The sequence below is a fragment of the Carassius carassius genome, chromosome 27 (assembly GCF_963082965.1).
Source record: "Carassius carassius chromosome 27, fCarCar2.1, whole genome shotgun sequence".
In the NCBI taxonomy this organism is placed as follows: Eukaryota; Metazoa; Chordata; class Actinopteri; order Cypriniformes; family Cyprinidae; genus Carassius; species Carassius carassius.
The window spans coordinates 11,816,691-11,880,001 of NC_081781.1; the positions used below are offsets into that span (position 1 = coordinate 11,816,691).

General features: G+C 38.1%; 3 protein-coding genes across 8 annotated transcripts in view; 2 read left to right on the top strand and 1 right to left on the bottom strand.

Moving 5' to 3' along the window:
- The window catches only part of rnf144ab (ring finger protein 144ab), an 18,286-nt gene extending 6,430 nt beyond the window's left edge, over positions 1-11,856 (top strand). Inside the window, exons 2-9 of one of the 2 annotated variants that reach the window (XM_059512688.1) lie at positions 5,244-5,397; positions 5,944-6,048; positions 6,178-6,238; positions 7,121-7,331; positions 9,829-9,976; positions 10,186-10,275; positions 10,952-11,103; positions 11,240-11,856. In XM_059512688.1, the coding sequence (XP_059368671.1) occupies positions 5,263-5,397; positions 5,944-6,048; positions 6,178-6,238; positions 7,121-7,331; positions 9,829-9,976; positions 10,186-10,275; positions 10,952-11,083 (882 nt within the window). In that variant the 5' untranslated portion in view covers positions 5,244-5,262 and the 3' untranslated portion in view covers positions 11,084-11,103; positions 11,240-11,856. Of the gene's footprint in view, positions 1-5,243; positions 5,398-5,943; positions 6,049-6,177; positions 6,239-7,120; positions 7,332-9,828; positions 9,977-10,185; positions 10,276-10,951 lie in introns of both variants that reach the window. The other variant, XM_059512687.1, reaches the window with a different exon arrangement.
- A 24,322-nt stretch (positions 11,857-36,178) lies between these two features.
- Positions 36,179-38,109, top strand: id2b (inhibitor of DNA binding 2b). The gene is made up of 3 exons (XM_059512689.1): positions 36,179-36,606; positions 36,915-36,975; positions 37,562-38,109. Exons 1-2 carry the CDS (start codon positions 36,271-36,273, stop codon positions 36,969-36,971), a joined length of 393 nt encoding a protein of 130 aa, XP_059368672.1. The 5' UTR covers positions 36,179-36,270; the 3' UTR covers positions 36,972-36,975; positions 37,562-38,109.
- Positions 38,110-39,838: 1,729 nt separating this feature from the next.
- Positions 39,839-60,690, bottom strand: kidins220b (kinase D-interacting substrate 220b). Of its 5 annotated transcripts, none has more exons than XM_059512691.1 (29): positions 60,533-60,690; positions 60,332-60,430; positions 59,735-59,833; positions 59,525-59,623; positions 59,313-59,414; positions 58,900-58,998; positions 58,080-58,277; positions 57,872-57,970; positions 57,505-57,603; positions 57,320-57,418; positions 57,057-57,234; positions 56,332-56,496; positions 55,954-56,133; positions 55,621-55,786; positions 53,920-54,071; positions 53,529-53,818; positions 53,304-53,444; positions 51,462-51,699; positions 50,602-50,693; positions 50,128-50,272; positions 48,889-49,051; positions 47,666-47,844; positions 46,116-46,336; positions 45,113-45,235; positions 43,908-43,937; positions 42,744-42,881; positions 42,526-42,624; positions 41,669-41,899; positions 39,839-41,581 (listed from the first exon to the last, which is right to left on the bottom strand). In XM_059512691.1, the coding sequence occupies exons 1-29, from the start codon at positions 60,662-60,664 to the stop codon at positions 40,451-40,453; spliced, it is 5,187 nt and encodes a 1,728-aa protein (XP_059368674.1). In that variant the 5' UTR covers positions 60,665-60,690; the 3' UTR covers positions 39,839-40,450. The 5 variants fall into 5 exon arrangements, with proteins under 5 accessions (XP_059368674.1, XP_059368673.1, XP_059368677.1 ...); XM_059512690.1 differs by having other exon boundaries at positions 43,908-43,940; XM_059512694.1 differs by lacking the exon at positions 45,113-45,235.
- Positions 60,691-63,311: the final 2,621 nt, after the last annotated feature.

Consider the following 63,311-nt stretch of genomic DNA (forward strand, 5'->3'; position numbering starts at 1 on the left):
TTAGTTGAATGATCACAATCATAATTTGGCACATTTTGGACATAGAAAGGCTTTTTTGGCATACAAACCAAAACTTATTCTGCATGTACAGTACTTGTACTGTTACACCAGTTATTAGTCTTGCAGAGCATAAGTCTGGGCTCTCCTAGTCATAATTATGCTGGCATGCGTATGGCAAAAACAGGAAGTGTTGCTGTTTCCTTGGGTAGAGCTCACATCCTGTGCTTGGCAGGAACACTGTCCGCTCCCCCTGACCTGTACACTGCCTTGCAGAGATTCTTTCAGACCACACTGTTCTAAATGAGGATACATGTGCTTATTTTGTGAATCTTTTTTCCTCAGTGTGGCCATGTGTGAATAGACAACAGGAAAATTCTGCTTTAATCCAAACCTTTTATGATTTTATAATTAACTATTATTTTATTTATTATTATTTATATATTGTTTAACAATTTGAATGGATAAATTGTTCAATGAAAGTGAAAATTGTCAGCATGTACTTACTGTCATGATTCATGTTGGTCATAACATAAAAAATCAATAAGGACTGGTGTTGCCAATCTTTAAAATGGGAATAAAAACAACATATAAATGGCTTATTTAACTAGTGAGCTTTTTGCTATATATCTTTGGAAGTCACACCATGATGTCATATAGCACAACTGAGATGTTTATTCACTAAAAATGAATGGTTGTTTTGATTCAGATTTCTTTAGTGGATCAATTGATCCTGTTCACAAAAGCAGTCTGAATGATTTATTCATGAATCTCATTGATAAAGTTCTCAAATTCAATTCAGTTGTTCAATTTGTGTGTAAGTATGAACAGCCCTCAAGATTAGAAAATCACTTTAAAGGGGTCATATGATGCAATTTCAAGTTTTCCTTTCTCTTTGGAGTGTTACAAGCTTTTCGTGAATAGATAAGATCCCTAAAGTTGCATAAAGTCTCAAACCCAAAGAGATATTCTTTATAAAAGTTAAGACTCGTCCACGGCCCCTAAAACTCCTCGTTCAAACACAACCCTACATGTCTACATCACGATGTGGGAAGATTTGCATAACGCCGACCAAATGTTGGCTGGATGCTACAAATGCCTCTTTTATAATGGGTTTTAATGTTTTTTTTTCTTGTAGCGCCGGTGTTCTGATCGGGACACGGCATGACAGTATGTTAAGGGGTATAACATTTCTGTGGTTGAGGCATTCGGCCAAAAAAAATCGACGCGTTTCAGAAAGGCGGGGCATAAAGGAGGAACAAAAATGTACAGTATGTGGAAAATTCGTTTTTTGAACCTTAAACTGCATAAATACATTTAATTACACCAAATACACAAAATAATGTTCTTTTTAGCAACAGTATATGATCCCTTTAAAATTAAACAACATGATAGTGAGTCAAAGTGCTCACTTTGGAGGGAACTGTAGAAAACTGCTCCAAATACAGTGACAGTTTATCCTTACATTGTTTTCATTAATGGAGGATAATGTTGTTGTTTTTTAATGTTTCTATCAAAGGTCTAGACCAGGGATCAGCAACCTTTTCGGCATGACGTGCCATTTTTTATTTTTATGGTTAACCACTGTGCCAACACAGCACCACCCCCCCCCCCACACACACCCCGATATAATTCTGTATTTAAACGGTACATACACAATTTTTTATTATACGATAAAAAAAAAACGTTTTTTTAACGTTTAATCAACGTTAATGCACTGCTTTAATTGATGAACGTGCACACACAGACACAAACACACAACACACACCACTCGCACACAGAGATCTGAGATCGTGCTGTGCAAAAAGTAGCATTCAGAGTGTTGTCACGCTACTTTTATTAATCGATACTGAATCGCTACATTATATTTCTCAACAACAAAGGGGCAAAATCGCTTCATTGTCTGCAGAGAGAGACAATTTACCCCCCCCCCCCCCCTCACTTTCTTTCTCTCAAAATGGCCATATTTCAGAAAATTTTTCATCACTGGATATAGCTTTAGGTCATTTAACATTTCTATGGTAAAACGTATTATTAAAAGTTGACTAATGTTAATTGATTTGCAGCTTCATCTTACCTCACTCTCTTTAACGTTAAACTGACGCTTCGCGCTCTGCTTCTGTGAACAGTAAACCCCGCCTACTTAGATCTGATTGGCCATCTCAGTCATTTTGACATTGACGAGTGCTGTTAGACCGAGGCTTTGATCTGAAGCACCTAGTATGTGCAGTGTTTGCACGTGCATCCATGCAAGTTAATTCTCACACTTTAATAGTATTTGTAGCTCCTAACAGGCTGTGTGACTATGAGAAGTTATTACATCAAACTGTACGTCATTATACAGTTTTCCTTATTGCTTGCATGCCAGCGATTACCCCTTTGCGTGCCACTGTTGGCACGCGTGCCGTAGGTTGCCAACCCCTGGTCTAGACTGTAGCCAAACTGTTTTTACCCTGCTCACAAGAGACAGTTGGAGCGACAGTTGAGAACAGCTTAATTTGGCTTTAACCTAGATAGATTAAAAATAGATCTTATGTAAGACCTTTATCATTTGTTATATAATTTTACTCATTCTTTTTTCTAAAAGCTTAGATGAAAGCTATATGGGCATCTCCGGAGCCCCAATGTTTAAAAAAAAACTGAGCGAAACCAGTTTCTTTATTACGTGATCTGTGAGTGCACTCACTACAAGAAAACGTGCTTAACAGCTGTTAGCTAGTTCAGGCTATTAACCTCCGTCTGCGTATAGAAAAGTTCAATTACTGTGCCAAACTGTTGGCCACTCTTTGTCCTCATCTTGGACCCTATGAGGGGTTCATTGTGCCAAACCGCTGTGTGTGTCCCAGTTATATAGGGTTTTCCTGACCTTCCCTTCCTGACCTATAAAGGAAGAGCTCCAGATGTGGTTAGTCGCTGTCTAGATGAATGCACAATGGATGTTTACAGGCCTTCTTTCATGCCTTCGATTTTCCCCTTTGATTTTGGGTGTGGTGGACATCTTTGTTTCTGGTTATTTGTTCCTTTTAATTTAATTTGTTCTAGTCGTTTGTATTTGAATCTGCTGTTTGAGTGGTTAGATCTTTGGAAGAGTGCTTTTTCAGAGTCCTATTGTTATTTAGTTGACAGATATTTGCTGCATATCATTTCAGAGGCTGCTTTAGATGAATAACTTTTCTACTTTATTGTGGCTGTATATATCCACGGTTCATTAAATCAGAAAAAAAAATATATAGGGTGGGACTTGAACTCTACCATTGGGAATTTATTGGATTGTAGAAAGTGGCCATTGATTGATTATTGTTTCATGTGAGTGACAAGTTGCTGGAGAGGAGAGATTAAAACTTGTCTGGCCATTGGATAACCTTATTGCCCAGCCCTCGCACTAATATAATATAGTTGTTCCTGATGAGATTTGATGTAAGGCTATACTGCACGAATGTGGCTACCATTTTGATGTTCGAGACAAATTTTGGTCATTTTGAAAGATTTATTTCATAGTAGGGCAAACTCTGATGGCTTTTATCATTTATTGTTGCATTCACAGTGAGAGGCATCTAATTGCTGCTGTGATGTATATGGGCATCCAGTGAAGTTGGTTTGCAGTCCTGCAGTGTAACTGCTCTTATGACAACTGCAAAATGAAGAATCAATTAGGTGCACAGCAAGTGCTGACGTTTGATGCAGTGTGTTTTTCAGAGAAAGAAGTCTTAAACTGCGTTCCCTTCACATTATCGACACTGCCTCGTCAATGATAGACCCATATATTCTACAAAATTTCATTTTCTTCATTTGTGTGGTACCATTTTAAGGTGAGGATGTCAGAAAGTGCTGTGATTACCACATCAACACTGTCCTAAGATGTACATCATACAATCAGTCCAACATAAAACACTGATGTACCACAGTCTGCCTTGGCTTTAACTAAATGTCTCACCAGGATTGTATCTGACAGCCGACAATCATAAAGAACAGAATACTTTCATCCCGTACACGTGGCTTTACATACGACATGTGATTTACTTTGTCTGGGTAAGGCTGTGTGGGTGTGTGACGGAGGTGATGGCTCAAACAGAGAGACGCACAGCCTGCTGAGAGCCCTTTGCTGTTTGGGCTGTCGACTATTCCCACCACAACATAATGAGATACTGCAGGCACAAGCACATGAGTCTCCATCTGTCTCCACCTACACAGAGATCTTCTGTGGGGAACTAGACCATCTGAATGTTCCTCAACAATTAATTCTTTCAGCATGTGATGAGGTGGTGTGGTGAATCACATTACTTTTTAGTGCAAAAGTTTTGTTGTAGCATATTGTGAAGGTGCTTCAAAGTTCACGCATGCAGTGTGTTTTGCAGAAGTCTGTTTGTTTTTTAGCAGGCTGTGCTGTGTAGCTCGTACTCTCTGAGGGAGTCTGTTCTGTAGGGCTCTCCAGTAGAGACGGTCATTAGTTTTCTTTGGGTTGCCTGGCAGCAGTACTGAGGGATATTGACATACTTGCCATTGACTGATTGAACAAGCCCTTGGCAAACAGCAGAACATCTCTGAAAGGAAAACTCTTGTGGCAGACCAAACATTTTAATAGATAAGCAGTGAGATTCCCCTAATGTTTGTATCCGGTCATAGTTAAAGAGGAAGTGTCTGCCAACCCCCACTATTTTTACCTTTAAATTACAAAGATTACTTTATTGTCAATGCTCACTTAAAGTTAATCTTTAAAAACGCTGTTTTTAAATGCTGTTTTCAGAGATTTTTTTAGCAAATGTCAGAATTATTTATATTACTTGATGTTCATTTTATTGCTCTGATCAGTGTTATTTTAAATTTAAACAAAACATTTTTTTCAGTAATTGGAGAAAAAAAAACTGAAGTACTGTAAAATAAAATAGACCTATAGATATTAGATTAAAAAGTTAAACATAGCAACTTACTGAAATAAGTTTAAAGAAATAAAATAACTAAAACTGAAAAAAAAAAAATGAAAGCTAGGGAAAATATTAACAAATAAATGTTAGATCCAAAAAAATTATAATAAATGCACAAAATAAAAGCTGAAAATATAATTTTAAAAAATATATTATTCAATACTGTAGTATATATTGTACTAAAAGTACACTGGTAGTGTTGTCTAAATTCAACTTTTGCATTTAGAATTATTGATTATATTTTGCAGTATTTTGTTTTTATTTATTAAGATAAAATTATATTTATTGACTGCTTCAGCTGTTTTTATCATTTCTGTCTTTTAATGTCCCAGATCCGCATACCATGAGCAGCTCTCGCTATGAACCCAGCTGGGACGTGGACCTGGCGCCCCTTCTGTCCTGTAAACTGTGCCTGGGAGAGTTTCCCCTGGAACAGATGACCACCATCTCCCAGTGCCAGTGCATATTTTGCAGTCTGGTAAGGACTGTTTCTTCAGAGGCCACATTAGTGTGTGTATTCCAGACTAACACAACAAATTGTAAGACAGCCTTTTCACAAGTGGGAATACAGCAGTAATGTAACAGCACTGAATATACATGAGCCAGCCCATAAATACTGTTTGTGACCTGCCTTAATCCTATTTTTCGATAGATAGATAGATAGATAGATAGATAGATAGATAGATAGATAGATAGATAGATAGATAGATAGATAGATAGATAGATAGAGGTTTTTTTTTTTTTTTTTTATTCTAGATGTAGAATATATAATTGTATATATAATTCTATACTAGTGCTTTGACAGTTGTTTTTGCTATGTGTTAGCTTCTTAAATCTTGATATTGGCCAAACTGGCCTGTTCTCTACAAGCAGCTCTTGAATGTTGTCTCAGCAGAATGCTGTGACAGTCTTATGTTGGCTTGACTACAATTAACAGAGCATTTGTGGGTGGAAACAACCACAGGAAGCAGTTGTCTCATTATTTTTTCAAAGATTAAAAAAAATAAGAATCTGTCTCTTACAGTGTTTGAAGCAATATGTTGAACTCCTCATTAAAGAGGGCCTTGAAACTGCTATTAGCTGTCCAGACTCTGCCTGCCCAAAACAGGGACATTTGCTGGAAAATGAGGTAAGCTTACTTAAAATTTGTCATTTTTGCCAGGGACTAGTAATAAATGTACTTTAGTCAAAGTGTTACAACAAGCTCTTGCACATTCGCTTGTATCAGTCTTGCTCATATACTCTTTCTCTAATGTAGATCGAGTTTATGGTGGCTAGTGAAGTCTTGCAACGTTATAAGAGACTCCAGTTTGAACGAGGTGAGTTTTCCTGAGAGATTCATGAAGTACATTAATCTGGTTTAGCTTTTTAAGCCCATTTTCAATCATGTGTATGACCCCCTTGTAGGGCTGGGCGATATAGCTAACGATATGATCATGCGCATCTAGTCAGTAAATCTGATTACCGCTAAATCGCCATCACCTGCTTTCAAATGGAGAGGCACTAAATAGACAGAACCGTAGATCACTGACAAGCTACGCAATATCGCGTTCATTATTGCAGATGAATCGCCTCGATAATGAACACGATATTGCGTAGCTTGTCAGTGATCTACGGCTCTGTCTATTAAGTGCCGTTTCATTTGAAAGCAGGTGATGGTGATTTAGCACTAATCACAGAACCAGATTTACTGACTAGATGCGCATGATCATATCGTTAGATATATCGCCCAGTTCTGCCCCCTTGACATAAAAGTCTGTTTTTGAGTGTTTTTATTTATTCTTTTTTTTATATATACTGTGACTTTAAGAAATGCATTGTATTTAGAACGAATAATGCTTTGTTCCACTAAGATGGGTCTGTGAGTTTTGTCATGTCTATCTTATAAGAGCAACCTCTTTGAAAAGCCTGCATCAAAATTTGACACATTCATAAAACATTTACACAGAAATGTGCAACATAAAGTGATCAGGACATTGTTAAATGTTTCATTCAGAATTAGCTTTTTTGCAGCTTAGTCTTTTTCCGTAGGGAGGAAGTTCTTACATCATACAGACTAAGAGTATGCGTTCATACATCAACCTCTTTTATCTCAAAACAAAAGCTGATTCCAAATGTCAAGCTGGGAATGTAGATGTCTGAAGTCGTAGATCAAATCAAATGGGTCATAATTTCAAATACGCAGTTTTTTTTCTTTGCAGAGGTGCTTCTGGATCCTTGTCGGACCTGGTGCCCATCGTCCTCATGTCAAGCTGTGTGCCAGCTGAATGAATCAGAGGTGCAGCTACCACAGCCGGTGCAGTGCCCTCAGTGCAGTCTGCGTTTCTGCTCCACCTGCAGGGCAGACTGCCACAGCGGCCAGGCATGTCAGGAGAGCCTGCCAATTACCACCTTCCTGCTTGGGGAAAACGGGTACTTGCACTAGTGTACTTTAAATCCTCAGTGTCAAATCATGTAGCATTTACAGCAGAAATCTTCTTTCTATTTCAATGCATGCTGTACTTAAACTTTCTACTGATCAAAGAATTCCGCAAGTGTTTTTTTTTTAAGCACTGATGATCAGAAATGTTTCTTAAGCATCAAATCAGCGTATTTAGAATTTCTGAAGGATCATGTGACACTGAAGACTACAGGTGCATCTCAATAAATTAGAATGTTGTGAAAAAGTGCATTTATTTCAGTAATTCAACTCAAATTGTGAAACTGGTGTATTAAATAAATTCAATGCACACAGACTGAAGTAGTTTAAGTCTTTGGTTCATTTTAATTGTGATGATTTTGGCTCACATTTAACAAAAACCCACTGTAATGATAAAACCTTTGTAATCGTCGGCAAGAAGGAGACGGGAACCGGCGGACAATCAACATGACATTTTAATAATAAAAATAAACACAAAACAGCGCACCAGGCCCTCACGGACGACTGATGCGTACAAAATAAAAACCAAAACACAACTAAAAGCCCAGGCCTGGTCCTCTCTCGTCCTTCACTGTCGTTGCTCCAGTTTTATATCCTTCCATCTCCTACGTGGGACTCGAGACCGGCGGTGGGCCGCAAGTGCCACTGATTTGCCCAATCATTGCCGGCCTCACTCCTTGTTCCCACGTCCCTCGGCCCCGCCCCACTCGCCACATACCCCCATCGCCCCTCGCAGGCCGGGGGGTACCCTCGAGACTGCGCTCTACCCCCCCCCCCCCCCCCCCTCCCTCCGGGGGGGACCACTCACGGGAACCTGCGGGAACCTGGGGGTAGGACAGACGAGGCGAGAGAAAGGAGATGGAAGGAGGAGCGACAGAGACGAGAGAGGGGCGAGAAAAGAACAAAAAAAAAAAACACACACAGACAAGGGGCAGCTGTGGCTTAATGGGTAGAGAGTTGGACTTGTAACACAAAGGTTGCAGGTTCGAGTCTCTGTGCTGGCAGGAGTTGTAGGTGGGAGGAAGTAAATGAACAGAGCTCTCTTCCACCCTCAATACCCATGGCTGAAGTGCCCTTGAGCAAGGCACTGAAACCCCAATTGCTCCCCGGGCTGCTCACTGCTCCGGGTGTGTGTTCATGGTGTGTTCACTTCTCACTGCTGTGTGTTTGCACTTGGATGGGTTAAATGCAGAGCACCAACTCCAAGTATGGGTTACCATACTTGGCAAATGTCATGGCTTTCACACACGACAGGTGTCTTACCTGGGCTATGGAAAAGAAGAACTGGACTGTGGTCCAAAGTGAGAGCAAGTTTTGTATTTCATTTGGAAACCAAGGTACTAGAGTCTGGAGGAAGGGTGGAGAAACTCATAGCCCACGTTTCTTGAAGTCCAGTGTTAAGTTTCCACAGTCTTTGATGATTTGGGGTGCAATGTCACCTGCTGGTGTTGGTCCATTGTGTTTTTTGAAAACCAAAGTCACTGCACCCATTTGCCAAGAAATTTTGGAGCACTTCATGCTTCCTTCTGCTTCTGCTTTTTGAAGATGCTGATTTCCTTTTCCAGCAGGATTTGGCACCTGCCCACATTGCCAAAAGCACCAAAAGTTGATTAAATGACCATGGTGTTGATGTGCTTGACTGGCAAGCAAACTCACCAGCCCTGAACCCCAGAGAGAATCTATGGAGTATTGTCTAGAGGAAAATGAGAAACAAGAGACCAAAAAATGCAGATGAGCTAAAGGCTACTGTCAAAGAAACCTGGGTTTCCATACTACCTCAGCAGTGCCACAAACTGATCACCTCCATGCCATGCCGAATTGAGGCAGCAATTAAAGCAAAAGGAGCCCCTACCAAGTATTGAGTACGTGTACAGTAAAAGAACATACTTTCCATAAGGATAACAGTTCACTAAAAATGTTTTTTTTTATTTGTCTTATGAAGTATTCTAATTTGTTGAGAGAGTAAATTGGTGGGTTTTTGTTAAATGTGAGCCAAAATCATCACAATTAAAAGAACCAAAGACATAAACTACTTCAGTCTGTGTGCACTGAATTTATTTAATACACGAGTTTCACAATTTCAGTTGAATTACTGAAATGAACTTTTCCACCTCATTCTAATTTATTGAGATGCACCTGTAATGCATCTCTGCATCTCTGAAGAGTAATGGCTTCTGAAAAATCAGCTTTGCCATCACAGGAATAAATTACATTTAAAAAATATATTAAATTGTATTTTTAAATTGAAATAATATTTCCTAAGTTTGATGGTTATACTGAATTCTTTTTTTGCTGACCACAAACTTCTGAACTGTATTGTTTATATACACATTTAACACATGTTAGCAAGTTGAAATTCTAGTTTCACAAAATTATGTAAAATAATTTCTTCCGAACCTAACACTACAATGTCAGAGGTATTCAAATAGCCTTGATGAAGACATGACACTCATGACCTGTTCTGTTGCATGTTCATCTCCCAAATTTCAGCTCCAACCTCAAGAGTGAGGAGGACGAGGCTCCAATCAAACGCTGTCCTAAATGTAAAGTTTACATTGAGAGAGATGAAGGCTGTGCCCAGATGATGTGTAAGAACTGCAAGCATGCCTTCTGTTGGTACTGCCTGGAGTCATTAGACGTAAGATGTTCTTACAGTATGACCTGTTTAACTATTTTTATTATTATTAATTAAAAAATATCTGTACTAATTATTTTCTGTAAAAGCATAACTTTTATTGGGATGTCTTATTACATGTCTTATTCCCTCAGTTCAGTTATGCTTGGTAAAGCAATAAGTTGAAAGTGCTGCTTCTCCATATAAACTCATATTCACCCTCGTCTCCTCAGGATGACTTTTTACTGATCCACTATGATAAAGGACCCTGCCGGAATAAACTGGGTCATTCCAGAGCCTCCGTCATCTGGCATCGGACACAGGTATGTACCACATGAGCATAACCCTCTAGACTGCAGATCTGAAGTGCTAAAGACAAGCTGGCCTACACAAATCACCTGAAATAACTCTCCATTTTCTAATAGCCATCAGGACACGATTGATTTTTCTATAGTAGGGAGATATTATGTTTATTATTACAAAAATGGCTTACGTCACATTTACTAATGGCTTACTTTACAGTGCAGAGAGACGGGAGCTTTTTTGTTACTTTATTATATTGGGAATAAGAAGAGAGAGGTGGCTGATTCTCAGAAGCACTGTTAGAGGAATGTTAATAAAACCACATTGATATTTTTTGGCTATTCAGTACTATATCAAACTCAAAGGCTATAAATAATATATACATTTTAATAAAATAATACATTTTAGTTTATTTATTTATTTATTATAGAAATTATATATAGCATGTTTGCTTGTTGACAGGTCTTTCAGTTTTTTTAGAACTAGTTTTATAATCTTTTTACTCTTTATCTCTTTTATAAATCCATACAAATAGCATTAGGAAAGACACCAAGATACAATCACAAACCCATTGCTGCCCCCGTGTGGCTGAATGTCATCTGCATGACAGAATACCTGCTGTATAGTACCATATAGTACTTTTTTTTCTTAACAATTTTACTCTTTTCTCCCTGGATCTGTCACCTCTGTGCTCAGGTTGTTGGGATTTTTGCTGGCTTCGGTCTGCTGTTACTAGTGGCCTCCCCTTTCCTTTTGCTGGCCACTCCTTTCGTGCTTTGCTGCAAGTGCAAGTGTAAACGTGGCGACGACGACCCTCTTCCCACCTAGCACCGTTTCAGCTTCAGGAGGTGATTTTCCACACATTTGACAGAGGATCGGCTGCGATCCTGTCTCGTTCTCCTGAGCACACTTTGCAGGTGCATTGGTAAAACACTCATCCGTTCATGAGGCTGCTCTTCTGAATATGTTGACTTGCATTGAAAGGTGTTACGGAGGAGCAGAGAAGCTGATTGGATGAACCATTGGAGTTCAACAGATGTGTAGTGTTTGGAAGCAAATACTTTTGTTCTGTCCTTTTGTTACACATCGTCTTGTATCTTTTCTCAGCATCACTGTTTCTTCACTTTGTGGTATTAAGGTTAACTAAACTATTTTTGATTTGTTTATCCTGACATATAACAAACACTTGACAGGAAAACATTTCTTAGCAGTGCTTTCATAATTTTCTTGTAGCATGTTCACATAACCTCAATATCTCAGCCAGTTTGTTTCAGTTTAATTGCATATGCATGCTGGTGGCCGAGGATGTTTCACTTTTGTACCTCGCACACAGGGGCTCTAATGAGCCTTAGACTACCACTTGCTTTTATATGCTTCCTATACGATCTTTAGTAGGACGATAAAACCTTTTTCTTCCATTTGAATCGTCTCAGATACTGTACACGCACCATAGACGTAGCAGACATGTCACCTGATGCCTTCTCGAAGCTGGTAGGCTTGGGTGTTGCTGAGAGATTTTATTATTATCCTGGTATCAGACAGTTGTACACATATCGATCACTGATTATAACCGAGATTTCACAAACGTATCATTAAAGTAAGTGATGTCATCTACAGATACATTTTGTTAACATAACACACATGTTGGCTTTAGTTTGTGTTTCCAACCCAGAAGGGTCTTATCCTCAACCTGTTGAAGATGCAAATGCAACCTGCTTTACCATGTGCCTGCCAATTTAGGTCAGAGTAATCAGGCCAGTGAGGCTTAACTTCTTACTTTTCAGGTCACTCTAGGAGTTGTGTATTTATTTAATTATATTTTTGGAGTAATACTTTTGGGAACAATTTGCCAAATGTTATGTGTAAGCCCACATGTTCACTGTCTAGCACATTAATAACTGGTTGATGACTAGGGTACACCTAGTTTTTGTTCTTGTTCCTTGTTAAATGAAGTATGCCTTGAATTTTATTTTATTTTATTTTTTGTAATTTTGTTGAAACACTTTTTGTAGCTAACTGTATATAATGTGTATTTACATGTACTGGTTTTCATGTTTAAATATATTATTAGGCTGCAATGCAGTTGTTTGGCTTTTTCTTGTGCTTTAGAACAACTCTTTACTAACTACTAAGAAGAAGACCTTTGGGCTCATACATTTAATAAGTTTTCTCAATAACACACCCCAATTCGGAAGCTTGAAGGGTTAGTTCGCCCAATTTGCAAAATTATGTCATTAATAACTTACCCTCATGTTGTGCCAAACCCGCAAGACCTCCGTTTATCTTTGGAACACAGTTTAAGATATTTTAGATTTAGTCCGAGAGCTCTTAGTCCCTCCATTGAAGCTGTGTGTACGGTATACTGTCTTTGTCCAGAAAGGTAAGAAAAACATCATCAAAGTAGTCCATGTGAATTCAGAGGATCAGTTAGAATTTTTTGAAGCATCGAAAATACATTTTGGTCCAAAAATAAAACTACGACTTTATTCAGCATTGTCTTCTCTTCCATGTCTGTTGTGAGAGAGTTCAAAACAAAGCAGTTTGTCATATCCGGTTCGTGAACGAATCATTCGATGTAACCGGATCTTTTTGAACCAGGTCACCAAATCGAACTGAATCGTTTTAAACGGTTCACGTCTCCAATACGCATTAATCCACAAATGACTTAAGCTGTTAACTTTTTTTAATGTGGCTGACGCTCCCTCTGAGTTCAAAGAAAAAAAACAATATCCCGGAGTAATTCATGTACTCAAACAGTACACTGACTGAACTGCTGTGAAGAGAGAACTGAAGATGAACACCGATCTGAGCCAGATAATGATCTAAATCTAAAATATCTTAAACTGTGTTCCGAAGATAAATGGAGGTCTTACTGGTTTGGAACGACATGAGGGTGAGTTATTAACGACATAATTTAGATTTTTTGGGTGAACTATCCCTTTAAATTCTGGGCTTCCCACACAAAATTATGACTTTTGGTAAAAAATAAATAAATCAAAGTTGAACCAATTTTCTTTCTTGGGCGTATAGTGGTAAAGTCTGCAAAAATATATATTAAAAATAAATTATTTAGTTTTTTTTTTTTAATCCAGTAAACTTTCAGAATGCTAATGTTGACTAAGCTAATTAATACAAATCCATCCAGCCTATATCGAGATCATTCTGCACGTGCACGAGCCTTAGCAGGTTTCACGCGACAAGTCAACGGCCACCATTTTGTTAAGGCATCAGGTAAGTGCCACTAAATATATTTTTAGACCAAATTTATCGACGACATCGTACAATATATTCAATGTTTTTGAGTGGATATTTAGAAGTGTTGTATAAGTAATATATCTGAAGAAAGTGGACATTTAAAAGAATAAAAGAAATCTGAGCAACCAACATGGTGGCTCTAGTAAAGTTTTATCTACAAAATATAAGATTTTTAAAAGAATTTCATAATTCAAGGAATAGTTCCCCAAAATTTTGAATTACCCCGTGATTTACTCACCCATCTCTCTGGCCCATCTCTACTTTGTCTCTCTGGTTAGCAGGTTCCATGAGGACCAATGTTACAACCGTTGAGTGATTCAAGCACATTAACCATTTGCTTTTAAAGCACACATTTATGAAATTCATGTTTTAAAGTTTAAAAGACTTTTATGAAACACATTTATGAAATTCATGTTTTAAAGTTTAAAAGTATTTTGCATTAATTCTAAGTTCTAACATCCTTGTTCTAAATTGAATTTTTGTATCATAAAGGTAAATGTCTTCATTTGACAATTTTCCCCTCGAATGCTGAAACTACTGTTTATAATTGATAGCATGCATGCAGTGTTTCCGTCACATGTAAATATGAGCCGATTGGGTGTCTGTTGCTAAACATCTAAACGTATTGTTTCACACTGCACAAGTATGATGGAACAGGGTTTTATAATAACCCCAGATAAATAAATTAAAAAAAAAGTAGTGCTGCTAACCCCGCCTCTGAATGAAATGTTTCTTTACCCGCCTTCAATAGAGGGGTTTAGAAAGCAGTCTGTTTAAAGGGTTAGTTCACCAAAAAAAAAAAAAAATTAGCCCATGTTTTACTCCCTCAAAGCACCCTAGATGTATGTCTTTCTTTTTTCATACGAATCCAATTGGGGTTATATAAAAAATTGTCCTGTCAATTCCAAGCTGTTAAATGGCTTTGGGCAGGTGTTTTTTTTTTTTTTGTTTGTTTTTTTTTTAACAGTCCAAAAGAAAAAAGTCAAATAAAGTGCATCCATTCATAATAAAATGTTTTCTTTGAAAGAAGAAAGTCATATACACCTAGGATGGCTTGAGCGTGAGTAAAACATGGGCTAATTTAAACTTTTTGGTTGAACTAACCCTTAAAACCTCTCAAATGTCTTCCAATAAATCCATGTGAAGTCTCATAAGAAGTTCCATAGTTTTCTATCCAACCTAAATACTCTATCAAACTTGTCAATGTCCATCTTTTGAAGAGCGTGAGAGGTATCGCTGGGGTTCTGCAGCATCTGGTGGGAAGCCGAAGGGCTGTGGCTGACCGAGCAGAGGGGCTCTCGCGGGGCCAGTGGGCATCTGCCTCGACCCGCTACACTTCACCCTCCAGCATCATAAATTCATGCGCTGCTCCCCCCGCACCATCTGTGTCCACGCTCACCAGCGGTTCGCACACAAGCTCTGGTGACATGCAGGACGGGCAGAGCAGGGGTAGGGCATGGCCGCGCTAGAGCAGACTGTGGAGCACTATGCTGTGCCAACACAAAGAAAAGCAAGAGACAGGAGCACAGCTGTCTTCCTGTCACTACACTCGCTTGGTTGTTAAATTAGAGTTGTGAGCATGTGTCCGGAATGCTCGTTTTTGAGTTTCAAGAAAAAGGCTTGCCATGCATGCTTTTATTTAGTTGCACTGCATGTATTCAGCCACAAGATGGTATGACTGACTGACTTTTTAACTTTATGTGAAGTCAGTATAAAGAGCCACTCACTCCGATTATTGGAGTTTTGCTTTATGTAATAGAGCTGAAACACCCTGTTAGTCCTGGTTTTCTGCATGTGACCCACTGCTTCCATCATCTCTGACCAGACCTCGCTTTCCTCCATCGTGTGCCCCATCCGAACAACTGAGACCCAGCGGCTCGCTGGCAGGTGTTGGTCCTCCTGTCGGCCGCAGCTAAGGGAACTTCACTGGGCCTTTGTGCCCGCTTCAGCCTGGCTCTGCCGTCCCGCTGGCAGATGGCATCAAGCTGCGGGCGCCTCTCCCAACTATAATTACCAGCTTCAGCTACAGATGGAGACAAGCAGGCGCGATGGTCCCTGTATCCTCTGTGGCCTTCACCAACCTCCGCAGTCTGCCCTGAAAAGCCTAAACAGGCCTGCTGCTAGGACAAACCACCACACACTTCACCAACTGCTAAAGTGACTGTGAGCTTCCTGCAGATTAAATACTGTGTAGATGTTCCATCGTTAGTGTAATATCAGATATGCACTATTAGCTTAGTATTATCGTTGTTAAACCAAATTCATGTAAGCTAAGATGTAAGTACCATTTTATCAACTTCTCAATGAGTTTAAGCTGTAGGCATTCGTTCTTTATTGTCCTGTATTGCATCTTACATTGCATTGTAATTAATTTTGACTCTTATTGTTGATGTTGTGGAAAACAATTTCAGATACATAGATAGATATAAATAGATAGAATCCTTTTTTAGTGTAACTCATACTATGTTTCATGGATACAAAAATCCAGTTGAACCATGTTTGTTTAGAAATATTAAAACAGAAATCTGTAATGTTACTGCTTTCTTTTAGGTAGGCTGAACTGATCTATCTGAAACAGTGACATTATAATAAAATTTTATTTTGATTTTGTACTATTGATTTTGAAATTACTTCCATTAAAAATTATTAAAAAGTAGTTTCTGACTGAAATAAAATGTCAATTAGATGAAAAAATGTTTTAGTTAGTTGCCAAGGCATTTGTTTTAAGTTTTTGTTAACTTTTATGTTAAGTTTACTAAAGTTAAATAGAAATGTTAAAAAAGAAAAAAAATTCAAAAGAATGACTGCATAAACAAAAAATAATAATAATTCTAAATATTAATGAAAACTATAATAGTATATTAAAAAGCACAAATAAAAAAGAAAACTGAAAATAAAGTAATTCAAAATATTAATACTATAACAATATATAAATAATATCACTGTCATCAGTGCTGGTGTTTATATTCTTCTTCTCTTCTTTTTCTTGTCTCCGTCAGAAAAAAGGTTTCCATTATCAGGCATCCATTAATGTTAGAGCTACTTTTCCTCCAAACTAAGTACTCCCCCACTCCGTCTACTTCCAGTCACTGTTGAAGGTCACACAGACTTCGACTCCTGGTGCAATGAAAGCACGAGATCTGTCCTTGATGTCCAACTGGCCTTCACTGATCACACTGCAACAACTGCCCAGTCCTGCTACTTCATGCTGTAACACAGCACATGGCATTTCCAGTTTTTCTGCAACCTTATCCCATCTGACTCACTGTTGAGACTTTTATGTCATGACTAGCAGGTTGTTATTCACTTTTCACTGTCTGCATGTGCATTCAATCCCTTAGATGGATACAAAGTGCAAGGCTGCATCCCAATTGTAATACACACAAAAAAAGAAATCCTGTACTTTTGAGTGTATTAAAAGTACAAAGTTGAAAATATGAAGTAAGTATTTTATCATGTCACAAAATGATGTCTTGATACCCAATATTGTCTTTCATATTATCAATCCAAAGGCCAGTTCACAAGTAGAACAATAACTATAATGACAACTACATTATCATTGACACCAACGGAAACTAATGTTTTGTTTATTATCAAAGTGGTTATGCCATCTGCCACTTTAAATGCTCAAACTCTTTAAGTCTGGGGAATTCAGATTTATTCTCAGTGTTTTTATCATTCATCAGCTGAAAAAAAAATGGTCTGAAAGTAATTCCAACAATATTGTTCCTCTATGTTATTGTTATTGATGTTGTGTGGATGTTTCTCTAATCATAAGAGTAAGAACTATTATTAAAGGGATACTTCACCCCAAAATGAAAATTGTGATCATTTATTTGTTTTATGACATTCCAAACCAGGTTTCTTTCATATGTTGAACACAAAAGAAGATATTTCGAAGAACCAAACAGTTGTTGGTCCCCGTTGACTTCCATAGTAAGGGAAAGAAATACTATGGAACTCAATGGACCATTAACGGTTTCATTCTTCAGAATATCTTCTGTATGTTCAACATAAGACAGAAACACATACGGGTTTTTAACAACATGAGAGTGAGTAAATGATGACAACATGTACATTTTTGGTTGAGCTATCCCTTTAAAACCTTATAGTTGTCATTATAGTTATTGATAATGGTGTGAATGGGCATTGCTGAACTGAATGTAGCTGGTCAAACTGTTTTCTGTGACACACTAATTTTAATCTCAGATACAAATCTGGATGAATATATGAATTAAGCACTTTTTTTCTCTCTTGGACCTCACCATGCATTCTGTTTTGGCTAGAATCAGATTCAAGATCTTTTCTTTTTTGTTTTTTTTTTGGCCTACAATGGAGCCAAAGAAATGGAACCAACAGTTATTTACAAGCAATATAGCAGCCATAGACCCCAGCTGGACCACACCAATCATCTAATTCTGGTAAGAGCAGCATTTTTATTTGAAGCACATGAAAAACTATAGAAATAGAAAAACTATTGTGGAACTGTGTACTTTTTGGTTATTTCCGACTGTGGCTACGTACTTTATTTTGAATCTTTTTTATGTTCTTTTACCTGGTAGTCGTGTCGCAAGCTCTCTGAGATGCATCTGCGTGTATGTGAAAGTGTTTTAAAGTGTGCCTAGACTAGCGGGAGTTGGGTTAGTTCTCATACCCAGCTGGCTCTTCTCTGAATCAGACATGGCTCTGCAGTGACAGATGGGTACTCTGGGGAGACTTAGAGAGAAACACGCCTCACATATCAGACACTCTCTGCTCTAGATCCACACTACTCTCAAGATTGCCCTTCAGTCCTTGAGGGAAACCGCTATTCAACATTACTCCATTAACTCATTTAATATATTAAATATGACATTACTAACTGGATAGTTGTATAAGCACTTTGGGGAAATTGCAGGTGGAATGACTTTTATTGGGCTGCTGTATGCGACTGTGCATCTATAAACACCATCCCTCAGCAGTGTTAGTCACGCCAACAATGAAAGAACACTAGTAAACTGAAGTATTTAGTTTTGGTAAGTTACTTTATTAACTTACCAAAAATGCATCCTGTGATGATATGATTGATGGTATTGTTCACCCAGAAATGAAAAATTCTCCCTCATTTCCTGCCAGACCCGTAAGACCTGACTGGTTGACACGGAAGAACAGAATTGTTGAATAAAGTTAAATAAAAATTGTTGAATTATTTAATTCTTTGCGCACAAAAAGTATTTCCGTAGCTTTATAAAATTACGGTTAAACCACTGATGTCACATGGACTATTTTAACAATGTTCTTATTACCTTTATGGGCCTTGAACGTGTCAGTTGCATTACTGTCTATGCAAGGTCAGAAAGCACTTGGATTTCATAAAAATATCTTAATTTGGTTGGTGCCGATAACCTTGTGGGCAGCGTACAGCGTCGTTGCGCTACGGGCTTCTTAAGTACGAATCCTGACTTGAGGAGCTTTCCCAATCCCGTCCCCTATCACTTTCCCACTACGCTTCCTGTCAGTTCTGATGTGTCCTGTCATAATAAAGGCAAAAATAAATATAAAAAAAAAATACAAATATCATCCAAAGATGAGCAAAGGTCTTACGGGTTTGTAACGAAATTGAGGGTAGTCAATGACTATTGGGTGAACTCTCCAATTAATAAGACATAAATAATCATTTAATAAATAATCAGTCTAGTCACAAAATGATGAGAATGCACACTGATGCCTGGACTGATAAAAGTTATTAAGTTGGCTCATCCTATAATGTCACATTTTGAGATCACATTTGTCTGCCACATACGTCATCAAGGCTGTCTCACATGACCTCCGGAGGACACAGCCTTCAAAATGAGACAATCTATACACATTTGTAATATATCAATGATTTTATATATACATATATATATATACATATATATATATACATAGATAGATAGATAGACAGATAGACAGATAGACATCACTCACAATTTGCTTTATGTAACAAATATTTAATTGTGATAGCAAGTATAAAATATAAGTTCTAAGTTATAGAAAATTAAAAATTATAAAAATATAAGTTAAAGAAAATTGAACACAATTGAAAATTGAATTGAAACGTAATCATTTGGGTTTGCGGTTCACAATACAATGTTTCTGCGTTGAATATGTGACATGCCGACATGAGTTTTCCAGGTGAACATGTTATGTGCTAGTCAAGATGTGTGTATCGTGTGAATATACTCTTTTTGTAACAAAACACACAAAAACACAGTCAAGTAAAAAATAAAGAATCCACAAAATTGTATTACAGTAATATATTAAATGTTATTTCAAGAGTTTGCATAGTTATAAATAAAATTTCTAATGTTTGATTTAACTTTGAACTTTCTCTTTAAAAAAAAAAGTCAAAATGTTAATCAAAGTAAAATTTATGAAATGTAATAAATATAAAGAAAAAAACCCTGACTCAGTTTAAAGAATGTTCACATCAAAAGGCAAAAGCTATTACCAAAACAAAAACAGTGAAAAGACTTTGCAACACTGCTCCTGAGGGAGTTTTTCCATCCATCCTATCTGTCACACCAGCCGCTTGGTGAAGCAATAGTGCTGGAACGGCCATGGCTAATAGGGGCTGCAGCAGGTCAGGTCAGTTTGGAGAAGGAAACGGGGGAAGAGAGGTAGAGGTGACCTTCTTACTGTACCATTTTAGCCTGTCCAGGCCGGTGCGGTAGAAGGGATGTGTCCGTGGGGAAAGTCAGACAGATGCTGTTTCTCTCACTCTCTCTCTTTTTTCGCCCTGTGGGTGAGACAGAGTGCAGTCTGGCCTGTGCAGCTGCCACCCGCACCATCAGGAGCCTCTTCTGCCTGCTTCTCCTCAATGACCTACACACTAAACTTCACTTTTGCCGGGACCACACCAGTTCAGGCAAGAACAGCTTTAGGAATGTAACTGGAGCTTTACAAAAAAAGCTTCTTTATTGACAGATCATGCATTGACATCTGTGTGCTTGTGTGGGTGTCAATGATGACTGAACGAATGTATGGGCGAAGGGGGTTGGGAGAAAAAGGCCAAAAGGGAGGGGAGGCTTCATACCAGCTGCTAAACATGACATTTCCTGGCTGGGCCTTCGGTCCCCAGCAGGGGCGACATCTGTGTGCCTGCCTTTCATCCCCCTCTGCTCCTCAGGCAAGATGGCTGAACTACCTGCAACAGGGCACAGGCCCCAGAGGCAGCCAGCACTCTCTACTCCAGCCAGCCAAAGTCTCTCCCAGCTGGGCTCCTGTTGCCTGGGGCCTGAAGCCCAGGCACCCAGCTGCAGTGTCTACCCTTCCCCTGGCCCTGTTTGATCCTCCGCCCGCAGTCTCTCTGTACACACACCAGTCACCTCCAGCCCTCGGAGGAAAGATTATGCTGGTTTCACACCTCTGAGCTGGAATTAGAGGTTTTTGGTATTGAGGTAGCTACATAGCATGCATTCTTCATTGCTAACTAACAGTAATTCTGCTATTTTTCAGTAGCATGGTGGTGGCTCAAATGATTGGTTCCTAATAACAAACTAATTGTTCCAATAATCAGCATTGTAGAGAGACAAAACACTATATCCCTTTGTCGCTGAACAGTTAGTAATCAAATGTTGTTTGAACTCAGAGGGAGCGTCAGCCACATTAAAAAAGTTAACAGCTTAAGTCATTTATCGATTAATGCGTATTGGAGACGCGAACAGTTTAAAATGATTCAGTTCGATTTGGTGAACTGGTTCAAGAAGATCCGGTTACATCGAATGATTCGTTTGTGAACTGGATATCACAAACTGCTTTGTTTTGAACTCTCTCACAACAGACACGTAAGAAAAGACAATGGTGAATAAAGTCGTAGTTTTTGCTATTTTTGGACCAAAATGTATTTTTGATGCTTCAAAAAATTCTAACTGACCCTCTGATGTCACATGGACTACTTTGAAGATGTTTTTCTTACCTTTCTGGACATGGACAGTATACCATTCACACAGCTTCAATGGAGGGACTGAGAGCTCTCGGACTAAATCTAAAATATCTTAAACTGTGTTCCGAAGATAAACAGAGGTCTTACGGGTTTGGAACTACATGAGGGTAAGTTATTAATGGCATAATTTTGCTATTTGGGTGAACTATCCCTTTAATTACAACAGAATGTTCATTTTTGGGTGAACTATCCCTTTAAGTCAGTGCATAAATTGCTGCTTACAGGAAAGTACTGCATATCTTGCCATTTCCAAAGTTCCTGTAACTGTGTACTTTCAAACCCAGTCAGTCTTGGTTTCATGATTTAATGACTTTGGAGAGAATGGTGCAGCCCAGTTATAAATGGTAAAAGATTTTTCATTTTTCACCTCAGTTCATTGATGCTAAGTTGCTCACGGAAAATATTGTCCATGCAGATTTTCCTCACAGATCCCAAAACTCCATTTTAGATTGCAAAACTCCAGGAGCCACAGACTTATCAAAGCCACATGTTGAGTAGAGGACTCTGGTTTGCCACAGTGAACGCCTGGACAGTGTGGTTTTGGACAGTTCTAGTTTCTCATGTTTGCTGCAAGGTTTCTACACAGAGAAAAAAGAAAGGAAATGTGTTCCGGGAAGGATGACAGCCATGATTATGTTACTGTGATGTACGTCATTTTCTAAGCAGGATATACAGAGAATGTAAACATAGAAGCTGAAAGAACATTATTGCCTTTGTTGTGTAAAGCATAGCAAATTAAGAAGTCACCATAATGGTTATGATACTCTTTAGTATATTTAACATAGTGAGCATTTGGAAACTTGAAAAACAACAACACTCTCTTATAACTTTTAAGTGATTCCCAAAATGATTTCAAACTATCAAAGTATGAACTCTGAATCCAGGAAAACAGATTTATTTCTAGTCATTTGCATTTCTACTCATTAGCCAATCCTGTTCTGTCACCATTTTCTGAGAAATATTCAAGCGCATCTGCTTCGAGTTCCTCAGCAACAGCCAAAATCTTTCTCTCTTCCACTTTGTTGACTGAGTAAGTTATCAGCAAATTTCCTAATGGAGGTGATGGGATGTCTTTCCCTTGGGTTAATGATTTCCTTTTCCGTACTAGGCCGTTTATTCATTTTCTTAAGAGAATTTGGTCCCACCCTTCACTAAGAGACAATCAGTCCTCTGTGAAAGCGATGGGGCAGTTTGGCAAGGAATGGATTTCCTCATGTCATCTCTCAAGGAAAAAGTGTGCTTGGCTCAGAATAACAAAATATAACACTGTCACAACGTAAGGCAAACCCACAGCCTGTGAAGAGCAGGCACCTAGCCAAGCACTTTTATGAGAGTGGAGGACATATTTATGCAGTACTTACACTAATGGAAGCACATTTAAGAGGTGGAGGCAGGGAGGGACATTTATGCATTTTGTTTTCTCCTTAAAGTTTCTTCTAAGAAAAGTTTCAAAGAGAACAGAAATTAAGTTTAAATGGGCCAAAATCTTACTTAAAAATGAGAATTCCTCTTGAGATTTAGTAAAAGGCATATAACACCATGTTGTAAAACAAATGTTCCACAACTAATTGCCAATAATCTCTACTTGTAAGTAAATACAACTTGGCCTACAACAATTAAATTCCAAAAAAAAAAAAAAAAATTGCAATTGAATTTACATTAGATACAGGTGCTGGTCATATAATTAGAATATTATCAAAAGTTGATTTATTTCACTAATTCCATTTAAAAAGTGAAACTTGTATATTGTATTCATTCATTACACACAGACTGATATATTTCAAATGTATATTTATTTTAATTTTGATGATTATAACTGCCAACTAAGGAAAATCCCAAATTCAGTGTCTCAGAAAATTTGAATATTGTGACAAGGTTCAATATTGAAAAACAAAACCCATTCAAAAATGTGGGGGGGATACACAAAGAGTGGACTGCAGCTAGAGTCAGTGCTTCAAGAACCGCTACGCACAGACATATGCAAGACATGGGTTTCAGGTGTCGCATATCCCTTTTCTTAATTGACCAGCAAACTTGCCTGACCTTAACCTCATAGAAAATCTATGGGGTATTGTGAAGAGGAAGATGCCATATGCCAGACCTAACAATGCAGAAGAGCTGAAGGCCACTATCAGAGCCACCTGGGCTCTCATAACACCTGAGCAGTGCCACAGACTGATCGACTCCATGCCGTGGTGCATTGCTGCAGTAATTCAGGCAAAAGGAGCCCCAACTAACTATTGAGTGCTGTAGATGCTCATACCTTTCATGCTCATACTTTTCAGTTGGCCAAGATTTCTAAAAATCCTTTCTTTGTATTGGTCTTAAGTAATAATCTAATTTTCTGAGATACTGAATTTGGGATTTTCCTTAGTTGTCAGTTATAGTCATCAAAATTAAAAGAAATATACATTTGAAATATACCAGTCTCTGTGTAATGAATGAATATAATATACAAGTTTCACTTTTTGAATGGAATTAGTGACATAAATAAACTTTTTGATGATATTGCAATTATATGACCAGCACCTGTATATGTACTTTCCAAATTATATTTTAGAAAGTCAGCCTAGTGTGACTGGAACCAAACACAGCAAGACTCTTCTGTGGAATGCAATTGAAAATGAATCTGTTTTTAATATATATAATTCGCTTTTCACCAAAACCCTTCAAAACACTGCACACTATCATCTCGTCTGAGATACTGAAAAAAAATCACTGATACAAATGGATTGTACACTATAACTAATAAGCATTATATACATGATGATTACATTTCCAAAATGTTTCTGTTTCCTCATTTATCAGACACCACCTGAGAAGGGTATCAAACCATGCACCTATAGGCAAAGAAGTTCAAACATTTACCTAGTAAACGTGTTGCTCAACAATAGAAGCTCAATAATAATCCTGGGCGGTTTGCATGTTATCCTCTATCTGCCCTTTCAGCCGGCTTGCCAGCCGCACTCTATCGGCAGATTGCACGCACACATGCAAAATACTATTCTGGGGGTCATCGTTCAGCTGTTCAGCTCTGGGCATATGCAGATATTACACAGAAACACACAGGCTGTGAAATATTCAAATGCTGAGACGGGAGTGTTGTCCGTGGTACAGTGCATTACTGTCTTATTTTGCACAACCAACAGTCACCACAGACCCTGCTCAAAAACAGGTTAGAGAATAACTGTTTGTCTTGCATAAGCTAGACAGACAGCATCTGCTTCATAACATGACAGAAGATTGGCTTATTAAATAAATTTTTCAGAGGGATAGATCCATCCTAAATGGAAATTCTGTCATATTTTCACCCTTATGTGACTCCAAACCTGTAAGAATAGCTTAATCCAAGACCAAAAAACTACTGAAACAATATTGGTTGATGTTTTCCATGTAATGAATGAATCTTCAAGCTTAAAAACTACAAAAAAGCACCATAAAACTATAAATAAAGTAGTACATACAACTTTCTGATTTTTCTGAAATCATGCATTTAGTCAGTAAATTGATCAAATGATTCTGAATCATTCATTTTGTAAACTGGATCACAAATTTGTTTAAAATATCTGGCTCAGCAGCAATATCCATTGACAAATCAGACATCTCTACCGCTCTCATGAACTCACAAGGGAGCTTAAATAATGATTTAAACTGCAATATAACATAATTTATGAATGTGGACTACCTTTATGATGCTTTTTGGTGCTTTTGAATCCTTAATGTAACTTAAAAGCCTTAATCACTATTCAACTGCATGGAAAAGAGCAACCAGTAAAATGCTGCTTATGTGTTTCATAGAAGAAAATCATAGTTTAGAACAGCGTAAGGGTGAGTAAATGATGGCAGAATTATCTTTTTTTTGTGAACTATCCCTTTAACCTGAATCAGAATGAATTCACACACATAGAACACTTTAAAGATAAGTCTTTTCAGACTTGCTTTGACACTGATGGAAATGAGAGGCTGATTCCTGTGGCACACCACAGTGAGCTGTAAACTTTCAGAGATGGATGATAACCAGAATCCCTAAGGGACAGTGAAACATTTTCTACCAAGGGCTCCCAAATCACAATACGCTGGCAGTCAGCAGACAGTGAATCTGAATCCTTTCGATGTTCCCTGGTTGTGTTGTTGCTGTTGTTGTCAGTTTGTTTTGGCACATTTTCTGCAGACTTGCATTCTATAATTTAAGATAATTAGAAAACTGTGCTGATGTTTTGACAAAATTTGAGTTATAATACATTAGTAAATTAATTGTACTAATAACATTTTATATTACATGGATCTATAGAAATAACTTGGAAAGCAGTTCAAGTAAACACACTTGTTAACAAGAAAAGTGATTATTTAGTTGTGGGCACCTTGTAAGTGAAATGTGAAACTAAAGAATTTAACCAGTTTTTGCTTACACTGGGAATGATTCATTGTTCTGGCATTAAAATCCAATAACCCTTATCTATATCTTTCTCTGAACATTGTTTGTTATATAGTTGACATGGATGCCAATGGAAACCCATGTATGTCCTGCTTTTGTAACTTGGAACATGTAGAAGGTGAAGTTTCTCCAAAGCAGTTTTCACTCTTAATTTTTTTTTTTTTTCACTCTAATGGATCAGGGACCGTTAGGTGACCTGACTGCACTTATGCTGGATGAGGTTCATTACTCTGCAATGAAATACAGAGCTGGAGCACCTCTTCTGCTCGGGATGAATCTGCTGATGGCAGCACTTGATGTGCCAGGTATCCGATTAGAAAAGTAAAGTTTCAAAATGCTTATCAGCACAATGCAATTCACTGACACTGCAATGTGTGGTATATGTATGTTTTACATACGTTTAAAAATCCAGATGATTACACCAAATAATCATGAACAATCAAGAATTTACAGTATTCTGTTTGATTGATTGTTGTTGTTTTTTTTTTGTTTGTTTGTCTTTGCACCCGAACCAGCTTCAGTTTTAAGTAAGTGTTTTAGTAATTTTATAATTTTTATTTTTTAATTTATTTTTCTGTATAGCTTTAAATAATTTTTGAGTTTCAGGTTTAGGAATTTTAACTTCACAAGGCAAAACTCCTATATTTGTTTGTTTTTTAATGAATGTTTATATTTTATTCTATTTCAGCTTTATCTAAATTAACATCTAGTTAACAAAAACAACACTGAATTAAAGGCAAACTTATTGAATGATTATTTGTGCAATTCTATTTGGTGACACTGGTCGTGCAGAAAGTACACATTTCTAGCTTTAAAAAATATAACCATGCCTGTGTAGCAACAACTGTGAAACAGTTGAAGGTTCTCTTTCAGAGTACACAGAAAAGGAGGGACTCTTGGAACCGACAGAAGAAACAAAATGTAAGACACTTAACTTTAACAAATCTTGTTAGGAAATAAAAGATTGGTTTTGTGGCTGGGCTTAAAGCCAATGAAAAAATACCCATCATTTACTGAGTTTATCAGATATGGAAATCATTACACCTCATTAAAGGCCACTAAAAGAAGTATTTCTTAAATAGGACTTTATTTAAGGGAAATCTGCAAATGAGGGAAAGTGTTCTCTCGTGAATTAGATCTGGAGGAACGTCTCAGTTACGTATGGTAACCCTCGTTCCCTGAAGGAGTGAATGGAGACATCACGTCAGATGACCGATGAATTGGGATCACTTTAGAAGGAATCCCAATTCATTTGTCATCCAACGTGACATCTCCGTTCCCTCCTTCAGGGAATTCCATAGACGTTCCCTTTCAGTCGGTCACTCTCAACGTCATGTTGAATGACAAACGAATTGGGATTCCTACTAAAGTGCCATAGATGCTGCCCCTTCCAGTGCCCTGTGCGAACCACCTGCACCCCTTTTTGGTGTAGGCCAGGGCTTGCAACAAGAAGTTCCATTCACCATTGTCGAAGCACTACCCACTCAGTGAGACTGGATAACACTGGGAAATCATACCCATTCCACTTGGAACAGGGACGCTGCGGAAGCTCCTTCCCTTACATATGGAACCCAGGCTTCTACCGGTTTTCAAGGATTCAGCAAGTGAAAGCCTGGTGCCGGACGCTCCTATAGAATCTAGCGAACATGTTGGGGGTCACCCAGTCTGCAGCTCTATAAAATATCTGTAAGCGAGCTGCCACAAGCCAGTGTCCAGGAGGATGAATAATTGAGTGAGCTTGTAACCTGTATGGGCAGGGCACACCCTGTGCCTGATAAGCCAGGATGATGGCATCCACAATCCAGCGGGCCATCCTCTGCTTAGAGACTGCATTCCCCTTCTGCCGGCCTCTGTAACAGACAATGAGCTGGTCTGAGGTCCTAAAACTTTGTGTCTGGTCTATGTAGTATCTCAGGGCTTGGATGGGACAGAACAATGCTAGGACTGAGGCTGCCTTCTCTGAGGGCAGCGCTTGCAGGTTCACCACCTGATCCCTAAAGGGAGTAGTAGGAACCTGTAGTGTTTTAAGCACTAGAGACAGGTCATAAGAGGATGTGGAGGGGGACGGGAAGGATTCAACTTCCTGGTACCTTTAAGGTACCTGATGACCAGGTCATGCTTACCCACCGACTTCCCTTCTAAAGGGTTATGGTACGCAGCAATCGCAGCAACCAGGACTTTGAGGGTGGAGGGAGACAGTCTTCGCTTTATCCCATGCTGCAAAAAGGGAAGCACGACCCTGATCAGGCATCTCCGGGGCATCTCTTAAAAAGAACACCACTTGACAAACAGGTTCCACTTCAAGGCGTAAGCATGTCTCATAGACAGTGATCTCGTCGAAGTAATGGTGTCCACTAACTCTTGGGGTAGGTCACTAAGAACCTCCACTTCCTGTCCAGGGACCAAACATGAGGTTTCCAGAGGTCTTATCCTTTCTCAGAGGAATCTGCCAGGGATGGCCTGTTGCGAAGAGCACTAGTTTGGGGAACCAGATTCGAGTGGGCCATTACGACGCCACAAGCAAGACCTGCTCCTCATCCTTCCTGACCCTGTGCACAGCATCTGTGCGAGAAGACTGGACTTTCACTGGGGGAAACACACTGCTAACAACTCTAGGCAACTGATATGCCAAGTGCAGATGGGGGTCCATCTATACCCCCAAAACTGCGTGCCCATTGTACGTGGCCCCGCAGTCGGTGGTGGAGGCATCCGTGTAAACCACTGCATGCCTGGAAACCTGTTCCAGGGGCACTCCTGTCTGGAGAAACGTAAGATCGGACCACAGGTTTGGTAACAAGCCCATGTAACTTTGACCCGTTGTGTGGCTCCGAAGCAAAAAGCTGGTATGCATTGCACCTGCTGCATTTTTATGCTCATTCTGTGACCAACATTTAGTTTACACTTGAAGTAGATTGGTCTATCGAAGCAATATCCCAATTCGTCGGTCATCTGACATGACGTCAAGAGTGACCGACTGAAAGGGAACCTGTTCTTCACCAATTAACACTTAATCGCAATCAGATTGCCTGAGACGGCTGTTCATATCAGGTTTGAACAGGGCCTCAGGTGTCCCAAATGCAGTACCAAAGCCGTACCCTTGGAAATTTGAAGAAGAAAAATGTTAAGTACCCCCCAACTCCTTAGCATTGCAGGAAGGTTCATCCTAACCAGCCATTTCCTCATTTTGTTCGCTTCCCTCCATTCACAGATAATAGCCACACACACACCAAAACGTGCAGTTATTCGACATCCACCGTGCCTGTGCTAACTCTCAGGAATGTGAGAGACAGTCTGTGGATGATAAGCAGACAGCAGACAGGACATTATACAACGTCCAAGGAAGGAAAAGAGAGGACAGAGACTGTTTTCAAGACCCCTGAGCAAACAGAGAAGTGAGAAGGTACGATTTTGTATGTTAAAAAAGGATAATGTCAGTAGTTCACAACATCTATATGGGTTTGAACGCTAAAAAAGAGGATGGCAGAACTTTAAACACCCTGTCTGGGATGGGGACCTCCCTCCTTGTGCTCAGTGGCAGATTAGATTATCTGTCTCAATGCCTTCTGCACACACATTTGCGGATGTCCTTGCCCAGGAAAATGAACACCCCATTCCAGGGTGGAGACCAAATCATCCTGGAAATAAAAACAGATTTGAGATAAGCACTCTGTCCATCTTTAGAGTGAGCTGGACTCTGTTTAAATCTATTATGTAGATGCTAAGATGCATTTATAATCACCTCACCCTAAAGACAGTTAATTAGAAGCAGTGTTATTCAGAGCCCAATATGTCCTTACAGAAATCCAGGATGCCTCAAAATGACCATCTCCAGCGCTTTCTCTGTCCCGACATAATAGTGAGGGTTACACTGAAATCTCAGTTATTGTCTCATGATTCAGTGTCTCCAGTGTCTTTGCAAGGTCTCACCCTCAATACTCACTCCTATAATCCACAACTTTTAAATCAACTTCCAGTTTGTACCCTGGATATATATTTAAAATAAATTGTTTAATTTGTTAGACTTTTAATTCATTATTTTCTGATTCAATGCAAGCTGTTATGAGATGGTCTGCCAAGAGAAGGTTTCAGACACGACTTCTTCTGAGGTGACCTTGTTCCTTGAAATGGAGATGCCAGAGAGCAGAACCTGAAGCTTTGAGCTAAAATTATTAAAGTACATCTAATCCTGATTTAGTATGTAAACATTAGATTTGCTTTAGATCTGTACATTTAGTGAGGTTTTATTCCAGATAATGCATGTGATTGTAAACATAAATAATACTAATAATTGTCTAAATTTTAAATATGAAAGGAAGAAATTTGAATTAAAACTCAACAATATTATAATCTTACTGCACCTATAGCTGTTCATAAATAATAATGGCTTATGCGCCTTTTCAGCCATAAGCAATAAAATTGCATTTTGTAGCTTATATGTGGCACTTAAATGTTTAGTCTGTGTAAGCACAGCACATTGCATTTGATATCATCTGGCAGTGATAATGCAGGAGAAGTGGATTTCAAACAGTGCTATGATTTTTGGAGAGCTATGACAGACGCTCTATGGCATAAGGACAGAGGAACCTCACAGATGGCTTCTAATGGCACTTACTCAGGAAGCGAGAAGCTTCTGCTTTCACCGTCATCGCAAGACCATTAACTAATTATGACAATGGTGAATCACAGGTGCAGAATATGACCTCTTGTCAGTGTAAATCTCTTAAAATGGCATTACACCAAGCAAAAATGGTGAAAAATAATTGAAAACATAATGGCTATAAGCGTTGAAATTCTGCTAACAAAGGTAACTGCTTAGGGATGAAGCCGTTGACTGGAAGAATTTAAGTCTATGATGTGTTTAATATGATGTAATGGTGCAAACTGCCACAAAAATGTTTTAATAAATATGTATACAGCACAATTTAAGTTTGTTTCAAAACATTAGGATATCCACAGAAATCAACTTTGTTTTGTTTTCCATCAGATGAACATCAATCTGGCAACATTTCAACAGCTTTATTGTTTTCTCAGAGACACATTCAGCCTTCCAAGTTGGTGGCTGGACTGTGTGCAATATTAGTTTTTATTGTTTCCAGCTGCCTAAATGATGACTGCATGTCAGAGAGATGCCACGTATCTGGGAGAGTTTGACATTAATTTCATCTCTCCGCAATCATCTCTGCTTAAAAACGTCCAGCAGCCCATACAGCCACTCCTGCCGAGTTTAATACATTTCATTCACACCCAGTTGAAGAGCTCTGGTCCTTCTGGTGTAGAGTGAGTAACACTGCTGCATTTCATTCCTCCTTGTTAATACACATCTTTAGATGTGAAATTTTAAGGCTGGAATGTTGCATATTGTGAGTAGTGCTGGTGTGTGAATTAAGCTTTTTCTTGAGCAGTGTGACAGTGACATCAGAGAACGCTCAAGTATCATGCACACTGCAGAGCACAGACTTCAAAACCACAAGAGTTACAATTCAAGGTTGGTGCCCATCTGTTAGATGACCTCTACTGTAAATGCTGGAGGAGAACAAAGATGTGTCAATGCATGTGTGTGTATGACAGAAAGAAAGTAGAGGCTTGTTATGGTATAAAGAGCAATATAAAGCATGTTCTCATTCCAGGCTCTAATGTCATATGCAGTTGACCCTGTATTGGCATCAGTTGTGAGGACAGCCATAAAGATTAACCTTATCTGCCAGTTCAATTCCACAGAAGCCATCTACATCAAAACCAGCCCTGTCTGACATCCAATGGGAATAAGTAATGCTCAACCATTCACTAATACACAACATGTTTTCTCAGTTTTTAATATGAAATATACAAATTATTATTCCGAATTATTGAATTATAATTCATATTTGAATGTGGGGATATAGGTTCAAAATGAACAAAGTACACAGACTTGAAACTTTTTGTATTTTTGTCCAATTTTCAAATACCTTTTTGCTTTAAATCAAAGATTTTAATTTTGTGATTCACCTAGTATCTGATTGGTTTGGTTCAAAGCTTATAACTTCCAGCTTCCTGTAATTACAATTCTAATTAAACTTCCTGTGGGTGTGGCCAATTCAAATCATATCTAATTAATTGAAAGGGAGCACTCTTTTTTTAATTTTGTCCAACCCTGCTACAGTATGGATTACTGCCAATTTGTTAATTAAAATGATCGATCAGTAATATTGTTGAAACTTCACTTCACCTCGATGAAGGACAAAGTAGGCAGTCTTACAGCATACGGAACTTAAGACTGATGAAACACATAGACTCACAGTGGACGTACTGGTGAGTTGAAGACAGGACAGATAAATTAGGTCAAGCCTTTGTGGTGAGCAGCCAGCAAGAGTGACAGCTCCATTACCCAGAGGTGGGCAGATGCCCGCAGCATGCAGCTGGGGCAGGTGAGGGAAGGGGGGTGATGGCGGGGCAGAGTAAGCAGGTGTTCTCCCTGTGGGCAACGCCCTCCCCATCTTCAACAACCACCAGCAGCCCCCCAACTAGGCACACTCCCCATGACACCCACATATAGGCTCCCCACCTGGACAATCAACCTACCACACTAAGCTGAACACCAGAGGAGGAAAACTTCAAGAACGAGCGCAAGCAAGACCCGTACTGTATGAGGGGTTGTGTTCAAAGACAGTCAAAAGGTATAGCTAAGACCTATGGAAGGGAAACAGTTATGTAGCAATGTGGTTTTGTCATAATGTTTAAGTATTTGTGTAGTCAGAAGTTTCTGGTTTGTTGTTGATGACATGGGTGGGCAAACCCAAAGAGCCTTAGGTGAAACTGGCACACATTTGAAACACTTGCAGAGTTTGTTTGTGCACATCAGTGCTGGAAGTAGATAACTTACTGTCCCTAACTGTAATACATTTTTCTGTAGCATGACAGTAAACCGTTTTTCTAGTAACGACCTACTTTTAGTCGAGTTACTAACACGCTGTTTTTTTTGTCTGAGTGAAGAATCATACGCTCACACCTAAATGGATCCTATCTCTCTCATATGTTCCGCTGAAAAGTCCAGTTCATTCTACTGAATTGGTTTGACCTAAATGGATCTTATCTGTCATATTTTGCATTGTAAAGACAGCCTATTCTTTGTCTTTAGCGAGTCCAAACAAGTCATTTTTTAACAGTCCAATTCGTTTTAGTGAATTAATTTTTTCTCTCTCTCTCATATACATCAAATTCATTCTAGTGAGTCATCTCGTCTTAAACAGATCTTTTCTTACACACATATCATTTAGACACTCCAGTTCATTCTAGTGAACTGGTTCGACCTCAACAGTCTTCTCGCACTCAAAAGGAATGCTGGAAAGTCCAATTCATTATAGTGAGTCAGGTTGTTCGAAACACAGGATCCTATCCTGATAGTGTTGAATCATCCAATTAATTCTAGCGAGTCGGTTCCAAAGCTGTCTTCTCCCCCCACCCCTCTCTCGGTCTCTTATGCAGCATTGAGAAGCCTGATTCATTCTAGTGAATTGGTTCTTCTAGATGGCTCTCTGACATACGGCATTTGATTCATTCGTTATAGAGAACTGCTTCGTTCAGACGAGCAGATTACAAATCGATTAATCGATTCGAGTCCCAGTACTATGTTTATGTAAGTTAGGTTTGTTTTTGTATTTTGGTTTGGTTTGAATAAATTTGCCCGTTTTAAGATTTAAGATACTGTTTTAAGGTACGGTTGATGGATTGTTCATTTGTTTAAAACCACTCTGATGTAATTATAAACTATCATAACATAGTATTTGCATAGTATTTTTTATATAAAAGTTTCCCCCCTAAGTACGTTAAGTGTAGTTGAGCACCATATATATTGATTTGCTGTCATTTGGAGGTCAGCACTAGATCTTGGTATAGAAAGAGCCGGTGGCCACAGTTCAAACCATCATCAGCAATGAAAGCCACAACTACATTAGCTTCCTCTTGCATTCTCTACTAACAGTCAGGTGTGACCTCTTCCTTAAAGCGTGAAAGTATATTTCCACATCAGTCTTTTTGAGCAAAACCTTCCGTCTTTCTTCAAATGACATATGTGTTTTAAGCACATGGATACCTGATGCAGGTCTAAGGTCAATTTAGAGGTAGTATCTAAATCTCTATTTCAGTGATCCTTCTGATTCCCACCTTTGATGCTTTGACACAGTTCTGGGGCTGCAAGGCAGACAGCACCTGTCCTGTGAAGTCATGTCTGAGGAATCTCTCGGACTCAAACTAAAAGAGCATGTAAACGACTGCACCCGAGGGCATGACCATTGACTTGATCTGACGTGATAGATGTAGAAACATGCATCTGCTGCTTCTGGATATCTTTGCTGAAACAATTTTTAGGTAACAAATACATAAAATCCAAATTTTGTAAAATCCAAAATTAAATGTGCATTAATATGTGGTTGACATATAATCAATGGGGGAAAAACTGAAAAACTTTAATTACATTGCGAGGCCTATCTTCCCAAATACTGAACTGGATTTACAAATAATCACAAAAGATTATTTTACACTGTTAATACTGCAGCATTTTGTAGTGGTAACTTATTGGCACTCAACCTCATCCTACAAATACACACACACAAACAGAGGGTACAGAGCCAAAATGTGGGATCATAAGTTGATATGGGAAATGACTGTTTCTCAGAATACACACTGACTGAAAATTGGCATGACTTCAGGAGCACTCTGGGTTGAGAAAACATGTTCTTCTGCTCATATTTCCTTGAAACAGCTGAGAAAAGAACATTATCCTGAAACTCTATTCTTTTTGGCTTGTGTACTTCAGTAATGGGCACAGAGAGAGCCAGAAAGGCTAGCTCTTAGTTCTGTGTGATGCTCCAAGGGATGCCATTCAGTCATGTAAAGTTAGACACATTCCTTTGTGTTTGCACCACTGATAGTCTCAGGAGGAAAAGGTCAAAAAACATTCACCACTGTGTAATTTTAAGATACTAGTACATCATGATGGATCGCAGACTTTTCCTTTGCATAATAAAACCAGTAAACATTTCCCATTCTACCACTACAGAAATATTTTACATTTTTTAACTTTTGCCAGTTAGGTCACTGTGACGTACATAGGAAACATTCTATCACACAAATAACATTTTAAAATGTAGCATGTAACTTTCGTTTTATAAGAATTGAATTTTTATGAGATATTGGAGACCTTATGGACAGTGTTTACAGGTTCAGGCTCAGGTAGGGGTGACCCAGAGACTAGACAACAGCTGATCCTGCTTTATCAGGATTGTGTCCCTAAGCATTGCACTTGACCTGCAAATAGTGTACTGCTGTTACTGTGGATGAAAAAGTGAGTGAATAATGCCAAGCCAGGTAAACAATGCGTATTTGACTTTAGTGCATGAGATGACGATTATCAAGGGGCTTAAAAAAAGACACCGAGTCAAGATGAGGGAAAAGAGGGGGGTTGAAATCTGCTCCTGGCGCAGATGATGAGGTGGAATTCTTACTCAAAGTAACTAATGATTACAAGGCGGCCGAAATTGTCGATTGGGAGTCATGAAGCCACGCCGTCGTTTTCGAAAGTCTCCGTTTTGGTCCGTTTACCCTGACACGCAAACCCGGAGTTTTCAAGAGGCTTATCAGTAACGAAAGTTATGCGTTTTCTGAATCTCTCCGCGAAACAGCTCAACTCATCCATTTCGATTAAAAAGAGTCGACTCAAAAGAACGGTTCGTTCCCGAATCAAACAGCTCCATTCAAAGTGCATAGCTACAGTTGCATAAATTTAGCCAATATGTTAAGACTACGTTTTAAGAATAACTAGTCAGACCAACTTGTTAGTCAAGGTCAATGGGTAATGAGTCTTACTTTTCGGATTTAAATCAGATCAATGTACGTTTTTAATCTGACGTAAAAAGTTACTACTAGAATTTGCAAAACTAGTCTAAATCAGAGTTCCTGTATGGATCGATGTAACAGTATATTATATTATATAAGAAAACAAACATCTGGGGTTAATAAAGTTTTCAATATCACTTGTTTGTTGATGCTGTGAGACGTTACAAATGGAAATCCCTTGCAAAAATCACCCCGTTCCATTATGTATACATGTGATGTTCTACCTCTGTGCACGCAGTTGCTCAGATACTCTTCAGCACGAGGAAAGAGTGCAGAGGATGTGGGAGGTGCTCACGTGCTGCGAATTTGGCCAATGTTGATGCCCCGGTTCACAGAATGACGTCGTCTCATCGACCAATCCGCTTAATTCTTTATGCCTTTTAACAAACCCAGTTGGGTTGCTATATAAACGCATTGACAACAAGCTTCCAGCGCAGATCTGTGGGAGAATCGCATGCCCTGAAATTAACCACAACATCGTTATCCACCATGAAGGCAGTCAGTCCGGTGAGGTCCATAAGGAAACCCGCCTTGTATTTCTCGGAGCATAATCTCGGCAATTTACGGAGCAAAAGCTCCTCGGACGACCCACTCAGTCTCCTGTACAACATGAATGACTGCTACAGCAGGTTGAAGGAGCTCGTGCCGAGTTTACCGCAGAACAAGAGCGTGAGTAAGATGGAGATCTTGCAGCATGTCATAGACTACATTCTGGATCTTCAGATCGCTCTGGAGCAGAACCCGCAACAGCAGATCCTCGGACAGAGCCCTTCAAAAAAGTCTGTCAGATCACTCGGAGCTGATATCAGCATCATCTCCTTCCAGGTAAGTCAAGTTTATAGAACATTTCATACCGACTTATCGTGCTGGTTAGTCAAAGAAATTTATATTAGCGTAGCCTAATGATAAATCGTACATCGCAGTTATAAAATAATTTATTGAAGTGTAAAATGACAGCAGTATGCAGTGTTGTTTCAGCATCAGTAAGAAACAATAAGAAAAGAAAGAAGTGAACAGTATGCAATGCAATCAGCATTAATTTAAAAACGCATAATGTATATAACAACAACTTGAAATGTAACTTGTGCTGGTAGCGAAACTGAAAATCATTGTTTACCTCTGTTAATTAACAGCCCAGTAACCCTCAAAGAGAGATCAACTCAGATGACCTCATAGCCCTGTCTCGTTGAAACGGTAAGTTAGATGCTTTATGAAACGGTATCACGTGAGAAGCTGTAACAAAGTTAAACTTTTGCACGTGGGGCAATTGGGCTGTTTGCCAGCGGTGCAGTGCACCTGCGCATAATTATTATTATGCATTATGTACGGACTTATTAAAGTATTAAAATGTATCTTTGTTTTAATAAGTAATTTAAACATGGTTTAATGATTAATATAGAACACGTTGTTTTATTACAGTTGGAGGAAATGTCATTAAAGTTTAATTATCAAAACACTCTTTTTTCAAAATGCTTTTTGTGGTGCACAGAAGAAAGTCGTACAAGATGAGTGTGACCTTTATGTTAATTTTTTGATTGTTTATTAATAGGTCTAATACCATGTTTTGCTTATAGCTACGTTATTTTAAAGTACTATCAAGTATGTCAGATGCTCGTGTGGACTGTATGGGATTGCCCGGTATTTCGTTAGTGTTCGGTTAAAAGTCCGAAAAAAACGTCCTGTGGCTTCCTCCCTGGCGCCAGTCTGTCCGGATCTCTGTCCTTTTGCCTTCTCTAAACACGACTCTCTCCCTCTCTTTCTCTCACACAATCTTTTGCAGGTGTTTCGGTCGTGGAGCAAAAACAGGGCCTTTTTGTGTTTTTTTTTTTCATGTCATTCGCCTGGACTTCGTCTTGAATGACAAAGGATTTCCCTCGAACGGACATAAAGAGTTAGTTATACACGGACTTTCACGTTCTTTCTTCCAAAGCAAGATTGAAAAAGACTGGAGAGATAAAAGAAAACCGTAATTAAGCAAGAAATCTCACAAAGCAGGATTTTTTTTCACCTTGCTGTTATGTTGTCAAGATGTTGCGCAAAACGAGCGCGCATTTTAACTCCTCTAACGTTAATTAATCCAGTTCGCCAAAAGCTGCGGACTCTGTAAAAATTTACTTTTGTTTTCTTTCTGCTGAAAATGTGATGTTTATAATATTACAGAAATTTTATAATTATAACGTAAATGGCACTTTTATACTGTACATAATTAAATGCTGTGTCCTTGTCAGTTACAAATGTTACAAAAAGTTACAAATGCATTGCTTTTGTTGTATTTTTCATTTTTGCAAATGCATTAATGCATAAAGCTTATTAACTTATTACCGTTCAGGCTGTGAAACTACTTCTTGTATTGTGAAGGATGTAATGTTCAGATTATGAGGGGTTTGGGACAATGGGGTTGGGGGATTTATACCTTTTGTCTTAGCTTCCAATGTTTCATTAACAGCAAAAATTTACAATTACTCAAAAGCACACTAAATAAATGTTTGAAAACAAGAAGTACCCTTTGCGCTTGCGTTTGGTAACCATAGGCTATTCCAGCTCATAACAGTCAGGCTCTATATGGGGTGGTACATATCTTGATTCCCTCCACAAACCATGGTCAGCAAAAACTTCACCCTAAAGATTTAATTGGTCACGTCAATCATAGTGATGGATGTCTACACCAAATGCAACCTTCTAACCAAACCCCTCTTACGAGCCTTAACCAATGAAATTAGCTGGTGGCTGGGATTTTCGCTAAACTAAATACTGTGATTATCAAATCAAAGTAAACCACCAAAAAAGGTGTTTTATTAAAAGTTTTAACCGGAAGTTGCTGCCAACCTTATTTCAGTGTAGTGACTTATTTCCATCTGAAACGGAATGTTGAATAGAGGGCGTGGTTTTATTTTTGCGCTCCTCCTCTGCGGGCGGGAAGGAAGTCGACCGGAAGTTGAAGTCGGCCGCGTGCCGCCATCTTGTAGCAGAACTTCACTTGCGTTAGCATCCCATTGACTCCCATTCATTTTGGCGTCACTTTGACAGCGAATAACTTTACATCTGAGGCGTTTAAAGACTCTATTTGTCCATTTATTTATTTCTAAAGATACACGACAATGTATAAAGGGCTCCATTACCTTCTATGTTACATTATGGCCCCGTAGAAACAGTTTTTGTAAAAATAGGCTAACGATTGTGTCAACCACTTAACTCTCTGTCGCACAGTAGAGAAATTACCGTACAGACAGGAGGAGAAGCTCGCAGGCAATCGGGGAGACGTCAAGAGAGAAGCCCATAGATACAAGCCCTGGCGTTACATTTTAAAATACTATACAAAATAATTAATCAGAATACTTACTCCTGCTCACTCACGCCAAAGAACTCCCCGCTCAAGCTCGCCGTCTCTGCAAGATTAACGATGGCAGTTTGCACGCACAGCTACTAGAAGATTTACATCTCTCAGACAGGTTGCTGACGTCATCAAGCTTAGTTTGAGTCTGCGCAAACGGAAGTGCTAAAAATCGCTAAAAATGGGCTTCACTGGTCTCAATTGAGTTCCAATGGGGTCGCTGTGTCCATTTCTTTTACTGTCTATGCTCCTCTGTCTCCACTTATAGCAACTAACGGTTGGAGGGGCGTGTTTAAGGATATTCTGCCCAAGCCGTCAAACTGACGTCATCAGAAAAGGAATACCATTCCAGAACGGGAGCAAATGATCAGATTTTGATCAACGATTAGCAAAACAAAAAATATTTCAGGGGGTAACTTGCACGGATTAATTGTTCATATCAAGACTACCAATGTGCGCTAATAAAGTACATTTTGATTTCATGGGGACCTTTAAGTAATTCACACACTGAATGGCCACTCTTAAGTGTTTAAGGGTGTGGGATATAATTGTAATCCATGAACTACTGGTGCCACCCATCTGTAATTCACGGTACTAAAATAAGTTTGCTCTTACCAAATTGTTTCGTGGGAACACATTTCTGCACGAGTGTGTAGAGAACAGCAAAAGTTTTTTTTTTTGTTCAGTCATTTTTCTTCCTCAAACAAAGACTCAAGAAAATATGGATACTGTCAGTGCAGGTTTATTTCATTCCACGTTGAAGACAAGCATTACCAAACACGTTTTACTTTTCAGGACAGCTGCCAATAGTACTGTTAACTGCTAAATACTAGCATCACAGGGCATGCAGTTTCTACTGGCTAATTTAGGACTGCAGTCTGACACATGCTTGTCACTGCTTGTATACTACTGTAACTATAGCACAAAGAGAACATGCAGGACAAAGCAATACAACACAAAGCCAGACTGAATGTTCATATTCATACTTTTTAAGGGGTTTACACAAAGTTTGGATGCTTTACCATGACAAGATACTACAGTATTTTCTTTTGGGAAACACTACTGAATGTCCTTCTACAGTTGTGATTCCAAAATGCTTTATAGCCATACATCTGGTGATATTAATATGTAATTAAACTACTAATACTGTATGGAAACACCACATATATGTAAATATAAGATGGTGGATGATGAGTAGATAGACGGAAGTGAATGAAGCCCACAACATTAAACTACACTTAACATTTAGAAATGTCACAATCACTGTTACGTGTATTTAGGCATGCATCACCACAAAACAATAATTAGCTAAGACTGCCGTGGATCCATCTACGTCGCCTACAGGATACTTTCACGCTCTTCTCCGAAGGTGACTGTGTCAGAGGACACTTTGAGGATCTCAGGAGGATCTCCGGGATTAAGCCCCCTCTTCAGATGCACCACACGGACGTTCTCATTTTGAGTGTTGGTGGTGCTGGAACCAGGAGTCATGATGACGTCACTTCCAGTGGTGGTGGAGTTGGAGCTATCTGTGGGTTGGCGAACGTTGTTTCCTTGTTGGGCGTTTGTGTTGTTGTTGAGGGTGGTGTTGCTGGGTGTACGGTTGAGGTTGTAGCTCTTGGAGGAAGGCCAGCTCTCTTCGGGGCTGCTGGCCAGAAGACTGCACTGGTCTTCTGAGCAGATGGACATGCGGACGATAGCTGGGTCTTGGAGGCCACTCAGACTATTCGGAAGCCCTCGCTTTCGAGCTGAGTTCTCCTCATCCAGCTCAATCAGGTTAGCCCTCTCAGACTGCGACAGGTCGGCCTCTTCATCTTGCAAGGAATGGTTTGGAGAGCTTTCGTTGGAGCGGACACCCGAGTCAGAAGAATCCTTCTTATCTGAAAGGTAATCCTTACCTTTTGCCAAAGATCGATCTCCAGCATCTGAGGCTTTAGGCTCAGGTTTCTTTCCATCCTTGAGCAGAGGGGCATTGTCTGACTCTTCAGACTCTTCATCATCACTAGTCAGTTTCTGGTAGCGTAAACCACCTCCAGGCTTCAGCTTCAGATCAGCACCCTGGAAGAGACTCCCCTTCTCTCCAGATGTCTTGCGTCCCAGAAGGGACTTTGATGACCCATGGTCAACCTTCTCATCCTCTTCTGTTATGGGATCTAAAGTGGGCGTGTCTGCCGAAGCGTAGTCGGTATTATCAGTCCCGGACTTGCTGCTCCCTCGTTTTGAAACGGATTTGCGCCCATCTTGGTCACCTCCATCCTTCTTCTTGTCCTCAGAGCTGGAGTGCATAAGTTGGCCAACAAAAGGTGGGACCGGTTTCTCCATTCCTACCTCAATCTGAGCCATGGAGGCGATGTATTCCTGGTAGGCGTTGCGGTATTCAGCCTGCTGCTTGTCTGTTAGCTTGCAAATTTCATTGGAGGACTCTTGAGAGTTGAGGCTGGACATACTAGGTGTACGGTGAGTGGTGGCCTACAGAAGGCAAGAGATGTTGAGATAAATGTCTATTATGGAACGGCTTGGGGAAAAGGGTTCAAGAACCTCCGAAGAAATGCTTACCATCCACGTAGGGTTGGAGTGCCTAGGAGGCTCATCCAAGCCCACGTTACTGAGCTCCTCAAAGCTCAGGCTGAAGTTGTACATTGGTGAGCTGTCCGTGTTACCGACTCCTCCGAGAACGGGTGCACCAGTGTGCCTGCAAGACTCCACATGGCCAACCATGCTGCTGCCCTGCTCGCTAGGAGCCTCCTCATGCAGGATCTGGGTCTCCACATGACGGAGCTCAATCACCTGCACAACACTGACTTCATTACACCAGTATTTAGGGCCAGTGTGAGAGACTTTCTGTACTAACTGTACTAGTATAGTTAACTGGACTATCCCTTGCACTATTGGGTCAATCTTACATTTCTTGATAATGTACATGCTTTACAACTTTTTTTTTTTTACAAAGATTTAGTTAGGAATACTGTTAGGTAAACATATTAAACTGGCTAACACATATTCTTTCCAAGAATAAAATATGACCAAGTAGCAACAAGTGTGTAAAAACATGGTTTAAAAATTACAATATGCCAGACATGCCATTATTATTATTATTTTTTTAGCAAAAGAGTTTATGAACATGTATTATTTCAAGCTATTATTGCATTTTTTATTTATATATTTATATATTTTATAAAACACTTGCTGAAAGAAACTAAATGTTTGTAAACACTTATAACAATTTAAACATATATATTACACATAAATATTAAATTTAATAAATATAATTAATAATTATTAAGCTTTTAAATGACATATTTCATATGTATTCATATAATACATAAAATTAGATTTAAAATGTATAATTTTTGTATGCTGGCAAGTCATAGAAATCTGATAACTCGTTATATTACTGATAGAAAACGACTCACTGTTGTCCTGAAAAGCTGCCAATCTCCAAAATTCATGTTCATCTCTTTCTTCAGCTCATCAATGTTACATTGAGACAGAACCCGGCCATTTATGTTAGCCTGAAAAAAAAAAAAAAAAAAAAAAATAATAATAATAATAATTCACAAAATCAGAACATAGTCCAAAACAGTTTGATATTTTCTTCTTGGTGTACAATTTTTGGTTCATAAATACACACCTTCTTAATGGTGGCTGTATACTGAGAAAGCATGTTCTGGTCGATGCCATCGATAAGTTTGACACGCTCACAGACAACATCTGTGCTCATTGAGCTGAGCAGCATCGATGGAGTGCCTGAGACCACAGAGGCAGAGCCCTGGTACACACAACACACAGAACCATTAGTGCCACTCAATTACATCAGAACAGTGTGTATATGAAAGATCTCTGAAGCCTTCAGACTGCTACCACAAGAGATAGACCATGCAGACTTTCAGAAAACAGTCCAAAGGGGATGCAAAAGGTCTTGAATTAAAATTCAAGGCAGAGAGGGATCAAAAAGAGGTACTGGGGAGGAAAGTAAGCAATGCATTTTGAACATATTGCTGTCAGCAGGATTTCAAAGAAGCTAGTGCAAATCTACAGTGATATGATGGTAAGAAAAAGTTAGGTATACAAATAGTTGCACTCAGTTAGTGCTGCAGGGTCACATCTACCACCACACTTAACATTACGGATTATGTAGCTTTCAAAGAGCTACGTCTAATTATAACAAAACCAAAAATTGTGACCTACACTACATGAACTATAAATACAGACCTCTGTTAAAGGAAAGTCAGAGTGGCACCTGGGTTCTATACTTTTAAAGTTTTCTGACAGAATCCTTTAAAAGTTCAGCATCCAGGCCACGCTGAGTGAGAAGCTGATTATTTCAATGGCTTTTCTGCAAATTGGCATCATTGAAACAACTGCATCACAACTGAAAGGGTATAGATTTCTTTATTTTTTCTTAAGGATTTTTTTTTTAAGAACAGAATCTTGAAAAATCCAGGGGAAAGTGAGAATTCTGGGGAAGGAGAAGGACTTAAGTTTAATGTGACTAAGTAAACAATGCTCCATCTTATCATATCATGTGGGTATGAGTATTAATGCAGTGACCCTTTTTTTTAGTACAGTTAACTGGAATATCTTAATTTTAATCTTATATTAGGCATCTAACCAACTTAAGCACTTGTATTCCTCCTTCCCCACTCGGGAGTAAATTTTTTTGTCCCACAGTGCATGCCGGGGTGTGAGTGTTTGGAGTTCTGGAGACTGTTAGCGTGTGTTTGTGAAGGCGTGTGAGGAAGGAAAGCATCAGCAGAGCAGCAGAACTTAAGCCGAGTCTTGAAGGATTCAGTACCTGCTTCTTTTTGAAAGACGGTACCTTACCCTGCTTGAGGAAAGAGAGGAGAGGAGAGAGACAAAGGAGGTGGAAATTGTGAGGGAACTACATTCATGTTGATGAAAGAAAGATGGAGAGAGTTTAAACAGGAAGCAAATGAGTCTTTCTCTACAGCGTGTGGGAACTGGTGGACTGTGAAAGCCTCCGGTGAACATTAAGGCAGCTGGTGCTTGACGTCACTAGTGCAGTGCCTGTTTGAACACTGGCGTCTTGCTTCTATTCTCACACAAATGAAGCTTAAAATGTACCAAATGTCAAACACTAGGTATAAGGTACAAAACAGAGATGAAAAATGTATTTGAAAAAATCTTAAAAAAAAAAAAAAAATTGTATAAACAAAATGTAACGATAAAGAAAAAAAGCTAAATTAATCCTAAATAAAGCTGTCATTTTTGGGATCTAGCAGTGGGATCAAAATTTGTAATCGATTTGTAATTAGTGAAAAACTCACAAATTAAAGGAAAAAACTATTTTTTTGGACATAGTCAACGCATGAATTTGTGTGATATCAATAAAAGAGTTGTATACAAAATATTTATGCACAATACATATTATTTTTAGCAAATAATATTATTTAATTTAAAATACTTTTGCAATTCTTTTAAAATAAAGAAAAAACTCAAAATACGCACGTGCAAAAATTTCTTTAAAAATCCTTTAAAAATTATTTTAAAAACAATTAAATAGACTGTCAAAAAATATGTATGTTTTATTGTTGGACACAGTCGAGCCTGTCAAGATTTGGAACAGACCAAAGTGGGGATTTTAAAGTGGGGATACAGATATTTGAAGAAGATTAAAATATTGAAAACAAGCCTTTCATGCTAATTTACAATAATTGAACAATTCTACTAATTCTCACAACATAAACAATGAATAAGTAATAGCACACATAAATATAAAGTACAAAGCATAAAGTATATCTGAAGCAACACCATGAAAACAGCAAAAATAAAATGATACTGACATATAAGACAAGAGGGAAGAAGAAACTTTAAATTCATGTTTTTAAAAGGAAACACCTGCAGAGCAAAAATTAAACATTAGCTGTAGAAGAAAAGTATGTCAGCAAGTGAAACCCTAGCAAGAATGTCTAACACTAGCTCTATGCTGTTATCCATAAGCACAAGGTCTGGAAGCTTTTGTTCATGACTAGTACTTACAAGTCCACTGCTATGGTCCTTGGGATAGCTGGTTTTAATGAATGGACGTGGAAGAACATGAGCAGGGAAGAAGCTGCCAGCATACTGCCGCGGCAGCTGGTATAGATGTTGGGGGAAATATGGCTGGGAGACCAAGTTTGGAGGAGAAAAAAAATGTAGGAAATGAAAATATAACAGAAAATCATAAATAAATACATGAAGGAATGTTCAAGTTCAATACAAGGTAAATAAATTATAAATAAAAAAATTAACATTTTTTTTTACGACTTGCCCTTCCATTTTAAGAGTTTTATTGTAGCCATATTTTATTTTATTCTTAAAAAGTTTGGTATTCAACATTACGCCACAAACACCGTCAACTGAGTTTAACTGTATTGAACCTGAAAGATTCCTTTAAATACAAACATGTGAAATAATGAAATAACACTATCTGTCTCTCTCACACACACTCACACATTCTCTCTCTAACAATGCACAAATGCTTAAAAAAATAAATGATTAGGAGGGATACAATATGCACAAACATGTAGCCTCATAAACACCTAATTTTGTAACATTATGGGGCTGAACTTAAGAAAACAAGGCAAACGCAAATTTAAATGAGGCTTAAATGAAGAAAAACAAACACTGAAACACGAGCACAGGGAAATGAATACAAAATTATCTGGGTGGGCATGTGGAAATGTTTAGTACTGAGGCTGGAATACTTTTGAGAGGAGTGTGCTCGTCCAAGGGACTTCCCTCATCTTTTAAATGAGCCGATGTGCCTAGTGGAGCTCCCTGAGGAAAGTTAAGTCTAAAACACAGCGGAGTCATCAATCTACACTTGATACTATTTATCAGTTTTAACTGGATCCATTTCCCCTCAAATGCCCCCCAAAGAGAGATGGAAATAATCTAATGATAGATTGCAACAAGAACACAGTTTCTGATTCATTGTTTAATCTATACAATTTTGCAGATCAAGTGATCTTTTGTGCGTTATCTGTGCGGTGACACTCACCCTGTTGTAGAACGGGTGTTGTGGCCCGGCCATGCCACTGAAATAGGCGCTGTGGGGCTGAGGAGACACTCCCGGCGGGATAAACGGGCCGTTGTAGGAGGCAGTAGGGGAGCAGGCAGAGGACTGCTGGCTGTAGACTGATATTGGACGGCCCTCCTGCAAAGGCAGCGCGGGATAGGTGACACCACCCATGTTCACTTGCTCCCGGGCAGCTCGCACATCTGAGAAAATAGAGATTAAAACTTGGAAAACATGCTTTTCAACAGGGTATGAATAAGGTTAATAGAAATATTATATAGGTTCTATTCGTTTTCTATAAGGTTTGTAATTCACCTTATCAACTTTATGAAAATTTGGCACACACACACACACACACACACGCACATATATATATATATTTATATGTGTGTGTGTGTGTGTGTGTGAATTAAAATTTTCTAAAATTACATTCAAAAAATATTATTTTTTATATACATTTATTAATGTTGCACTTAAAATGTTTTAATAAGTAATAAATATAATTTAGCATAAATTAAGCTGTGAATATGCAATAAACAGTAAACAAAAAAACTATTAAACAATTTTAATTGCAATTTTATTAAATTAAATATAAGCCAGAACGAGTGACAGCATTGCAAAACTAAGCTTTAATTAAGCTGTCAATATGCAACAAACACTGAATTTAAAAAGCATTCAAAGATTATTACAAAATTAATAAATAAATTAAAACAAAACAAACTCCATAAATACAGTTATGCCCTAAAATTCAAGATATTGAGATATGAGTTCATATTTATATAATACGATATCACATGAGCAGTAAGAGCAATATCACACGAGTGCTGTTTGTCCCGAATATCATGAGTTTAAACGTGATTTTATAACAACAGTTCAGTAAATAAGACGTTGATATTGTGTTACATTTTAAACACAATATTATGTTTTTGCCCAAATTTGCAGAGAAAATATTACCTATAAAAGCCACAGCTTCTCAGAGTCCGAGCAACACAGCTGTGGTTTAGCTTCTGAATGAATCCACATTTTGAACAAATCGTGTGAGCCAATGATTCAAAGGCCCACTCATAAAGAGAGCCATTTACCTCATTCCTGAATGAATCAAATTAATCAACAAATGACTCAAAAAGAGTAATAATTATAAAATTAAAAGGAGAGTTCACCCCAAAAAATTTAAATTCTGTCATCATTTACTCATTTCAATCCTTTCTTTTGTGGAACATACAAGGTATTTTGAATACGGAGATGTTTCTCAAATGATCTTCTTTTATGTTCCATAGTTTATGTTAAGCTGTTGTAGCCTAAATATTTATGTGTAATCAATTTTGTTGAATCAAACAAAATATTTATTTCTAAAGATACAATTTGCGATGTCTACTTGATACTTTTTCATTCAACACAAATAGCTTTAAATAATCTTTTGCGGGTATCTATTTGCGATTAATTCGATTAATTAATCGACAGATCGATTTTTCATCAACTGAAAGCCCTTGTTTAAATGTGATTTGTTTTAAAAAAAAAGAAGAGACATTTACCTGCAATAATCTCTCTGAGTTTGGGATCTAAATTAACAGTGCAGGGGAGAAATGTGCGGATGTCTCGAACCGCAAGCACTGGAGCTCGGGAAGAAAGGAAAACCTCAAAGCTACGGATATCACCATCTATCTCCAGCAAAGGCTCCACATCTTTAGTGGTCGGAATGTTCTTGGAGATCCTGTCAGGCAGTACATGAAAGATACAAGTGGAGAAACATGAGACAATCCTAATATTTTAAGGTTTGTAAAAGTTACTTTTGCATGTGTGGAGCGTCCATCACGTCTTTACTAAAACAATGCAGATCTTGTGAGAATGACTGGTTTTAACATACCCTGGCATAAATTACATTGAGCCTTGCCAGATAAAACAAAGTCATGATGGTTTTACTGAAAATGAAAATGATGCTGATATAACTCAGCATTAGCAGCACAAAATCTTCATTTCATTTTGTGTTTCTGGGGCACGGGCTGCTTTAAGAGTGGAAGGAGTGTGCAGACAGCCAGTATCAACACAATACAGCAATATTACTGATGTTCTGGACGCCAAACTTCTTCATAAAATCACAAACTTCATATGTTTCCACTTAAACAGACCTAAGGGTTTTCAGAAATGCTCTATAAACTCCTCAAAATGTCAGAATACACCCATGCAGCGAATGCATTCATTTCTCTCTTTATACTTGTGTACACCGAAAACTACAGTGATGGTATGTCACATGTGTAAAGAAATACACAACATGAGTGCAGTCAGTATATTCTATAATCATTTCATATCTGATGACATATCTATGCAGTGACACAAGTCTTACATGAATAGCATCATCTGACTAATCACCATAGGGAAGCCTATCTAATGATCTGGACCTGCTTTCTTTGGCTTCATCTGACATTTTCTGGCCTCCCATTATTCGTTTCCAGGAAGCCTCCCAAAGGAGACATTTTTCTCTAGGACCCTAAATGGGCTAACGAATAAACTACATGCAAAAAATAAATTTTTTACACAGATTAGCTATGATCTGAATAGTTGATCTCAAGTTTAAAACAACAGTGTGTTTTCCGGCAATCTGATGAGCTACAAAACTACTGTGATAAAGCATGTGGTGAAATTGAAACATCAGGAATTGTGTTAGTTCAAATGCATTTTTCTAGAGATGTACATTATTACATCATAATTACATTATAAAACATAAATAGCATCATGTGGTTATTTTAAAAGCCCCCACCTTTCATAGATGGTTTTCAGAGTTGTCTGATCTGGGATGCCATCTGTCTCTTCTAGGTACAGTATGAGCCAGGATGTGCGATACGGCCACTGCTCAGTCAAGTTGATCCAAGATGCAAGCCGGTCCCAGTTAAAACTTATCTGATTGGCCCTCAGCAAACGGCCTTAACAAGAGGAGCATATTTCATGAGTACTGAATGTTCAGACTTTATGATTTTATTTCTGTAAGTTCGTATTGCATTATAGTGACTACATACACAACTAAAAAAAATTGGGGTTAGTATCAATTTTTTTTTTTTTTTTTTTAAGAAGTCTCACTGAGGCTGCATTTATTTGATCAAAATCACAGCAAAAAAAAAAAAAAAACGAAGAAAGATTAAAAAAAAAAAAAAAAAAACTCAACTGTTTTCTATCAGAATACGTTTTAAAATATTATTTATTCCTGTGATGGAAAAGCTGAGTTACCAGCAGCCATTAGTCCAGGCTTCAGCATCACATGATCCTTCAAAAATCATACTAATATGGTAATTTGGTATAGTTCTTTTTATTATTATCAATCTTACAGCAAGTAACAGTGAGTAAAGCAATGGTAATGTGTATGAATAGAGTATTAGCAATGCAAGCTGGTTTCACGGCTACCACGCTGGCGATGCTAACGGGCTATAAGCTAAATAGTGGTGATAAACTACTGATAACAAGGCGCTCTGATTGTATTTGTTGTAGAATACAATAGAGGATATATTCACACGTTATAGGAATGAAAATGATGATGTATAAAATCGATTTTTAAGATAAAAATAGTCAATAAAAAAATAGAAATGTCTGTACTGCCGTTTGATCAATTTAATATGCCCATTCTGAATAAATAGTATTCATTTCTTTGTAAACTTTCATACAGTATTATACCACTGCAACACTGCTATAATTCAGATGTTTGCAACCTGTCTTACTTTCATAAGGTGACATATTTCTGAGTAAAAAAAATTGGGTCAATTAAGAAAACATCATGTTTCATTTTGATTACAAAATGTGGCCATGATTACCTAGACTAAACCCCTTTGCCAGTAATAAACATTACCTAATAGCTCAAGTTATGTCACTGGAAAAGGAAAGTTGTTTTAGAGTAAGAGCAAGTCACTGCATTTTGATTAAAGATTACACAGAGAATTTTTTTCTTTGAAATAACATCCACTGATAAATCATTTTAGCAACATGTAGATCTTTAAGATCGAATGCTGACCTGTGACTGATACAATGTTCAGGAGTCTCCTCATAGTCTGAGGGCTGATGTCACTGAACCAGTCCTCAGTGACGAGCAGTTTTGTGAGGTCAAAGGACATCTGACGCGTGACTGACCTCTGCATCTGTCGACGGCGATAAGTATCCTGAGGAGAGATCAGCCAGATTGAAAACATGATTATTCTAAATTAATAGCATTAAGGAATACAGGGAAGGAAAATGTCAAGGGAGAAATTTGGAAACATTTTGTGATAAGTTTGTTTGTGGTAAAAAATTACTGTCATTGGATTAGTCAGACAAACTAGTCAGACAAAGCCATGAGACTCGCCAGACAGGACAAACAATTCCATTCATCTTTGGAGTTCAAATCATGATGCTATTGCAAATATTACATATCTATTAATCCTTTTCATAATCACTAATCATTCAAATATAAGTAGCCTTCTGACATGAAGCAGTATATTTATCAGCTTACCCTGCGGTTAAGAGTCGTCTTACTGCCAAACTTGGTCTGGTCACCCAGGCTGTTCTGGGACAACTTTCTGTCCAACTCCTCATGCCAACCAACTGCATAAAAAAAAGAAAAATTTTAAGAAATTTGCTTTGCGAGCATTTTTGTCATGCAGCATTTGATTTACAACAAAGATTCAAAAGCTAATACGAAATGTTGTTCAGAGTAGGGTTAGAGCAATGTGGTTTGGACACTATGTTGGAATAAAACACAAGATATGTTTTGTAACCTACCATACTAATATCCAAAGTCAGTAATTTTTTATTATTATTTAGCAAAAATGCATTAAATTGATCAGAAGCGAAAGTGAAGACATTTCTAATGTAAAAAATTTCCATACTAAATAAATGCAGTTCTTTTTAACTGTACAGTAATCAAATAATTATATTTAAAAAAAAAAAAAAAATATATCATGGTTTTCATAAATAATAAGCAGCACAACTGTGTTCCACTGGGATAATAATAATAAAAAAAATTGAGCACCAAATCAGTATACTGGAATGATTTTCAAAGAAAATTTTCATTTTTTTTTAGACTTTAGGAGTGGCTCAAAATTCAGCTTTGGCATCACAGGAATCAGTTATTTTAAAATATTAAACAATTCTTCTGTTGTAATAATATTTAACAGTATTACTGTTTACTATATTTTTGATCAAATAAAAATGCAGCCTTGGTAAGCAAAAGAGACTTCTTTCAAAAACATAAAAAATTCTTACTGTTCCCAAACATTTGAATGGTGGTACATATCTGAACACAAGCAAAACTACTTCCCATAACAGTCATTTTTTTAAAACAAGACATTGTCATCCCATGTAGATACAAACCGTCAGAGTTCCCAGTGTCTCCATTAGCAGGAGCGGGTGCACACATCTTTTTTGCACAGCTGAGGCCACGGCTGTTGAGAAAGACAGGAAGGTGGACGATGTTGCGCATATAGTCATGGCCGTTGATGTTGGAGTCACGCAGCACGCTGTTAAGATTCTGGTTTATAGCTTTGATGATGATGTGAGGATCACTGGCAAAGACCGAGATGAAAGGACCCTTGGAAAACAGCACTCTCACCTAATGTAATAAGAAATACAATTTGGACAGGTTTTTGATATAGGCCTCAAAAGTAGTGATTTAAACAACAAATAAAAAAATGGTGACATTTAAAGGATTTTATTAAGCTAACACTCACTTCACATTCAATAGATCCTCTGTCAGTACATTTAAAGTCAGTATCCAAGTATTTCTTTAAATGTATGATAAAATTATTATATTTAGGATAGGACAAATTACTATTTCAGGATCTTGATACAATTGAATAAATGGATTAGAGATGCTGTTGGTTATCACTAAAACAACGGGTCTGTTCAGTCTTTCTTAGAGTAGCTGAAAAGCCAGTTCTAGGAGACCACTGTCTTTTCAAATGATTTAATCAGCTTGAAGACATCACTGCACATGACAGCGCAGACTTAAAGGGATAGTTCACCTACAGTGGATGGTCCCCACTCACTTCCATAGCATGAAGAAGAAAAAAGAAAATAAAAAACACTATGCAATCAGTAGGCACTTTCAGGAGGAAGATTTACACAGTTACTAGAACTATTGATGGAAGTTCCCGCCTTCTGGCATGTTCGCACCGCAGGAACTAGGAATATATTTAGTTCTAGGAACTCCATTTGGGGGAACTAAATTAGCTCCTACTTCAGAGTAGGGTTTAACGTAGTTCTATAGGAACTACCAGTGACATACGTGTACGCTGATTGGCCAGACACATATGGAACACTGGTTACCCAGCATTTTTAAAAAGCCGTTTAAAAAAAATTTACTCCACAAACATGGAAACAGTGACAATAATAGCATTTAGCAACCTGTGATATGCAGCTTTGTGTTTTTTTTAGACTTGATGATAACACTGCAAGTTGTCATTGGAGAATTAGCCAGAATTTTGTGCTTTTAATCGCTTAAATTATGTGTTTACATTCCATCTCCTTTATCACAAAAAACACACGACACACATCAAAAACTGCTCTGATCTCGGCATCCTCCATTCACCAGTTGTTTATGTTTGCAAATGCCACGAATAAAGATGTCCCTGTCGGTGCCAGTACGAATGCTCCAGGAAAACGGCCCAAGGGAGAAACTGGTTCTCTAGGAACTACTCTGCTGGCAAATTCCTACAACACAGTGCAAAGGCACCCTAGTGGGGACCAACTGAAGGTGAACTATCCCTTTAAGGTTTTAAGAAATTTCATGGCTGAAGACAATTGTGCAGAAATAGACGGATGATATTTTCAGGCATGATATTTTAGTGTTATTTCAGTATTATTTATTACTATTACAGAAGCTACTAATGTTTTGAATTACCTTTTATTTTTATATTTTCAGTTGACATTATAATTGTAGTTATTTAATGTACCATTTTCATCTTTTTTATTTTTAATCATTTCTATTCAGCCTTCATTTGTTTTTTATTTAAATAATTTTTTTTATCATTTTACTAAATTTAGTACTTCAAAAGATAATTTGCTAGAAATGTTGCTTTGTCAACAAACAGTTTTTTTTCTATCTAATAATGATATTTTATTTTATTGGAGCTTTATTTAAATTAATTACAATTATATTTAGTTATTTTAGTTTGTTAGTTAAACATTGGTGTGCTCACAACTGCTGGTGCTCACCGTGTCAAGCATCTGTAGCACTTTATCCTGTTCACAGGAGTCCAGACCATCAATGATGACAGCTAGACGTGTCTGGTTCTGGGTGAAGCCATCTATAGATTTGGCCATCTTAGCCATAAGCTCCACTTCATTCTTCAAGACCTGTGATAAAAAGTTGACCATCTGTGACTCTCTGTGACTTGTGTGTGACTCTGTGTAGCTCTTTGTAGAAGTTACTCAACGAACCTTCATAAAGCCCTCACTCTTCAGCTTGTGCATCTTGTTGGCGGCACTGTGCAGCCTCTTCCTCTGGGAGTTCAGCACCGAGTCTGTCACCTGCCACCAGGTGCGACAGTTAAGTAACAGCGCCAAACCAACAACACTTGCCATGGAAACCAGCACTGCGTTCACTGTCTGGTTTTGCCCATCCACCTTGAACACCGCCAACAGGGCCATTCCCATAAGCAGGCAGCCCAGGATGAAGAGGAAGATAACAAAGGATGGGATGCAACATGTTTTCTTCCACTTATTTTTACCTGAGGGTAGACACGGTCACAACAATAAATGTAATGTAGCAAATATAGGCTATGTCTACTGACAGTCCCTGAAGAATCAAGAATGGTTAAGTGGCCTTTACCTTGAGTGTCCTCAGTTTTGAAGACTCTGAAAAGTCTGGTGGCCAAAAAGCCAAACTCCCTTTCACAAGCATCCGAGAGAGTAGCGATCATTTCAGCCATGGACGTCTCCCCACCCACACTGGATAGCCTGTTATAGTCTGTGAACAGAAACCTGAGGAAAAAAAAAAAAAAAAAAAAAGATCTCAGTTTTTGCTTACCAAAGAGTGATATTCAAACCAGGGCTAATTTATTTATTTTTTGCTCTCTTCTGCTAAAATATTAAAAACTAGCTACTATGAAAATAAACTGAAAATCAATATACATCAAAAACATAAACATATGTAAACGTACACACATTAATAGTACAATACCATTCAAAATATATATATTTTTTTAATGTTTTTGTTTGGCTGCATTTATTTGATCAGAAATACAGTAAGAAATGTAACATAATGAAATATTATTACAATTTAGAACTACTGTTTTCTATTACAATATATTTAAAAAATGCTCTTCATTCCTGTGATGGCAAAGCTGAATTTTCAGCCACCATTACTCAAGATGCCAATGTCACATGATCCTTCAAAAATCATTCTAATATGCTGATTTGGCGCTCAAGAAATATTTCTTTATTACTCTATATTCTCAATATCAATGACGAAAATCTTTGTGCTGCTTTTATTTTTTTGTGGAAATTGTGATACACTTTTGTCAGGATTCTCTGATGCCAAAAAGTTCAAAAGGACAGTATTTATTTGAAATTAAAATATTTTGTAACATTATGAATGTCTTTGAACTTAATTATTTCTTGCTATATCTAATATAAACTTATTAAGTAATAACAATAATAACAGTAATAGTTGCTTTAATATATTTGTATTTTTATATTAACAAATAATATCACCAATATATAAACTGTAAAACTATAAATCATAGAGTTTTAAAGGGATACTCCACCGTGTTTTCATATTAAACTATGTTTTTCCCTTAACTAAGACGAGTTGATACATACCTCTCTCGTCTCAGTGCGTGCACTCAATCGCTTTGGTGCGCGGTGACACTTTGAAAGCACTTAGCTTAGCCCATTCATTCAATATGGGCCAAGCAGAGAAGCTACCAAACACCTCCACGTTTTCCCTATTTAAATACAGTTACTCGCGTAGTGTAACTCGACCTAGGACGGTAACACAAAACAAAACGTTGCGCTTTCTAAGCGTTTAAAATGGATAACTATATTGTGTAGCGGAATACCATGGCAAGTGCTTGTAAGCACTTCGTCTTGGCGCAGTAATATCTTCACTCGTGAAAAATCCTCTCACCGGCCCCCGCTCCCTCTAGTGAAGATATTACTGTGCCAAGACGAAGTGCTTACAAGCACTTGCCAAGTGCACGCACTGAGACGAGAGAGGTATGTATCAACTCGTCTTAGTTAAGGGAAAAACATAGTTTAATATGAAAAAACGGTGGAGAATCCCTTTAAGTCTAACATTAGAGCTGGGAAAACCTTACAGACAGCGCTGATACTACTGCACTATGCTGCCCTTCACACTTTAGTGTCTTTATGTTGCTTTGACTATTGGCTACTAAGTCAACACCACATCAACGGCCTGGTGCTTTTGAGAATAAAACGACAAATGAGAAAATGACAAGGCCACATCTATCATTAAGGACAGGACCTTATCTTACTGGCTTAATGGTTTACGTAGAGGATAGGTAATCACCTGACAGGTAGTGCACGGGTGGTCTGTTCAGGCAGCTCTGGTGGGTTGACGAACATGAGTTTGAGCAGAAGCTCCAGGTATCCGATGTGTCGAGCCAGACGGGTGCTAATGACCCACGCCCAGTTCCAGCTCTCACCCTCACGCCTGCTCCCAAAGTACACAACCACTGTGTAGAGATGGAGAGTTGCTTATATACATTCACTATACTTTCAAGAGATATAGATTGAGTTTAGCTTGATAACTTCTAACTCAATTATGACCAAAAACTATGGATTTTTATCATGAATACAGCACTTAGTCTGGGACAATAAATAACTGGTCTGTTTTTCTTACCAAAGAATACATAAAGCAGTGCCAGAATGCTGAGAGAGATGGCAATAGCCAGCTTGGGATCCACGGTGAAGCCGAGCACTAGCGCGACAGAGCCGCACAGCAGGAGCGATAATAACACAACCAGCCAGGAAAACTGGAACAAAGGCTCCACCTGCTGACCTGCAAATGTCTTCATCTCATCTGAGAAAGAAATATGAAGATTCATCTACCAATAAATATACACCAGATGCAGCGAATTGAGCTCGATTAAACATTTCAAGCTCAGAAATAGCTAAAAAGCTAGATAGGTACGTGCTGTACATGAGTAAACTGTGCTTTAAAATATCCTTTTCAGGTCACTTTCCTAGTTTAGGCAGAGCGACTCTAGATAATGCTCACCCTCTAGTTTCTTGAGCAGAAAGGACTTGCCGCTGCCCCACTGGGCATACAGACCCACACAGATGGGTGGCTGCATGGTGGGCTCACTCAGGATGTCTGCCAAAGCACTGCTGTACAGGTCATAGCCCAGCATGTCCCCATCTGACTCTGTGGGGGACAGATGTCCTAAAGGGGACAACAAAGAGACGGGCAAAAATACACAGGTCATTCATAACCTACAGAAAATATATAATTTAGTGCAGAAATGCAACAACAACAATACAAAAAAATATGCTTGATTAAAAAAAATTATTATAAAACTATTAAGAGCACGACAAAGTTCACAATGAAGAAACAACATAATCCTAACCTAAAGAAACAATCTAATCTGATCTGTGAACAAATGACTCTTAAGAGCAAGTTTTTTTTAGTGAAGTAAAACAAAAAGAAAATGTGAACACAGTGCAATTTGATTCCTGAAATGACCTGCTCAAAAGAGTCGGTTCTTTTAATAAACAATCCCAAAAGTTGAGTTACTGATTTGAAACCATCTGAAACACTGTCCTGTATAATGTACAGCATTTGCAGAGATAAAACTATTTTCAGATTTAAGAATCGAAATCAGAACTGAATCAAGAGCTTGTGAATCAGAACCTAATTAAGTCAGGAAATCTTTATCAATATCCAGCCCTAATACCGAGTATTCAATAGTTAAACTCAAGATGGAGATCTAGTCTCAGACTTACGGGCTCCAAAAATCTGGGTAAGAATGCTTTTCTGGTGGCTGCAGTCGATGTTATAGGGGGTTTCTCCAGCTTTGTTGGGCCGGTACAGCAGGCGGCCATCTTTAGGGTTACGGAGAAGGAGCTCAGCCAGTCTGCGGCTCCGTCCACGAATGGCGATATGAAGTGGAGTGTCCCCTCTCTGTAGCCAAAGAGAGCAGATATTTAAAGTGCGGTATAGTCTCATCATGTGAATAATGCGCAGGAAACTGTGACTGAAGTTTTACCTTGTCGACTGCAGACACTTTGGCTCCTTTGTCCAGCAGCAGCTCCACTATTTCTATGTTCCTCATCTTGGTGGCTTTGATTAGTGGAGTCTCAGAATCCTACATATACAGACAAATACGGACGCAAGACTCAAGGCTCAAAACAGTGAAACAATCTCTTTGATGCAAGTCTTGCTGTTCTTTACCTTAGTGGTGGTCTCGGTGTCAGGACTGCACTGCAGTATGTCTCTAACCATGGTTGCATTGCCTTTCTCTACAGCCCAGTAGAGAGCAGTCTTATTTTCCTGCAACAAACACATTTCCCATAACTCTTATACACTTACAGTTTAAAGTAGGACTGCACAATTAATAATATTTTAATTGCGATTATGATTTTTGCTTCTCTGTGTATGAGTGTATGAGTTGACGTTCATGATTTGTGCTTACGTGAAAGTGCAATAATTCTGATGAAATTACTATATTTTATAAATAATAGTGTGATTATCAGTTTAACCATTATTAAGAAACCTTAGTTTAAAGTATCTTCACATATCTGATTAACAGGCATATTACCTGGCCTCTAATGTCGATGTCTGCATACTTATGCAGTAGCGCCCTCACAATCTCAACATGCCCACCTCTCACAGCCCCAATCAGCACAGTGTCTCCACTCTACAGGTTAAAAACACAATAAATACATAATATCACCGGTCATTTTTATTCAGTATTTCAGTTTTATGATTTCGGTTTGTTTACAGGATTGTTGCGAGGTTCAACCCACCCTGTCTGGGATGTTGACATATGTTCCGGCATCAAGCAGGTCCTGCACAATCTCAGTGTAGCCCTCTTTAGCTGCGATCATCAGAGCTGTGTTTCCATCCTTATCGGTCATGTTTACATTTGGGTTCCTCTTCAGAAGCTCTTTAACCACCTCTGTATATCCCCCCTTCACAGCCACGATCAATGCTGTCATGGAATTCTGAGTGGTTGAGATGAATGAAATAAGACCGACAGGCCCTCAGGATTCCAATCTAATGCTTCTAAATCAGTGGTTCTCAAACAGGGCCCACTAGGAGGGACCAACATTCAAGGGGACAACAAGATGACTCAAAACTATTTAAAATCAATGTTAAAACAACTAAAATTCAAAAAGTATGTCTTACTTTGGATAAAAGTGTCTGCTTAATGACTAAATGTAAATGTACACATAAAGCTTATTAGAATTATAATGAATAAAAAATGGTAGGTAAAATAAGTTTCAGCGTACACCTTTTTCAGTTAATATGTAAAGTTATTTATATTTGTATCTATTATGGGAATTTGTGTTTGAGTACCGAAATACTTCTTGAGGAAAATTTCAAAAGTGAGATTTCTAGATCAGTAAAAGTAACATGAATTGATCAAATCTTAGGTACAACTCCATTAGTTTTTTTTTTAAGAATATATATTATTCTAGTTATGCCAAGCTCTAGAATATTTTATCGTGTAGGAATCATTGGTAAAAAATACTGATAAATCCTTATCCAGTAAATAACCATCTGGGAAATTGTTGAAGAAACTGGGGGTCTTGAGAACCACTATGCTATATAATGAGCACATACCGCCCCCTCCTGGTCAACATCGGCTCCGTTCTCCAACAGGTGCATCACGCAGTCGTAGTGACCCTTTCTAGCAGCCCAGATCAGTGGGGTGGTGCCGTACTACAAGTATAAAATGACACATTTTAAAGTTAAACAAGTCTTTACCTTTAATATATCTCACAGTAAAATCATTAAAGGAATATTTCTTGCTCATTACAAAATAAGATCAACCAACAGCAACTGTGGCATGCTGTGGATTACCAGAGAACATAATGCTGACTTTGTTTGTAGAAACAGAACTAAAAAAAAACATAAATCGCTCACAATAGAAATTCAACGATAGCTCATTAAATATTCGACCCTTTAAGAACATTATTATTAATTTATTATTCATAATTATTTAATCCCAGTGAGGAGGGATTGTTTTAGCTCACCTTATCAGAGCAGTTGACTTTAGCTCCATGCTCCAGCAAGAGTTTCACAATCTCTGCATGGCCTCTACCGGCAGCCCAGATAATGGGGTAGACGCTGTATTGCTGTGCATGACAAATTTTAGTCACTGATTGCATTTATTAAACTGGCATTATTTGGATTCATTATTGATTTCATATGATTTGTATGTGCTTATACCATATGCAAGTTTTACCTGTCCAGTGGTGTTTGGGTTTGCCCCAGCCTCAAGCAGGACCGTGGCCACCTCAACTCTACCTTTATATGAAGCCCAGGTAAGGGCAGTCCAACCCCCCTGCATGACACAAAGCCACCTCGCTAAGTTTTGATAATTACATAAGCATGTGTTTATTTTCCAAATGTGATTATTGTACAAGGTAACGGACACATATTGCGATTTTCTCACCATGTCTCTGTGCTCAATGTAAGCACTGTTTTCCAGCAGCTCTTTCACCACCTCCACATGCCCCTCCTTAGCTGCAGAGATCAGAGCGGACCAGCAGTCCTATCAGGAAAAAAAAGCACAAAGAAGGGTCACTATGGAAACCACTGAACCACTGGCTAATGTCACCATGGGAACAGTGATGGAGCATGCAGGAGCTGTACTAGAAAGAGAAGCCCTACAGCACAATTATAATGCACAACACACCTTATCCAGCTTTTAAATATAATATGCAAAAATACTGCACAGGAATACAGAAGAGGTTTTACTGGGATTCAAATTTTTGATGAGTAAAATTTTTCAATTTTTGAATAATAATTTATAACAATAATTTTAGAGGGGGAAATAAATTCTCTATGTGCGTGTTGTCCGTATTTTCTTATAACAACATTGTAATAAGCTGCTGATAATAGCCATCCAAAAATGATATCAAGCATCATTGAGAATGTCTGCTCCAATTTTGGTTGGTAAATGTCTTGTGAATACCTGCAGTGATTAAATAGAAACAAGAGCGGCTACCTGCCAGCTCTTTTTGTAAATCTGAAGTGGGTATTTTCTCACCACATCATCCAAGTTGACATCTGCTCCTCTTCTGATGAGCTCTTGAACAATCTCAAGACTGCCCTGCTCTGAGGCCAACATCAGAGGAGTCTGTCCATTCTGCCAAACACACAACAAGAAAGAGAGAGGGTTGATATTTCCAGATTTTATCTGATCATCTTAAATTGCTTTTGACTTTTTTATTTTTTAAATGCAACTTACATCGCTTCGACCATCCACCTCTTTGAACTTGTCAAGGTGGGATTTGACAGCAGCCAGATTCTCTTCTTCCACATAGCTGAAGAGATTCTGGATGGCCAGGGTGGTCATCTTGATGGAGGTTGTGGTGTCCATGATTGCCTCTCTCAGGTCACCCTGAACAGAAATATATGTAGTCATTTTAAAAACCTAGATTAAGAACAGAGATGGTCTGTTCTGATGGTCAGATTAGCAAACTAATCTGAATACTGCAGTAGGCTGTAGGAGGATAAAAAAAGTGAAATACGCAACTGAAATGAAATTCTTTGAGATTAGAGATCTTAAATTGCTGAGTTAGCCTGACGCAGTGACAGGTGATATCAGAGCATTTGCTTCAGTGCAGGCCAAGAATAGCAATGGACTTTAAATGTCAGGAGAAAGGAGGCTGGCACAGATAAGCATAACATAGAGATAACTGTTCATTTTCTCCAAACACCTCCACAGACACACTCTAACAGGTTTCCCTACAGTTAGTTAGTGCAAATATTCAGCTGAAATATCTATCAAAAAGATGATTCGATTTTACCCCATCAATACATTTTATTTATTTTCATGGAAACATCAATGTATTAAAAAAAACAGGCTACAACATACAATAGTAATAAAAAATAACAACCAATATAACAAACATTATATAATATTTTTCATTTGAATAGTTGTCATTTATCATTTAACACTTCATTACATTTTTTTATAAATAATCAAAACAATAGATATATAGATATATATATAGACAGGATGAACAATAGAATGCTCAATAGATAGATAGATAGATAGATAGATAGATAGATAGATAGATAGATAGATAGATAGATAGATAGATAGATAGATAGATAGATAAAATATAAACACTACAACAGGCAACACACTATACCACCCTGTGTGGCAAAAATCCAACCACAAATCAATCCAAATAAATGTTTCTTTTTTATATTTTACAGCATTTGTTACTTATTTAATCATTTAACCTTCAATACAGACTAAAATAATGTCTGTACAGAATGTCCAATACAGACAACATATTCAGACAGAATGGAAAAAAACAGACAGGCACTCAACATACAACTGGACAACAACAAAGAGAATATGGCAGCTCACGCAGGAATCCAAGCAGCTCTTTATGCTCTATCTGTGAAACATGACACTGAAGTTATTCTTATAAACCACTATGTGACACCATGTATCCAACACACTCAGTGTCACACTGTCCTCTGCTTTTGTGTGAATGGCTTTAGATTGCTGGCTGTGACTGCTGTCTGTCTGCTCTGGAATGGCATCATGGATTATTTATGGCGACCAAGAGCGGTTCACGCCTAGAGTCTACAGCAAGATGCTGAGATGACTGACAGCCCTACCATTATAATACTGAGAAGTGCTCTATCTATACTATATGGATATAATTTCTAAAGGCTGGTGAGAAGAAGCACTCTTTATTAAATAAAACAATAAAAAATAACTAAGCATTATATATTATGTTTTGCTATATTTTTACATAAAAAATAAGACAATATAACAAAACAATAAATATAGTAACGTTAAGTGTTGTTCTGTTTGATAGATAGATAGATAGATAGATAGATAGATAGATAGATAGATAGATAGATAGATAGATAGATAGAAATAACTATAAATGTCAAATAAATTGAACATGCGTGACCACAGCACATTATCTTCCCGGTAAAAAAAAAAGTGCTTGTTAATCCTGATATATTTGACTGTCTAACCATTATTGTAATTTGATATTCAAGAATGTATTTCTAGAAATAAACAGGGCGTCAACATGTCTCACTATGAGAGACCAGCCAATTAACGTTAATCGCCATCAAAACAACACTGAACAGATTAACCGTATTTTAGTACATTTACATAACAAACTACATCTTATTCGCTGTGAATGCTCGATTCTGTTGAATTCTACAGCTTGATGCTCTTTACTGTCCTTTAGGGGGCTATGAACTGTCAATCAAACGCTGCATCAACCGACAAACGCGATTTAAACGCTACATCTGCCTTCTGTTACGAGACGTACCTCACAGAAAGGAAACGTTGTAATGCTCTGCTGTCTGAAGGTCCGTTTAGAGAGGCGTATTTCTCTCTAGTTCGTCGGTCTACGGCGCTTCTTTCTTCCTATTCACCATCTTCTTCAGCCATTTTGACGAAGCTGGGCGCAGTGCTCCTGTAAGCTTCTTCCTGGCGAGTCCCTGACAACACACGGCGTGACGTCACGCCTCACTCAGCTCAGCACGTAAATACATGTGATGGGAAGTGAAACTATATTACACAGCAATTGTAGTCATTTTAATTTTAGATATTTCATCCTGTAGTCTTCAGGAACAGTCTTCGGATTTTTCTTCAAGTAGCATACTGTCTTGTATGGAAACTTCGCCCTGTGGCCTTTTTGAAAATAAAATAAAACAAATAAACAGGTTACTTTTCACACTTTCACTTGTTTCAGACTTGATCCAATCGCATGTTACTTCCACAAGATATTAAATTATGTGTTGTGTCTGAAATCATTCTTTGATTGATGTATTGCTATATGTACCATAAATAAATTAGCTTGTTTTGTAATAATTTTAACCCAAAATGATTAAATAGATAATTTAGTTTCACATTATTTGACAAAATTAAAGGTTGTAGTGTGATATTTAACATCTTGTTACATATCAAGCGCTTCCCTTATCTCTCCAAAGTAAAAACATACACAAACGTCTTAAGAAACACCTATTATAATATAATAGAA

What these genes read in the sequence shown, in the direction of transcription:
- id2b (XM_059512689.1), top strand. Translation starts at nt 36,271, where the DNA reads ATGAAGGCAGTCAGTCCGGTGAGGTCCATAAGGAAACCCGCCTTGTAT. An exon ending in TCAGCATCATCTCCTTCCAG is followed by an intron (nt 36,607 to 36,914) that starts GTAAGTCAAGTT and finishes GTTAATTAACAG; the next exon opens with CCCAGTAACCCTCAAAGAGA.
- kidins220b (XM_059512690.1), bottom strand. Translation starts at nt 60,664, where the DNA reads ATGGACACCACAACCTCCATCAAGATGACCACCCTGGCCATCCAGAAT. An exon ending in ACCCAAACACCACTGGACAG is followed by an intron (nt 59,415 to 59,524) that starts GTAAAACTTGCA and finishes TGTCATGCACAG; the next exon opens with CAATACAGCGTCTACCCCAT. An exon ending in CAAAACTGAGGACACTCAAG is followed by an intron (nt 53,819 to 53,919) that starts GTAAAGGCCACT and finishes GTCTACCCTCAG; the next exon opens with GTAAAAATAAGTGGAAGAAA.